The sequence below is a fragment of the Arachis ipaensis genome, chromosome B6 (genome assembly GCF_059453495.1).
Source record: "Arachis ipaensis isolate K30076 ecotype BB chromosome B6, ASM5945349v1, whole genome shotgun sequence".
Lineage (NCBI taxonomy): Eukaryota > Viridiplantae > Streptophyta > Magnoliopsida > Fabales > Fabaceae > Arachis > Arachis ipaensis.
The window spans coordinates 136,510,972-136,583,060 of NC_142441.1; the positions used below are offsets into that span (position 1 = coordinate 136,510,972).

Here is a 72,089-nt window from a genome sequence, read left to right on the forward strand (position 1 = left end):
GGGATTGTTAATCATGTGGGATGAACTGATGTTTAGAAAAAATAATTGCTATAAAGGGCTAGATGGCAGTGCGTTGAAGGCGTTCTCCTGAAAAACAATTTTAACTGTGCATTTTGTTTGGTGTATGGTGCTCATGAAAGAGAGGAAAAGCTACTTGTGTGGGAAGAGTTGAGTTTTCTGTCAGGTTATGTCAAGTACCATTTTGCTTTATGGGAGACTTTAATGAAGTTGTTCAGGTGGAAGAAAGAAAAGGAGCTAGTATGTTAACAACATCGGCAGAAGAGTTTAAGAACTGGGTCCAGGAAATGGAGCTAGTAGACCTAGAACTGCATGATCGTAAATACACTTGGTTCCGTGGTCAATCATGTAGCCGTATTGATAGAGTGTTAGTGAACTTGGAGTGGATTGAGGAGTTCCCTGAGACGCGACTTAGAGGAGGCACAAGGGGTTTATCTGATCATTGCCCAATGATAATGGAGGATAGCAGGATCGGTGGGGGGCCAAGGCCATTCCGAAGCTTAGATTCTTGGTTCACACATGATGATTTTCTCCGACTGGTGAAAGAAGAGTGGAGGGGTCTAGGAGATGCTCAGTTTATAGATAAGTTGAAGGCTTTGACTGTACCTTTGAGTAGATGGCATAAGCAACACTTTGGTAATGTTGATTTGCGAATAAAATAATTTGAGAATGAGATAAAAAAGATTGATGATATGGTTAGTAATGGAGTGTACGATGGTACATTAGAAGCGAGAAGAAAAGTCTTGGTTAGTTTCTGTAAAAAATGGTATGTCAGAAAGGAAGTCCATTGGAAACAGATGTCTAGGTCCCGACATGCGAAATTGATGGATAAGAACACCAGGTACTTTCACCATGTTGCCTCTACAAGGAGGAGAAACAATCGTATTGAAGCTCTAGTGATAAATGGACGGTTAGTGAGGAATCAGGCCAGAATAAAGATTGCAATAAAGGACTTTTACAAAAACTTGTATCATCAAGAAGCTTCCGCGCTGGTTGGTTTTCGTGATGGTTGGTTAATAAGATACATGAAGATGAGGTGGCAGCGCTGGAGATAATGCCGTCGGTTGAAGAAATAAAGGAGGCAGTGTGGGATTGTGGATCGTCTAAGGCACCAGGTAATGATGGTTACAACTTGAACTTCATCAAGAAATGTTGGGGAGAGATTGGGTTGGAATTCACTGCAGCAGTGATGGATTTTTTTCGAACTGCGAAGCTACCAAGAGACTCTAATGTTACCTGGGTGGCTTTGGCTCCTAAGTTCGTTGGAGCAAACGAGATAAAGGACTTTCGTCCAATCAGCATGGTAGGCTGTGTGTATAAGGTCATATCAAAGGTATTGGTACGAAGAATGAGGAGTGTAATGCCTGGATTAGTAGGAGAGACACAAACTGCTTTTGTGAAAGGGAGGAAGATACATGATGGAGCTTTGATTGCTTGTGAGACTGTGCAGTGGCTGAAGACGAGGAAGAAGAGTGCAGCGATAATCAAGTTAGATTTTCAAAAAGCATATGACAGATTCAAATGGAGTTTTGTGGATATCGTCCTTCAAAAGATGGGTTTTGGTACTAAATGGCGAAGCTGGGTCAATGAGTGTATTTGTTCCGCATCTATGTCGATTCTAATAAATGGGTCGCCATCTAAATCCTTTAAGATGGAACAAGGTTTAAGGCAAGGTGATCCACTCTCCCATTTTCTCTTTGTACTTGTGGTGGATGTACTCCATAGGATGGTAGCTGAAGCTGTGAGGAATAGTAGGATTTCTCCATTGTTGGTCGGACGGGACAACATCGAATTATCTCACTTATAGTTTGCGGATGACATCATATTGTTCTGTCTACAGGATGAGGTTACTATCAGAAATTACAAGAGACTTTTGCGGTGTTTTGAGGTGATGTCTGGTTTGAGTATTAATTTTGACAAATCCAGCTTAATCCCAGTTAATTGTGATAGGGAGTGGTCGCAAAGAATGTGCAGTTTATTAGGGTGTAAGGAAGCATGCCTGCCTGTTAAATACCTTGGTGTTCCACTTGGAGCGAACCCAAGACTTGTCAAGATATAGAAACCAATTATAGATAAGGTGGAAGACAAACTCAGTTTGTGGAAATCAAAAACGTTAAACAAAGCTGGTAAATTGGTGCTTATTAAATCAGTACTGAATAGTCTGCCAGTGTACTACCTGAGCTTGTACAAAATGCCAAAAGCTATAGCAGAGAAGTTAATTTTACTGCAGAGGAGATTTTTGTGGAGCAACGAAGATGGCAAGCATGGAATACCTTTAGTGAAATGGGAAATAGTACAAGCCCCAAAAAAGCTAGGAGGTTTGGGAGTGGGGGATGCAGTACTTCGAAATGCCGCACTGCTATTCAAAGGGTGGTGGCGATTTTCTAAGAAAAATTGTCCATTATGAAAGAGGATTGTGTGCTCTTGTAATAACTTAAATCCTAATGTGTTGCTTTGTCATCAGTCTGTATTTTCCAAAGGGGGACCATGGAGGGATATTTGCCAGTTACAAATCAAAGAGCAGGAGGTGAGGGAGAAAATGATTCGGGGTTTATCTCTGGAAGTAGGTAATGGTAGACAAGTGCGTTTTTGGGAGGACAGTTGGTTGCCGACTGGTATGTTAAAGGACACTTTCCCAAGGCTTTTCTCGATTTCAAATCAGAACGGATCTGTTATAGGGGATTGTGATTTTTAGGATGGGCTAGAATGGATATGGAACTTTCAGTGGAGACGGGAACTATTCCAATGGGAGTTGGAACTAGTTAACCAACTTCATGAAGTTCTACGATCAGTCAAGTTAACAACGGAGAGAGAGGACCAATTGGTGTGGAAATTTGATAAATCTGGCATTTATACTACTAACTCCTTTGTGCAGGTTTTGCAGGCGGAAACACTTCCGGAGGAAATTACGAGCTATAGTTTCACTAGTTCCATTTGGAGAGGTTTAGTACCTCCACGTATTGAGTTATTCACCTGGTTTGTACTAGTTGGTAGAGTCAATACTAAGGAAAGATTACGAAGGCTAGGCGTTATTGATCAGCTGGATAGCGTGTGTGTTTTATGCAAAAAAGATGTTGAAGACCTCCACCATTTGTTTCTTCATTGTCAGTTTACTTGGCAGGTGTGGTGTGCTTGGTTGTTTGACTATGGCATATTGCGGGTTGTTCCAGGGATAATTAAGCAACATTTTGAAAGCTGGACAGGAGTGACTGTAAGGAAGGAGGAACGTAATAGGTGGCTAATTGGATTTTTTGCTATTGTTTGGCATATATGGATGGAAAGGAACGACAGAATCTTCAGGAGTCAAGAAGCAGGAATTGTAGAAATTATTAATAGGTCGCTTACGAGTTGTAAGGATTAGAGTAGAGTTGATCCAAATGGTTGTTGATGGCAATGCCGGAGATGACTATGGATTGTTTATTATTACTGTTTAGTTCTTGATTCTTTTGTTGCTCCACCTTGTTGTGTTAAGCTCCTTTACTTCAAAAAAAAAAAACTATTTATATTTTTGCTGTATTCTCTAGCATCCACAATCAAATCAACAATCCAATTAAATTTTATCAATCCAAATAATAGTTGAAAACAAATTAAGTACTTAACAATTCTTCGTAGGAACAATACTTTACTCGTTATTTTTATTATTTGAAACGACTAGTGCACTTGCTCTTTAGTATTATATTTACAGTATGTCACCTCCACTAATACAAATATAAAGGTAACTACCAATTAAGTATTCGAAAGATTTAGACGCTAACAAAAAGGACCTTAAAAGATGTTATATATTAACAAAAAAACTCCTAAAAGATTATTAACTTTGACAAAACTGATCAGCCATTAATTGAATTAAGAAAAGTTAACATTAAACACTGACGTGTCAGTTAACAATTATTATAATTACAAAAGTTACATGTACTTTTAGTTTTTATAATTTAAAAAATATCCCAATTTCAATTTTTCAAAAATCATAATCCCCTATTTCTAAAACTCTCAACTCTTCTACTTTATCATCATCATCACCATCCATCAATCTCTTCTTCTTTTTCCGCAATCTCTTCACATCTCCAACCCTCTCAACCATATACCTCCTCCTTCACTTACAATAACAACTTCAAATTTCAAATCACAATAACAACAAATTCAAATCTTAGCATCAAAATTACAATATTCATTAAAAAAAATCTGAGAAAGAGAACAGAAAAAGAGAAAGAAAAAAAGAGAGAGAATAAGAAGGAAAGAGTAGGGCAACGACAAAGGAGGACGACATCGCCACCGCTGCTATTGGGTTCCATCCTTTGCCTTAGATCCACTCCTTCTAGGTTCCATCCTTCTTAGATCCCGCTGCTGTTAAAACAGTTATGGAACTCGAAGCTTCTAGCTTAACCGGCCGTAGAATATAGACATAAGAGTGGAAAAGCAAAAGATACAGAATATCAAGCTCCGAGCTCGACCTGCAAAGCTAAGACCGGCCGCAGAATATATATATATAGTAAAGTATCGTTTTTGTCCCCAACGTTTGGGGTAAATCCTATTTGTGTCCTTAACGTTTAAATCGTCCCATTTGTATCCCTAACGTTTGTAAAAGTGATTCAATATTATCCTACCGTCAATTACACATCATGAACGCTTTAGTTTGAGTTTTAAAAATTTCTTCTTGAAGTTAGAATACAAATGTCTGGGATAGAATCGATGATCCACTCCGAAAAATAGCTCATCATAATTTGAAACTAATTCGTACAACATTTACATAATTCACTTTTCTAGAGACATAATTGAATCTAAATACAAATAGTGGGTATAATATTAAAATTGAACACATCCAAGTGAGACCTAATTGAGAATGAATACATCCAAGTGAGAATAATTGAAAAATATAATCTGATTTGTTAGTATAGTTGATAGTAGGATAACATTGAATCACTTTTACAAACGTTAGGGATACAAATAGGACGATTTAAACGTTAGGGGAACAAATAGGACTTATCCCAACAGAAAACCAAAATATAACATCCCAACTTTACTTGCCATAGGAGAGTCTATAAATATAAATACATAACCAACAGTCCAAAATATAACATCCCAACTTTACTTGCCATAGGAACCTCCAAACGCTCACTGAGGTGCATCTAGACTTGCATCTGAAAATAATAACATATGTATGGAGTGAGAACCGAAGGTTCTCAACATGGTAAATGTGCCAACGTACATAATATATAAGGTCGTGGGAAAGCCAGAGGCGATCCTAGAACTCCAACACTCAGATTTAAAACATAAGGAATAAACTAAACCAGAATTTAGGTAAATTGTCTAAGGTTCTCAAGTTCCGAATCTAATCCTAACTCAACACTTCACTTTTACCTCCTCCAATCCTCCGAAACACCGATGGAACTACCCTCGTCACGCCTCCACCACACGAGGGATCTCTCGGTTGCAAACACACACAATACAATCAAGGAAAACACAATTATAGATAATAGTTACCGCAAATAGATCAGATAGCAGTTAATCACATGTAAGCAATTAGGCAAGTCAAAATAAATGCACACTCAAACAAAACATACAAATGCATATGATGAATACCTTTTCTATTGGCTGTGAGCTCACATGTCGGTTATCTTGCCAAAACTCGACACACATGGTAGCTAACCCGAATATCGTCTCTCTGACATGCTCTACACTCTTGGGATATAGTGTCCGCCACACTCATGTGATATAGTGTCCGTCACATTTTTCGGGATAAAGTGTTCCCACACTCTTAGGATATAGCGTCCGCCAGGCTATTGGGATATAGTGCCCATCACACTCATGAGATATAGTGCCCGACACGCTTCCAGGGTAAAGTGCTCCCACACTCTTGGAATATAGCGTCCGCCACACTCTTGGGATATAGCGTTCGCCACGCTCTTGGGATATAGTGCCCGACACACTTTACAATAGAGAGAAAAAATGATGCAACATAGTGGAATAAATTATACATTCGCACTTCACATTCATAATAATCGTCCCCATAATCACTTTCAATCATTCTTCTTCCTTTTCTCTTACCCGAAGCAAGTGGACAACGCCACCGTATCTTACCCAATGTCTCAACTCTTACCCGGAACAGGTGGACAATGCCACTGTCTCTTACCCAGTCACATATATCTCAATCATAATCAGTCATCATCATCTCAATCATATCTCATTCAACTCATTCATCATCATCTCATATTATCATAATCCTTCTCATCATGTCTCATTTCATCACTTTCAACATCTTATCGACTCAATCATTCACTTCTCAAGTCTTCTTTGATATCAAAACTAGCTCCATCAACATCCTTACCCTTATTCTATAGTCTAAAACCTAGCTATCGGACCTTAGAAGGCAATTATAGAGGTTTGGAAGTTAGAAAAATGGGTTTAAATCACAAGAATACAACTTTTTCCAAAAACAGGGGTTTCGCGTACGCATGCATACTCCCGCATACCCGAAAAATCTGGGCAGAGCCTAGGGTCCGCGTTGCGTGTGCATTCGTGTACGCACGCCCAACCAAAGTTGCAAAAGCTGTTAAGTTCTGCAAAATTTACTTTTGCACACCAAACTTTCGACGCGCATAACGTTTCTGTTAAAAATTATTTTTAGTCTGCTCTTTAAACGATATAAACTTCATGGATCCAATTTTCATTTGAAATAAGTTTGACAAGATTTGAGAGTACGAAAGCGGAGTTATGATCTGCTGAAGTTTGGTCAAAAATCAATATTTTACAAAGAAATGCCAAACCTCTATTTTTACCAAACTTTCATTTCAAAAACCATTATACTACACCTCAAAACAACACTAAATATGTTCAAAACACACTCATATCCCTTCTATCCCTTCCACAACACACCAACGTCCAATTTCATCAATTCCAACCCACACAATCATAATCAAAACAACGTTACTCATAAATCATCAATATATGATTATCATCATTCACAGTCAATCTCAATCCTCATCATTAATCAATAATTCAATAACACATTCACATATTCAACTCAACATTTTTACCGAATTACTAAACCTCAACAAGTTCACATAGTTTAATCTATCCTACGGTCATCTAATTTATGTTTTTACGTTACATTATATATTATCTACGAGAAACCAAAACCATACCTTGGTTAATTTCTCCCTAAACCACAAACGCCACAAATTCTCTTCTCCGCAAGCCTTGAGGTCTCCGGACCAACTCAACAAGCTTCAATTCGCCACAGCTTTGTTCCAATTCATCAATGTGACTCCAATCATCACAAAATTCAATCTAATACCACACATTATCACAATAATCAACATATGGCTCACTAATTTGAATAGGGCACAAGGGTTTGAAGGTTCTTACCTTACTCATGAGTCAAACGGGCAAAATCCAGTGATTACTCGCTGCTAGAGTTCACCTAAACCATCAAAATCATTCAATTTTTAAATTCTCAAAACCTAACATATTCGAAACTGAAGAGGAGAAGACTGGGAGCGAAAATGCAACCTCCTTACCAAATTGTTTAGTGAGTTTTGTAGAGAATTTCGAGACGAACGCGTGGTTGTTGATGGCTCGTCAATCGGAACTCCGGATCAAAAGTTACGGACAATTGAAAATTGAAGTGAATAGTAACTTTTACGTCTGTTCTCACCATCGTTTCCTCTCTCTCTCTCTCTCTCTCTCTCTCTCTATCTCTCTCTCTCTCTCCCTCCCTCTCCCTCTCCCTCCCCCCGCGTGAATTGAGTGAATGGAAGAGGAAGGAGGCTAGTTAAATGCTTGTGTATGTTGCGCTTTGGGCCCAATATGGGCCCGGTACAACCAGTATGTCCGTTTTCGGGCCAAAATTTTTTAAATTAGTGTCAAAATTCGTATTTTAATTATTTTTACTTCCCTAAACTATAAAATTTAATTTCTTAATTTCTTTAAATAATAATTTATTTATTAGCTAGTTATTCATTAATTACTCAAGATTTACAGAAAGGCGACAGTTAAAAAGTTGGGCTGAGTCATTGTGGCGCCACACGATGAAGACGACAACGCCGATGCCGTTGAAGTGAGGCGGAGATGGAAGTTGGTCAGAAGAGGAGTAGGAGAAATAGTAGGTCGAAAGCCAAGGCAACAACGCCATAGGTGAATGAGGAGGATGGACATATTTGATTTGAGGATTGTAAGTAAAAGAAGAAGAGGCAGATGACTCAAAAGGTTAGGATGTAAGGTGTAAGACCCATAATTTTCAAAAAAATATTATTATGAGTTAATTTCAATTCATTTATAAATTAAAGATTTTATTTTAGAAATTATTTTACTAGAAGTAATTAAATCAAGTTTTGACAATCAAATTAGAAATTTTACTTAATTTTATAGTTATTGAATACTTTTCTATATTTAAATTATACAGCTTAACAGTTGCAAAAGAATAAGAATTTCATACGATTTAGTTAAATAAAGAAAATTAATTATATTGTCTTTAATTTTAAATTAAAATATTTGATTAAAAGTTAATTAGTAAATTAATAATCAAATAACATTTTTAAAATAATTTTAATAGATTAAATTAGGTTTTAAACTAATATTCTATACCCCTAATTTTATTAAAATTACCTAAACTATCCTAATCTTAACCTTCTAACCCACCGTCATTCCCTTCCCCCAAACCTAATACCTAAACTACTTCAGGGAACAAGGAACAATACAAAAGAGAGAAAGAAAGCAAAATAGAAAGGGGAAATGGGAAAAAGAAAGAAAGAAAGAAACATTGAGGGAGAAAGGGAGAAACGAAACAGAGTTAGAGAAGAGAGAAGAGGGGGACGGCTAGCGCTGGTGGCCCGGGCTGCTCGCCGCCATCGCTCGTTAGCACCGACGCGGAGGAGAGAGCCGAGAGGAGAAGAGGGGAAGAAGGCGCACCGGCGTTGTTGGGTCTCGCCGCCGCTGCCACCGTCGCGTCCTCACCGAACCTTGGAGGAAGACCACGCCGTTAAGCCGCTTCACCGCCGAACATGTCCAACCGTGTCACCGCCGTCGGATCTGTCATCGCGCCGCCGAGGAAGAGAAGAGGAAGACCCGTGAGAGAGGGAGAGCGTCAGGAGAGAGGAGGAGCCCGCGGGAGAGGAGCTTGTTGCCGCCGCTGCCATGGCTTCCTTGCCGTCGCCGTGGTTGGGTAGTCACCGGAGGGAGCCGTCGCTGTCAGCGCCGCCGTCGGGGTTACCGCCGCCTCTGCCGCCGGAGAACACCTCTGCCGCCACTGAGATCTGCTGCCGTCGCCGTTGCCGGAGTTCTGGTCGCCGCTGCCGTTCGAGGTGGCTGCCGGAGCTGCCGCTAAACCAATTCAGCGACCGCCGCTGTTTCATTTTCTTAGTTCGGTAAGTATTTACGTTTCGGAAAGCCGTGTTAATATTCTGTTATGTTTGGTTATAAACTCTGAGATTCTGGTAACGTAGGGTTGTGTTTTGAGCATTGCATGTTGTTTTTAAGTTGCTGTGAGTGCTGCAAAACTGATCAGGGACTGAGTTTGCGGTTGCTGTTGGTTTCGGGTTAAGAGAAATGGTTTCGTTGACGCATTTTAAGTTATAGTTTCGACGAGTCGAGGTACGGGTTTTTCTTAAAATCTAATTTATATTACAGAGTTGTGATAAATAGATATTAATGTGAGAGAACATATGCCTGTGATTATAATTGCCTTCTAAATGTGGTTGTTTGCTGGACTGAATGACTGATTGCTTGAATGCTTGAGTAGTTTGTGATTGCTGAAAAGAAATTAGTTTGAAAGGTTATTTAGTTGATTATTATGAGAAATGGCTTTTCTTGGTTTTGAAGCTATTTTTGATGATGTAAAGGAATTGGCTTTGGAAATGGTTTAATTTTGAGTTAGTGACTTTATAAATGATTTAGTATTTGAGCTGGTCTGATTTTAGAAAGAGATTTATTATGGGCACTGATTCGCTTTGAAAATTATTTGATATTGGAACTAGCCGAATCTTGGAAAATGATTGAGGTTTTGGAAAGGTTCGAGAAATGTTTGGATGGGACCCGAAAAGGGTGGTAGAATCCGAGTTTTAGAGGAGATGCTGCCGAAATTTTATAAAATTAGAAGTTTAATTTGAAGTAGTTATTTTAAAAGGTTTAATTTTAAGCATTAAATGATGATTTAAGAATACTTCATTTATCAAAGAAAAAGTTATGTTTTGGATTGAGAATTGTTAGTGAACAAAATGGAAAGAAGGATGATGAGGATTGATTTGAAATATGATTTTTGAATGAATTTGGGAATGGATATGGATTGACGAATGATGATAATATTGAGAATGGCTTAGATATTGATGAATGATGAATGAATTATTTATATGGCTTATGAATTTGAAACATCTGAGATACGAGGTTCCCTGGATTAAGTGCCGTGGCTTGCCACCACGTGTACCAGGTTGAAAACTCGATACTCTGTTGACCCTACGACGTAAGTGTGACCGGGCACTATATAAATTCCCGGGAATGTTACCCCCATTGAGTAATATTGATTATTTGAGAAAAAGCTATGCATAGACTCTTGGGGATGCACGTCGGGGGACAGTCTAAGGACAATTCAGACTTGTCGGGTTGGCTGGATAACCGACAGATGAGCCTCATCAGCCATAGGACAGGCATGCATCATATGCATTTGTATGCTTTGCTTGGGTTTGAACTTGTTTTGGTTTGCCTAATTGCTAAACTGTTCTTAACTGCTACTTGAACAATTTGCTGTAACTGCTACCTACTTGTGCTTTCCTTGTTTGTCTTGCCTGTGTATGTCCTGGTGTGCTACATTTAAGAATGAACCTTGGTGCTGAATTAATGACTGTGTTGTTTGATTGTGTGGTTGGTTTCTGATTGAGATTTGCTTATGAGAAAGGAAAGACTTTGAATTTCTGAAAATGTTAAACACTGCCTCTTTGAAAAGGTTTTAAACGATTAGCTATTGAATTTTAGAAGTATTTATAAGACAATGATAATCACAGAATCTGAAAACAGTTTTCTTATTGAATATCTTCTTATGACAACTTTGAAATTCCGTGGTGAGACCGTGTGGTTAGGTTCTCACCCCCCTACAGCTTTACCTTTTCAGGAACCGGATGAAGAAGCGTTAAGAAGAGTTATACTGCGTTTGGTTGATATGTTGTTGTATTAATTAGATTATTTTATTCCCTCGTCTTTGTTATTACAAATTTGTAAGAGGGATAGGAATTGTATGTTCTATATGTATATTATATTATGGGTTATTATGTAAGGAGTCTTGTATATGAATCTATGCCTGTTTGTATTTTTATTAAGATAAAGTGTTTATTTCCAGTTTCTAAGGAAATCAGCGATACAGTGTCGAGTCACAGGCTCCTACTTTAGTATTTAGTATGTAAAGTAGTCGTAATACTCCTTGCTATCAGAGTAGCGCAGCCGGAAGCGTGATTTCTGATAGTGAGGGTGTTACATTATGGTATCAGAGCGGTCTTTCTTGTAGAGCCTGAGGAATGGATCGATTATGCTTCAATTGCATACTCTGAGAGTCTGTCATGTAGTAGGTCTTGTTTGAATAACGAGAATTAGAACTTTATGTACATGACGGTCTATTGATTAATGCCATTTGTCTTGCATTGCATAATTCGTGGTATTAAGTTTGGCCGGCTTAACACTAGTGAATTATGTATATGTAAGCACTAATGGGTTATTATAGACGATATGCGTGTCATAGATAACGCGAGTCGCGAGTTTTGGGAACGCTAGAAACTAAGTTCTAGATATTATTTCCGTTTCGACGTATAATCCTTATTCGTGCTTGACGTCACCTCTTTCTTTATCAATTGTATTGGAATCTCTAGTTCTTAACTTCTTTCTTGAAATGTATTTTAGATATTTTCTACCATATCTTGTCATTCAGATATATCTTTGTTTGATTATGTTCCTAATTGTTGCTTGAGTCTTTAAAGAACATTCAACTGACACTACTCGTAAATTTAGTATTTATTGGTTTGATCTTGAATTAGTTTTGGTGCAATGCATAATCCTTGATTCCTAAGTCATTTGAAATCTTAAGAGTCGCAATTCGTAGTAAACTAATTATACGATTTAGTTCTCCTGTTTCGTGTTTTGCAACTATTATGTGTCCTACTCGGATTACAATCTTTGGTTTTGTGTTTCTTCATAAAAAGATGATAAAAACCGACCTTGTTTTGATAAAATGTATCAATTCTAGTAGTTTTTTTCTACAACTCTTATCTTGGAATCTCTTTTGAAAATAGTTCTGTTTTAGTTCTTTTTCTGTTTGATTCTGATTGTAACCATTATTTGAATTCTGAATATGACAACCTTTGATTTTATAAATACTCCCCTACAAAAAAAAAAAAAGAATAATTTCTTTATATAGCTACAAGTACTACTTAGTCTTTATTTATCTTTCCAAAAATACTTTACCTTAGATTTACTCATTTAAACATAATTTGGTCCATTTTCAATTGAAATTTTTACGCATATATATATTTACTTAACTATGTACTTGCGTATTCTTCAAACTTCCTGAAACAAGACTTTTGTTTTTATTTCAGTTAATTTTCATTTGACAAACTTCACTTAATTTATTTTTAATTTGAATTTGGTTAGTATGACACATTGTCTATGCAATTATTGTTCTTTTAAAAGTATTGGGCTCATACCCTTCCATTTAGGAACAGACCAATTCCTTTTTTAAGCTTTTTACTTCTTTAAATGATATAATTGATTTTGTTTTTGAAATTATTCTTTTACTGTTATGAACATCATTATTAATTTTAGTTTTTCTTTTTTTTTTTTTTGTGAATCTCATACTCGTCTGAATCATCCTGAAATTTGTCTCAATCTAGTGCACCGTTTATCTTCTTATTTGTCTTTGTTTAGTCAAAGGTTCTTTCTCAAAAATTTATTATTGATTGAGTTGTCTTTCCTTACGAGTTTTGTATTCTTTTAGATCGATTGGAAGCTTGTTCGATATCTCATGCCTCATGGGTCTTGTTTGAACTCCCTTGATTTAAGATCCTTATCTGTGTTAGGTGTTATTTTTACCTTTATCAGTTGCATTGGAAATCTTTGATTCAATGCCTTTCTTGAGATACGGTTTACTTATCTGTCAAATTGTATTCCCGACTATCCCCTGGATTTTTGATGTTATGGTTTTCAATTTTGCGTTCTTTTATACGAAATTTGTACTCTAACTTAACTGGAACTTGCTTCAATCAATATATTATGCTTCTTCTTGTTGACCCTAGTAAAATTTTCTGATTTAGATTCTCTCCTTAAGCTATGATTTGGTATCTTACCTTTATGCTTTGCATCGTATGCGTATTCTTCTCTGAACATGCGATTAGCTATTCCATAGATTCTTGATATCATAGCTTTAAGTTCTGCATTCTTCTACTTAACCGATGTAATTTATCAATGAAATCTGAATCTATTTTGCCGTAATATATCCTATCTTATAAAGTCCTTTTGTAATTCTTGTTTTGGATCTTCAAAGTAATTCTGGTCAGGTTTTCCTCTTACCTAAATATTTTTAAGTTTCTTGAAAGAATATTTTTGCTCATAGCTCAATTAAGTTTATTTTATAAATTTTGCATATTTTGTTTTAATTTGAATTGTTTTAAAGCAAAATCTTATTTAAACATTTCATATTTCTTTTGAGATAGTGAATTCATTCCTTTTTGAGATTCTCCATTCTTCGTTAACGCTACCGATGACTTTTAGTATTCTTTTTGACCCAGCTCAAATATGGTTTAAATAAATGCACCGTTCTTCCTCTTGATTGTTTCTACTGGAGTTATTAGATTCAAATTCCTTCTTAAGATTGCCAAACTAATTTTCTTTTTGACACTCTTTATCCCTTATGCATCCCTAATTACTTGTGGTTTTAACAAATTCTTTCAAACTCTAGCGGATTTTGTCCTTGTCGCTTGTCCTTTTTCTAAGATTTAATACCCTTCTGATTAAACTCAAAAATTGTTTTAACGTCACGTGCGACCTTTAGGTATAGTAGAATGATGCGTTGATTCTTCTAGAAGTGATTTATGAATATGGAAGATGAAGCGGTAATACGTCAACATAGTCTTTAATCATTTTTTCTATGAAATCTCATACTTGTTCGACTCAGCTTGAATATGTTTTAAACTAATGCGCTGATTTTCTTCTTATTCATCCTATTGAATTTCTTTGATCCAAATGTTATCCTTGAAATTGTCAATTGATTTCTTTCTAGCAAACTTCGTTGTTTGAGCATCCTTATTTACCTGCAATTGTATTTATTCTTTCTTTCAAATTCTCGCGAATGCGATCCTTGTCGCTTTTCTTTCTTTTCTAAAGTCTATTATCTTTCTGAGTATACTCGAGACTAATTTTGGCATCTTGTGCGACTGTTAGACTTAGTAGACGACATATTAGCTCTTTAGGACACGTTTGGTGAACGCAAAGGGTGAAACTTGTAAGTGTATGACGTCACAGGGAGTTGTGAAATCTTGTTTTACGTGAAAGAGTTCTGTTGATGTGGCAATTATGACCAATAGTAAGGTTTGCAAGGTATTTGACAAACTTGAGAATCTTTGGATGAGTTGCACAATGAAGTACGGTTAAAAATGGTGGAGATAAGTTATGTTGAAGTTTCAATGGCTGAATCTCTAAAGTTGATGTAAGATTAGTAAGCGAACATTAAGCACTTCATTTTAACCCCGGCTTGCTTTATAACCTTTTGCCGCCTTACTTTACCATCACATGTTTGAGACATATTACCTTGTACATCAAGCCTATCTTGTAACTTTTGTTTCGCATAACACTTATACCCTCTATACCTATATGCCATATGAAAGTTCTGATATTTGAAACTATATGTATATATATACTGAGAACTTTTTGCCTTTTCCTTAAACAAGTTCAAGAGTGAAGTAATATGAAATCTCTATTATTTTGTATCAATTTTCGAGGAAAAAAATTTTTATAAGGTGGGTAGGATGTAAGACCCATAATTTTCAAAAAAATATTATTATGAGTTAATTTCAATTCATTTATAAATTAAAGATTTTATTTTAGAAATTATTTTACTAGAAGTAATTAAATCAAGTTTTGACAATCAAATTAGAAATTTTACTTAATTTTATAGTTATTGAATACTTTTCTATATTTAAATTATACAGCTTAACAGTTGCAAAAGAATAAGAATTTCATACGATTTAGTTAAATAATTGAGATTCTAAAATTTAATACTTTAATTTTATAAACAAAGAAAATTAATTATATTGTCTTTAATTTTAAATTAAAATATTTGATTAAAAGTTAATTAGTAAATTAATAATCAAATAACATTTTTAAAATAATTTTAATAGATTAAATTAGGTTTTAAACTAATACTCTATACCCCTAATTTTATTAAAATTACCTAAACTATCCTAATCCTAACCTTCTAACCCACCGTCATTCCCTTCCCCCAAACCTAATACCTAAACTACTTCAGGGAACAAGGAACAATACAGAAGAGAGAAAGAAAGGAAAATAGAAAGGGGAAATGGGAAAAAGAAAGAAAGAAAGAAACATTGAGGGAGAGAGGGAGAAACGAAACAGAGTTAGAGAAGAGAGAAGAGGGGGACAGCTAGCGCTGGTGGCCCGGGCTGCTCGCCGGCATCGCTCGTTAGCACCGACGTGGAGGAGAGAGCCGAGAGGAGAAGAGGGGAAGAAGGCGCACCGGCGTTGTTGGTCTCGCCGCCGCCGCCACCGTCGCGTCCTCACCGAACCTTGGAGGAAGACCACGCCGTTAAGCCGCTTCACCGCCGAACATGTCCAACCGTGTCACCGCCGTCGGATCTGTCATCGCGCCGCCGAGGAAGAGAAGAGGAAGACCCGTGAGAGAGGGAGAGCGTCAGGAGAGAGGAGGAGCCCGCGGGAGAGGAGCTTGTTGCCGCCGCTGCCATGGCTTCCTTGCCGTCGCCGTGGTTGGGTAGTCACCGGAGGGAGCCGTCGCTGTCAGCGCCGCCGTCGGGGTTACCGCCGCCTCTGCCGCCGGAGAACACCTCTGCCGCCACTGAGATCTGCTGCCGTCGCCGTTGCCGGAGTTCTGGTCGCCGCTGCCGTTCGAGGTGGCTGCCGGAGCTGCCGCTAAACCAATTCAGCGACCGCCGCTGTTTCATTTTCTTAGTTCGGTAAGTATTTACGTTTCGGAAAGCCGTGTTAATATTCTGTTATGTTTGGTTATAAACTCTGAGATTCTGGTAACGTAGGGTTGTGTTTTGAGCATTGCATGTTGTTTTTAAGTTGCTGTGAGTGCTGCAAAACTGATCAGGGACTGAGTTTGCGGTTGCTGTTGGTTTCGGGTTAAGAGAAATGGTTTCGTTGACGCATTTTAAGTTATAGTTTCGACGAGTCGAGGTACGGGTTTTTCTTAAAATCTAATTTATATTACAGAGTTGTGATAAATAGATATTAATGTGAGAGAACATATGCCTGTGATTATAATTGCCTTCTAAATGTGGTTGTTTGCTGGACTGAATGACTGATTGCTTGAATGCTTGAGTAGTTTGTGATTGCTGAAAAGAAATTAGTTTGAAAGGTTATTTAGTTGATTATTATGAGAAATGGCTTTTCTTGGTTTTGAAGCTATTTTTGATGATGTAAAGGAATTGGCTTTGGAAATGGTTTAATTTTGAGTTAGTGACTTTATAAATGATTTAGTATTTGAGCTGGTCTGATTTTAGAAAGAGATTTATTATGGGCACTGATTCGCTTTGAAAATTATTTGATATTGGAACTAGCCGAATCTTGGAAAATGATTGAGGTTTTGGAAAGGTTCGAGAAATGTTTGGATGGGACCCGAAAAGGGTGGTAGAATCCGAGTTTTAGAGGAGATGCTGCCGAAATTTTATAAAATTAGAAGTTTAATTTGAAGTAGTTATTTTAAAAGGTTTAATTTTAAGCATTAAATGATGATTTAAGAATACTTCATTTATCAAAGAAAAAGTTATGTTTTGGATTGAGAATTGTTAGTGAACAAAATGGAAAGAAGGATGATGAGGATTGATTTGAAATATGATTTTTGAATGAATTTGGAAATGGATATGGATTGACGAATGATGATAATATTGAGAATGGCTTAGATATTGATGAATGATGAATGAATTATTTATATGGCTTATGAATTTGAAACATCTGAGATACGAGGTTCCCTGGATTAAGTGCCGTGGCTTGCCACCACGTGTACCAGGTTGAAAACTCGATACTCTGTTGACCCTACGACGTAAGTGTAACCGGGCACTATATAAATTCCCGGGAATGTTACTCCCATTGAGTAATATTGATTATTTGAGAAAAAGCTATGCATAGACTCTTGGGGATGCACGTCGGGGGACAGTCTAAGGACAATTCAGACTTGTCGGGTTGGCTGGATAACCGACAGATGAGCCTCATCAGCCATAGGACAGGCATGCATCATATGCATTTGTATGCTTTGCTTGGGTTTGAACTTGTTTTGGTTTGCCTAATTGCTAAACTGTTCTTAACTGCTACTTGAACAATTTGCTGTAACTGCTACCTACTTGTGCTTTCCTTGTTTGTCTTGCCTGTGTATGTCCTGGTGTGCTACATTTAAGAATGAACCTTGGTGCTGAATTAATGACTGTGTTGTTTGATTGTGTGGTTGGTTTCTGATTGAGATTTGCTTATGAGAAAGGAAAGACTTTGAATTTCTGAAAATGTTAAACACTGCCTCTTTGAAAAGGTTTTAAACGATTAGCTATTGAATTTTAGAAGTATTTATAAGACAATGATAATCACAGAATCTGAAAACAGTTTTCTTATTGAATATCTTCTTATGACAACTTTGAAATTCCGTGGTGAGACCGTGTGGTTAGGTTCTCACCCCCTACAGCTTTACCTTTTCAGGAACCGGATGAAGAAGCGTTAAGAAGAGTTATACTGCGTTTGGTTGATATGTTGTTGTATTAATTAGATTATTTTATTCCCTCGTCTTTGTTATTACAAATTTGTAAGAGGGATAGGAATTGTATGTTCTATATGTATATTATATTATGGGTTATTATGTAAGGAGTCTTGTATATGAATCTATGCCTGTTTGTATTTTTATTAAGATAAAGTGTTTATTTCCGGTTTCTAAGGAAATCAGCGATACAGTGTCGAGTCACAGGCTCCTACTTTAGTATTTAGTATGTAAAGTAGTCGTAATACTCCTTGCTATCAGAGTAGTGCAGTCGGAAGCGTGATTTCTGATAGTGAGGGTGTTACATAAGGAGATTAAAAAAAAATTGATGAATAATAAAAAATAACAAAATTTTAAAAAAGAATTAAAATTAAAAAAAATTAAAATCTAAATATTTTTAAAATTATAAAAATTAGAATTATAGATAATTTTTATAATTATAATAATTATTAACTGTTACGTCAATATTTATAAAATAATTTTAATTTTTTTTTCAATTACTTACATCTTTTAAAATTTTTGTAACGTATAAATTTTTTGAATATTAAATTAATAATTACCTCTACAAATAAAAAAGGGAACTAGGGATCACTTTGTTGGAGCTCCTTGTTCGGTGAACCATTGATGATATGGATAAAGATTAAAGAAGTAGTCGACTTAATTGTAGTGACACACCACATAATCCAACTTCTCTATTTATTTAATTGCAAACCCAAATAGCTGCTAGAATCTGATGGAGAAAATTCCATCTCATTGTGTCGTAAGCCTTATTAAAATCCAACTTGAACAACGTAGCACCACTACTTATTTCCTATTTTAGTTACCCAAAAAACCACTCCATTCCCTAGTAAAGTGCCATTCATGATTCACTCTAGCAATTTAGGCCTCGACGTAAATTTCGTCATTGATTCATCTTGTTCGAAATTTTAAAATTATTTACTCGGGACGTGCTACACATTCATGTAACCAAGTTGGCCCAAACTCAAATAGAGTCACGCGCATTAATGACGAGTAAAAACACGCGCCCGAAAATTCTTTGTTATTTCGCGATCATTATGAAAAAACGTTATTTCTTCCTCAACACGAAACCGTTCCTTCTCTTCAAATCTCTCTCAAAATCACTCAAATTTCAGTCACGTTCTCTGCGAAAACTACTACTGGAGAAGAATCGCGAGAAGATTCGGTAAGGAACAACCAGAAACGAACGAAAACAGCAACAGAGATTCGCCTTCCTCCTCCTCCTCATTTTCCTCCTTCTTTTTCGCGTTCCTTCTTCTTCACGTGTTTTCTCCTTATCTTCATCCTTTTGTTGTTATTGCTGCTGTATTTTTTTTGTCTTTTCCTCTTTCTCTCCCCGGTGAAGAAGCAGCAGAAAGTGAGGAGGAAGAGTTTTGAATTGCACAGAATAGAAATGAACCAAAATGGCCAACTCCACTGAACTGAACATCATTCATGTGCTGAATAAAACGTCATAAACATTTAATCATCAAGAAAAATATTTCTACATGCACAAGAACTCAATTGAACACACTAACAATCAAGCAAATCAAAATGAGCAACTCCACTGAATCGAGCAACATTCATGTGCTGAATAAAACGTTATAAACATTCAATCATCAAGAATAGCATTTTTCCATGCAAAAGAAGTTAACTGAACACATAACAATCAGGTAAACTGAAATGGTCAACACCACTGAATCGAACACCAATCATGTGCTGAATAAACGGGATAAGCATTCAATCAGTAAGAAAAATATTTCTGTATACACAAGGACTCAACTGAACACATTAACAATCAAATGAATCAAAATGAGCAACACCACATGAACATTGTTCGGTTCGGTGGTCTTTGTGATTTTGATTTACTAGATGAATATTGTTTGGTTCGGTGGCCTCCTTTAACTTTGTTCAGTGTTTAAGATTATTGTGATAGCATGCAACAATAATTTTCTAGCTGTCTCAACGTAATAACCTCATTCAACTTATTTGAAGTTGAATCATTCATTGTTTCCATTCTTATTACGTTGAATTCAATGCAGATCAATAATGAAAAATGCGAGTAGAGAAGAAAAACGCAAACAGAGGAGAATGACGAATTTTATTAGGTTGAAGAAGAAGAACGCGAACAGAGAAAAAGAAGAATAACGAAAACGCAAAAAGAGAACAAGATTTATGTTGAGAAAGGTTTATCACGCAGCAGAAGGTTTACGTTATATACGTTATATGAGGCGCGTATATAACAAACGCGTAAGGAAGTTGGAGAGGCACGTCTGATTGAAGTTACTTGGATAATTCGGATAAAAAATTTACATAGATATAGAACTTTTTCCTAACAAAAATCAATTATAGTTAAGACTTAATTTATAAAATGATTTGAATGTGGAGCATCACTTATTATTATAAAGGAAATATTGGAGCTAACTGCTTAGATTATTTAATAATTACATTGTATTATTTAGATGTGCAATCTTTTTTATCATGTTTATTATTAGTCCCTTTATAGAAAATTTATGGCCTGGATATAATTATTCGTTATAATAAAATATTGATATCACGTGTTTTGTTCAATAAAAAATTAAGGGACACTCTACTATACAGATTGAAGTGGTATAGAGAAAAAAAATAAATTTTTTTATAGTTATTTTTGATTATTTTATTGCTATTCAAAGTATGAGTCCTTTTTTTAATTTCTCTTTCATTCCATAAAAAAAATATAAACTTACATCTTTACCATATAATTCATCAAAAATTAAACTTATTCCAAATTTGAATAGTGTAAAATTCTCGTACATTTCATCACCTAATTAATTATTGAATAATTTTTAATTTTTTATTTATACTTTGGCCGTAGGCACAATATTAATGCATTGGTCTTGTTCTAGCTAGTTGAACCAAAACTAGAGAGTAGACAACAATAATCAATATATATTACATGATATGTGTACCTTAAAGCATGCTTATATTTATAAATAAACCACAACTTCATCTAGAACTATCTTGGAAAATAAAAACCTTCAATATGATCATTAAAACCTTACAAATATCGGTCGTCTTAATTTTTTTTTAAGCACCAAAAAGGCACGTTCAATCAATTATATTATGACCGATAGTTATTATTTTTAAAAAATCATATTTCTACAAGTTTTTATTTTTCAAGAATTATATGATGTCTGAATTGTCATATCTTTTTTCCAAGGATCGACGTAAAGAAAGCGTAATTAATTACAAAGCGAAAATAAATAGATCACATCTGAACAATAATTTTTGCGACATAATTGTTCATTGGTAAAACCCATAAGTCTTTGCATTGAGTATGATACTCCTCAATCCACCAATTGGCGATAGAGTCATCAGAAGGATACCAAGAAAAATGCAAATCTGACAACATTCAAATCAATTAAGGAAATTAAATTAAAAAAAACTATCAAGTTATGACATGAAAACAAATTAAGAATTAATTAAGAAACATGATGTAGTTGAACATACCCAGTTGGTGAACCACGATAAGCTGAACTTCTTAGGTTTGTAAATTGCAAGCCATATAATGCACGGGAGCTAGAGAAATTAAACGGTATTGTATTAAAATTTGCATTTTTTTTATATGAAAAAATAACAATAATAGAATCTATGAAAAGAGAAAATGTAGTTAATTACTAGTTACTACAATCTCTATGTTTAAAAAAGTAAAAAAAAAAAGGGCCATTGTTTTATCAGAAAATTAGTTACCGTGGCCATTATGATAAAATAGTAACCACAACTATAACTCTGCAATTATAAAAAAATTACTCCCTTTCTCTATAAAAAAGACATATATTAAAAATTCATCCGTGACTACTGAAATAAAAATATGTTCGTATAAAAATAATAGTTAAGAATCGTTAATTAAATTAATTAATAAAATTATTATTAGTGAAAGTTTAAAATTTTTTTACCCTTGAAAGTATATTAAATGTTTATCATATATAATTATATATAATCAACTACACTATAATAAATGGATAATATATAACTAAATAAAGTGAATTAAAATATTCTTGAAGTAATCAAACGACTTTAATAATAATAATAAAAGGTGTGAGGCTTACAAAGTATGTGGTTGGAGCGAATGCAAATCCTCCAAAAAATCCAAGGAGCGCACCGAAGAATGGGAATGTAATGCCCACAAACATTGTAAATGCTGAATGAAATGGACTCATTATTATTTAAGCATAACTAGAAGAGGACAATAATCAAATTAAATGAGAAGAGGTAATTAATTCCACTTACCAACATAAACATTGCGAACAATAAATCGCAGCATTCTACTTGGCTTGAAATTCATTTGTTTAACCAGTACGGTTTCAATCATGTCAAATACTGGCATTGCATACAGCTGGTAACTTCCAATGACATGGATGACAACAAACAAGTTAGCAGCTACAATGAGCCAAGTAGGTTTTTCGAGAGAAATAAGGATGTTATCTTCAACGTTATTTCCGAACATCCAATAACCAATAAGAGCAACAGGAAAGTAGCACAAAGCAACAACTATATAGGCTACCACCACTCCCCGCCACATAGGGCCCTTCGATGGCTTTTCCGGCGACGAAGGGATAGTTGCTTGGATCTCAAGCACCACGTTGTGTCCGGCATAGGCGAAAGCCACGTCACCTAAAGCGTTAAAGAAGTTGAAGACTGTTCCTGCTGTTGTGGTGGCTTTGTAACCGTACTCAACTCCTTCTTGAACTCCTTTGTGTGCTGAAGCAGCCCATGCAATTGTTGAGTAGCTGCATGTACCATTTTAATATATATTTTATATACATAATTGATTTGATAATTAATGCCAAATATATTTATACTAATATGTCAATACAAATTTTGCAAAATATGTGTCAGAATTTAACCCATTAAATTTTATTGTATTTTATATCAAATTTGATGATATTTTAATTTTAAATTTTTTATTATTTAATTTTTTTTAATAATTCATATGTATATATATATATATATATATATATTGTATGGCCACCATATGTATGTGATACACATTGCAAAGTCTATGCTGCTCATTATTTTTCACTGGGGTTTTAATTTTAGCTGGTAGATATATAATTCAAATATTCTTTATATTGTAGCAAAAATATTTTCGTACGCTTAAAACATCTAGCACTAAACAGAAAATAATTTAAAGGATTGTAGATTTGAAGTAGCAAAGACAAATTGAGGAGGAAGAAGGATAAAAAACTTGTTCTCCTCTTATAAGGTGGTCTGTAATGTGAGGTCGAGATTTTGAATAACATATTCCAATATATACTTAGAAATCCAGGAAAAGGAAAACTGATTGATAGTGTCATATTTTGACCTTAATGACCTATACAATAAAATTAAAATTAATACAAATTATTTTTCTTTCTGTGTTAGAAATCTGGGTGTGATTGATCATATATCTCTCTCAATTAGAATTATAGAAAATTCAACTCTCCACCGATAACAATCTTAATGATGGAGAAAAAGACCGAACCACGCGGTTGCGTTTACTTGACTTGTTGACTTGATAGGCTTGGAAGATTTTAGCAACGGAATAATAAATAAGAAAAAGTATAAGGTACCAATATATTAATATATTATCTGTTAGTTTATTGTTAATAATAATTAATTATTATATTTTAAACACATATATAAAGAGACACATCTAAAAAATATATCTATAAAAATATTTTTATTGAATACAGTCATAAAAAAATATTTTTATTCGACACATCTATAAAGATATTTCTATTAAATACAGTTATAAATAAGAGTTAGTAGAAGTTGACAGAAATATTATTGGTAACGTAGCGGGATTTAATAAATAATTGTATATTTTGAATTTAGTTCTTCGATTTGGACAAGAAAGACGGTTTCATTTAATGAGTCTGAATTCAATGTCTCGCTATATATTATTCTAGAAAATATTGCAAACTATATCTTCTTCTTCGATGATGTTACATATACGTACAACAAAAATCAGTAATCAATGAACCAGTAAATAGAAATATATATATTTGATCTTTTCTGATTTTTAGTTATACTACTCTAAATAAATTTAATTATTTGTATATTACAGATTTAATTATTTAAATATTATATGTTTGCTTCTTACTAATAATTTAGTAAAAAAATTACAAATGAATATGTATAAAGTATAAACATACATAAATACATAATAATTATTTTAATCGTCAATATTTAAGTATATAAAATATTTATGTTTAAAACTTTTAAAATCCATGTGTGACAATTTAAAATTATGAAATTGAACCAAGGTTAGAAATGGATATTTTTAGAAAAAAAAAATATCAGCCAATGTAAGCACTTAGTATTTCGCATTTTTATGAGTCACCTGTATATATGTGGGCAACCTTGGACAATTATTGTGCCATAACTTAAATAGAGCATTGTGTTAAGGCATATAATACTTTCAGTTACATTTTAAAAGCTTACCTTAGGCCAAATCATATGTAGATATCACATATCTTATTTGGCTCTAACTAAAAGCTTCTATAGGATAGTACACTAGACCTTATTATTAGTTGAAAAATAAAGAGTAAAAGTAAACTCTAAACAATGATATGTTTTCGTCAAATAAATTAGTTCTAAAATAAATAATTAATAAATTATTCTCAAACCTTTTGAAATATTATTAATTAGACATATTAATTTTCGATGAAATAAAAGAATAAATTTATCTCTAATAATATTTATAAAATAAACAAGTCATCCCTCCGTCCCCAGTTTAAATAACAATGACTTATTGTCACATGTTTCTTCTTTAGTTCTAATCAAATGATTAAGTTATCTAAATCTCTTTTATAGTTTTACTCAAAGGATACATCTAGAAGAACAATAATTAGATTTTTGAATGTACAAAATTTTTATTATCTAATTTGATTTTTTTTTATTAATTTCTTGTAATAGAAAACTAAAAATATATATATAAAAAAGTAACCATTAGAACCTAGTTTATTTTTTAAATTATCCTTTTAATACTAAAAAAAATAATTCAAATATATATGTTAGTTTTTGAAAATATCAGAAAATAAAAAATCTTAAACTTTTTTTATTGAAAAATGAACAAAATAATGAAGACTTTTCAATTATTTGTTTCAAAAATACAAAAAAAAAATAGTATATATAATATAAGTATATAACATGAGTGTGAATTATGAAGAAAAAATGCATGGCTAGTGAAATAAAATATGAAAGGAATTGTGATTGATGTATTGTGAAGAGCACATACCTCAAAGACATGATCGCTGCAGCGAGAGAGATTCCAGAAATGGAATTGAAGTTAGGAAGATGTGCAAGAACAAAATGAACAGACGCAAATATCATAATGAAGTAAGAGGTCTTGAGGTCCTTGCAATTTTTGCACAAAAGTTTATGAACCTTCTGCAACGATTTTCCTCCAGTCACCATGTACACGATGTCCACCCCAACTTCACATATCAGTTGTTGCGGCACCACGATCCACAGCCCTAGCTTCTCGCCGAACGCCTGCTGTCCTAGCTCATGGTACCGGTCGAACCGTTTTCCCGGTACCATCTCATGCATCTCAACCATTTGCCACAGCGTATACAAAGTTATTACCCATGACAGTATCAGGATAACCACACCCGGACCCCTGAAATCATTAATTACTCTCTCAATTTCCATTTGACCATATCTATATTTATAAATATTTTACACATAAAAATATATAATATATAATTTATGTTTATATTTACTAAAAATATAATTCTTTTATTTTTTTAGTTAATATAGTATTTTACCTTATTGTGTTGAACTTATCCTTTAGGTTAAAAAATAACAGTTTAAAGAGAGTTTAGAATCTTTTCTTTTGTTTTTTATTTGTTCAATTTTATTGTGTTGAAGTGTTTTGTTTAGTGATCGAAATTACAAAAGTAGTAGATAGAGTTTACCATCCAAGATTTGCCATGGCGGATGGAAGGCTGAGGACACCAGCGCCAACCATAGCAGTTACGTTGTGAAAAGTAGAGTACCACCATTTGGCGTTCCTGGAAGAAGTGATGGGAAGCCAATCATCAATTGCCTTTTGCTCTGCCGTTCTTTTATCAATCTGTTATAAACGGAATTCCAACGGCCCAGAGTTAGTTACAACAAATCACTCCGTTTAATAAGAACATAGAAGCAATAGAGAGTTAAATAATACCTCCGGTGGTGACATGGGATAAACGGTTCTATTCCCTTCACTAATAGAGTTTGGATTGGTGGGTGACTCACTTCCCATGGTGGCCAAGTTGTGTAGAGTCTGTGAATGAATCACTTGATCTGATCTATAAGAGAAGGGAGAGAATAATGGTCAAAGACACTAAAATGGAAGATAGTATATATGACAACCTATTTATTTGCATTGAATTGAATTAATTAAATTAAAATTTGAACTCAAAGAGAGCACACAATGACAGAATACTGCTTATGACAGGGACTGTCAAGAGAAGTCCGCCCAAGTGTTGACACACACAATGAGCATTTTGTTAAGCCGGCTATATATATTTTTAGGTAATTTTGTGAGCTCATCACAAGCTGGATGGAGTAATTGTGGGGAAGGCGTGAATAGTTTAGGCTACGTTTATTTGTTTATAGAGACGGGACACTGAGATAAAAAAATACAAAAATATAAAATTATATTTCACAGATAAGATATGGACAGAGATATTGTGTTTAAAGACACTAAATTAGTATATTTTATGTCTATTTTGACAAAAGAAACACAAGATATTAACAAAAGACATAACTTATTTTTTATTTTTTATTATTTTTATTAATTTTTATAATTATATTTTTTATTATTATATTTTTTTCTCATTTTTTTTATATGAAAAAAATGAGAATAAATTAGATTTTTATAGTTTATTTTAGCTTATTATTAAATAGAATACAAAAATACAAAATTTTATATCTCTATTTTTTTATGTCTTATTCTCAATATCTTATTTTATCTTATTCTTAGAAATAAATACAGTCTTAGAGATTACCACCTTTAATTATTTGTTTCTGGATGGTTTGTTTGGACAAGGAAACAAAAAATAAATCCTTGATGTTAAAAAAAGCCCATTTAATGAAATAAAGAATTTGATCTAAAGCTATGTTTAGGAATATTATAAATGATGGAAAGTGATTAGAAAGATAGAATCAGGGGTGTATTATTAAGGCTTGATGTGGTATTGGTGTGACATTTTAAAAGCCATTAGAATATTGTACGGGCCTTGGTATCATATCAGAATAAAAAATGCCATTTGTATGTTTTTTATATAAATATATTATTTTATTTTATTCAATTTAATTCCGATTAAATTTTAGTTAAACTAAATCCTTAAGTTTTCAACTTTATTAAATTATTACCGATTCCGTTTTTAAAATTTTGATAAATAGACGTTCCAATTCATGTATACATTAGGGATGGCAAAATTCTCCGAGATGCGGAGATCCCTGCGAGGACTGTCTCGAATGGAGATTCAATTGTGGGAAATTTTTTCTATGGGGATGGGGATGGGGGACAAAATTCCTCCGAAGCAGGCGCGGAAACCCGAGCGAGGATCCCCGCCCCGTCCCCGCTATTCTCCGAAATTTATGAATTCCTTGAATTATCCTTAATAGTTTATTTCTCATATATTTTTTTTAGTCATTTCTCATATACACATATATATAAAAACCCAAAACTCCTAATCTTTATTTGCATAACCCCTCTTCAATTCAGAGATCCCTAAGGCTGTCCATACTCCATCCAACCTCTCTGCAGCCACCCCCTCGTCACCCTTCTCACCGCATCGTCACACCTCACCGTGCCATCACCCTTACTGCGGCGTTCCTTTTCGTAACTCTGCCGTCGTGTCCATTCTCCTCTCTGTTGCCGCGTCTCCCACCTCGTCCACTACTTTTTCCCTTGGCTCGTCGTTGCGTTCTCCTATTGCGTTATTTCGAAAGAAGTCACCATCGTGTCATTTAGACTTTTTGTATAAAATCTTACAGTTTTTGTATAAGATAGATACTTGTAGCTCTATTCATATGAAAATTAATAATTAGTTAGAACTATTATGTAGATGGAAAATGTAGTCCCCGCAGAAAATGGGACCCCGTGAGAAATAGGAATAGGGAGCAATATTCCCCCACAACAGAAAATAGAAGCGGAGATGGAGAGCAAATCTAAGAGCAGGGATGGAAAACAGGAAGGCATGAGGGATCCCGGCCCCCGCCCCCGCCCTGCCCATTGACATTCCTAGTATACATGTTGTCCAAGCAGTACCTTTCCCAATATCCTGAAGGAAGTAATACATCTTCAATTTCTTTCCTATATTTCTTGATTTCATTCTTTATTGTGTCTTGATTGCCTTCATCAATTATTTGAAAGGTGCTGCCTGGCTTATGCTGGAATATGTTCTCAATAGAATTATTATTTGTTTCCTATTGTGTCTTGATTTCTTTCCTACTGTGTATTGATTTCCTTCCTTCATCAAGTATTTGGCCTTTGCTGCCAGGCTCTATTCTTTGGTTTGGTTTGGTGAAATATAATTAATTTATTAAAGTTAGGACAACGAGATTAGCATTTTGACGACAAATATTGATAAATTTATAAGAAATTTAGTAGGAAGTTGATTTCTCTCTAAATTTTTTATTTTAAATCGTAAATTTTAAATTTTAAATTTTAATTTTAAATTATTATTAATATAAAATATAATAAATAAAAATTAAAATTTATTTAATTAACAAAAAATGTAACACTCCTTACTTAATAAGAAACATCTAAAAATGAGACTTATTTTACATATATAAAATAATTAAATATCTAATATTTAAATTATTTTATACAAAAATTTTATACACATTTATCTTTTTTATTAGAAAAGTTGCTATGCATAGATATATTTTATAAGTAAAAGAGATTTTAATTTATATATGTAAATAACATATTGGTAGCAAATCCCAACAAAAATCGTATTTAAAAATTGAATATTTAGTTGACTAGAAAATTTAATATGAAGGGCTTAAGATCTGTAAACAAAATTTTAGATATACAAATTTATCGATATAAAAAAAGATAGAAAAATTTAGTTATCTATTAAATTTAGTAAACAATAATAACATTTTTGGTGATGACAAATATAATTGTAAATGGGTTGAAAATTCAAAAGTATTTTAACGGTTTATTTAGTGTTGCAGGTCCAAATGTCATTGTGCAGCCCAAACAATAAAAGTAAGTGTCTGAGTTATAGCTATTTGGACCAAGCATGTAGTCCAATCTATTGCCATTCTTAAAAGAAAGATCATCTTTATGCCGGTGGAGCTATGTTGCCTCGGGCAAGGCACAAAGAAAAAAGAGAAGTTTACTTTTTACACTAAGTACAAAAAGAGAAGGAAGGAAAAGCAATTCTTAAAAGCTATGTCAAATCAAAATCAACGTAAATAAGTTAAGCTAAATTAGAGAATAAAGGTATGAAATTTTCATTAACATGCAAGTCAATTACTTGCTGATTTCTTCTTCTTCTATACCACCATTTCAGATAATATGAACAAAGTGGTGGCTACTTTGTTCTACTGTAAATTAATGGTTGAAAATAAAACTTGGGGCCAAAGCACTAAATTAAGGGTTTTAATTTATCAAACCCATTGAGGATAAGTTACTAATGAAACCGATGCATAGCGGCACACCTCTGTTTTTTCAATCCCTAATTTTCTGGTCTGATTGATGAAAGAAAAGGAAAGACCTCGACTGGTTCAAGATTCAATGTGTTAACTTAGTTCAGCAAACCTTAGATGTAGAAACAGGACTCATACAAAAAAAATTAACTTCAGTTTGCATAAAGGAGAGTGAACCATAATTTGAGTTTCATTGAGAATTTTTCTACTCTTCTCACTCAACGTTTTGGGCAGTGTTTCTACATCAAATTTATCTTTTCTGTCACACCCAAATTTTTTGATGCAATCGTTAAGGGAATCACTTTATTTCTTCTGTCACACCCAAATTTCTCAATAAACTCAAAAAAATTCATTCATAAAAAAAATTGAAAAAATAATGGCTACAAAGTTTAGAAATTTTTATATCTCTTAGTTTTAACATCCTAACTTATAAATTCACTAAAATAAAATGGACCAAATCATAATTGAGACTAAAACAATAAAAATAAAATAAAGTAAAATAAATATAAAATAAGTCATAAAATAAATACTAATAAGATGATGCATATTTGATTCAACTTGACTAATTAGAGCTTTCAAGGCAATTTGAAAGAATAAGACATTTGGTTTTCTATAATCGTTAACCATTGTCTTAACTAATTGTTGATGTATATCTTAAACAAATAATTTAGTCATGTTTGTAACATTTTTTTTATTCTCTTAAATATTACTCCTATAATTAGACCAATTGACATATAACAATTCTCAATTTGTCCTACAAAACTCATATCAGCAAACTTAATCAATTTCAAATACACCTTTCTCAAATCAGATACATTGAGAAACTTTTATCGAGGAGAGTGATTCGAATTTCGAATTCAAATTGTTACTCTGCTAGGGTTTTCACAACTCAGTAGCGTATTCATCTTGTGGTCTGATTTTACATGGGAGTCAGTGAGTTTTTCATCCAAGTTAGTGTCTCTGAAAAGAGGTAATGGTGGACCGCAGTAAGGATAATATGGATGAAAAAGAAATTATAGTATTTGGAGAAGAGGAGATAGGAGAAAGTCTCCAAATATGTTCAAAGAGCCTCGTTGGTAGAATTCTGGCGGATCGAACTTTTACTGTTGGAACCATTGAAGGAGCTATGAGAGCAATATGGTCTCACCCAGAAGGCTTTAAAGTACAAGAAATAGGGGTAATTTATTTAAATTTTCCTTTAAAAAAGAAGTCGATGTGCTAAGAATAGAAAGAGGAGGCCCATAGCAGTTTAAAAATTTTATCATTAACCTCACAAGATGGAAGGAAGAAATAGTGGGGGAATACAATGATCTGGTAATGGTGCCGATCTGGGTCCAAATGTGGGAAATCCCAGAACATTATAAAACTAAAGAGTTAGGGAGAAAGCTTGGGGGAAGTCTCGGTGAAGTTATGGATGCTGCCATCTTTTCAATAAAAGGCAGGGAGACGCGAATAGTTAAAGCACAGGTGCGGATCGATGTAAAAAGGCCATTGAGAAGGGTTTTGAAAACTGCTGGACCAAATAAGAAGGTGCTGGAGATCTCTCTAAAATATGAATGCTTAGGATGCTTCTGTACCTATTGTGGCTATGTAGGACATGAACGGAGAATGTGCAACAACTACCTGGAGGATACAGTAAATGACAAAGTGAAAGAAGATGGATGGGAAGGTTGGCTGAAGGCAGAGCAAACAGGCTGGCGAGTGGAGGAACAAAAGGAGAATGTTAACTCTAATGCTCAAGGAATGAAGATCAACAAAAGGGAGACCCTGAACCGCCCAACACCAGTAAGCCTGCTGAAGAGCTTTGCTAGCTTGTTAGTGAAGGAAAAACAGGGGCTCCAGGGAGAGGAGGTGTGCAGTTCAATAAATAGTAATGGTGAAATAAGTAAGAGAAAAGGGGAGTGTGGCAAGTTGGGTCAGAATTTGGTTCTAAACCAGCAACTAATCACCTACCAGGCAGCAAAGGAGGTAGAAGAGGAAAATGGGTCTGTAGCGGCGGGAGACAGTAAGAATGGCGAATTGGAAGGTCTGGGAGAAGCTGTGAAGTCAGGCTTCCAAATTGGTCAGAGTTTCTCTGCGGATACTAGCAAGAAAAGGTCAATGAAACTAAAGCATATGGCAAGAAAACCTGGTGAAAAATTAACCAGGCATACTGGAGAGAAACGGAGAACAGGGGGGAGATATAGAGAATGTGAAGAAGCAATGCATCAATGAGGAGAGCTCAAGTTTGAAAGGACAGGGTACCAACCCTCAACTGACACCCAATGAGGGATGAAGCTGTTGATGTGGAACTATCGGAGTTTGGGGAAACCCCTGACAGTTCACAACATACAAGAGATCACTAGATCTCATTCCCCCGAGGTGTTGTTTCTTTCTGAAACCAAAAACAACACTTCGTTTGTGACTGAACAGTGCAATAAGTTGGAGTTTCAAAACGTGAGATGTGTGGAGCCTCAAGGTTTGTCAGGGGGGCTGGTTCTAGCATGGAAAGATGAGGCGAAGGTGTCAGTGATAAAGTGTGAAAACTTTTACATTCACTGGAGATTGCATGATCAGAGTAACCAAAAAACATGGGACCTGATGGGGGTTCACCTACATAGCGAAGATGCCCATCATTCTTTACAATACAGAATCATCCTAGACCAAATAGACTCAGCTGGGGAACATTATTTGGTACTAGGTGATTTCAATGCTATATCTTCATCGGAGGAAAAGGAGGGTGGAAGGCCGAAGTCAACAGCGTCCATGCAAGGTTTCAACAATTTTATTAATGCCGGAGGTATGGTAGACCTGGGCTTTGAGGGAGACCATTTCACATGGAGTAATAGGCAGTTCGGAGGGATGTTAGTTAGAGAACGATTAGACAGATGCTTAACCTCAATCCGATGGTTGGAGGACTATCCAAGAGCTGGGATTATACACCTAATTGACCAAGGTTCAGATCATAGACCTATCTTGCTAAACTCTGATGTAATACAGAGGAAGGCAAGGAAACAGTTTAAATTTCAAGAAAGATGGTGCGAAAATGAAGAAGTAGTGCAAATAGTGAAGGAGTTATGGAAGGAAGAAGCAACGGGTTCTCCAATGTACGAACTGTTCACAAAGTTAAAGAGATGTCGACACCAAATAGTAAACTGGCAGCAATTAGGCGGGGCTAACTCTTTGAACCAAATCAAGGATTTGCAAAGAAGAATTGAGGATGAAAAGGGCAAACATGACCACGTAAATGCAACATTGATCAGAATTTTAGAAGATGAGTTAACTGAAGCGTATCTCAGCGAAAAAGGATATTGGAAAGAAAAATCAAGGGTGCAATGGCTAAAATGGAAGGATCAGAATACCAGATTTTTTCATTCAAAAACAAAAATCAGGAATAGGAACAACAAAATTCAAATTGGAAGATGAAAATGGAGTAGCAAGCTTTGAGGCAGAGGGTATCAGTCAAATAGCCCAAATTATTTCGAAAAGCTGTTTTCAACAATTATCCCACCCAATCCAACGGAGATAATCTCCACGATGAGAAGAAAGGTTACAGCTAGAAATAACTAGTTCCTTACTAGACCAGTCTTAGAAAAGGAAATTAAAAGAGTCGTTTTCTCCATTAACCCGTTTTCAGCTCCGGGGGATGATGGTTATACGGCAAAATTTTACCAATTTTTCTGGGACACCATCAAAGAAGATGCTCTAAGGGCAGTTCGCAACTTCTTTAAGGGAGAAAAAATACTAAAAGCTTTTAACCACACTCATATTTGCCTCATACCGAAGATTAATAATGCAACTACTATGGCTCAGGTGAGACCTATAAGCTTGAGTATAGTTTTTTATAAGATTATTTCAAAAGTTCTTATTCATTGAATGCAATTTCTTATAAATAAAATTGTTAGTGAAAATCAAAGTGCGTTTATCAAAGGAAGGTTAATAAGTGATAATGTACTTATAGCACATGAGTTTATGTATTTTCTGAAGAATAAGAGATTTGGAGATTGGGACATGGCTTTGAAATTAGACATGAGTAAGGCATACGACAGGGTAGAGTGGAGTTTTTTATGGAGGATTATGCAACAGCTTGGATTTTGTGATCGGTGGATTAATTGGCTCAAAGAGTGTGTGTTTACTGTTTCATATTCTGTTACTGTGGATGGTCAACCTAGAGATTTCTTTCAACCTACTAGAGGGCTCAGAAAAAGAGACTCTCTTTTCCTATACCTATTTATTCTTTGTGCGGAGGGGTTATCCCATCTGCTCCACAGAGGAGAGCAGAATAATGGGCTAACTGGCCTTAAATTAAACAGTAACTGCCCTATCATTAGCCATTTATTCTTTGCTGATGAGTCTATCATATTCAGTAAAACTAATCCTCAGTCATGCCAGAGTATTATGCAGATATTGTAGTTATATGGACTTATTATTGGTCAAGAGACTAACCTAAGCAAATCGGCTGTGTTCTTCAGCCGAAATACACCACAGCATAACAGAGACGAGCTTGTGAATATTCTTCAGGTCCCCAATGTTGGTGCTCAAGACAAATATCAGGGGATGCCGACCACTGTCCAGAAATAAAAAAAATCAACATTCAAATTTGTCAAGGAAAAGGTTAGCAAAAAACTGCAGCAATGGAAGAGAACTTTGCTATCAGTTAGTGGTCGAAAAGTTTTAATTAAATTAATTGGCTCGGCAATCCAATTTATACATTTGGGTGTTTCAAGCTTCCTGAGACTTTTGTGAACGAGATTCAGAGTTTATTGACACTCTTTTGGTGGGGACAAAAGCAGGGGAAAAGAAAGATGCAATGGATAAAGTGGGACACTTTATGTCGACCAAAAGGATACCGGGGATTGGGGTTTAAGGACCTCAAGGATTTTAACTTGGCTATGCTTGGCAAACAAGGATGGCGTTTAATCACCAGATCTCAATCAATGGTTACAAAGGTGTTTAAGAGTAAGTATTTCAGATACAATTCCTTCCTAAAAGCTGACACAGGGCACAATCCATCATGGGCTTGGAGGAGTTTACTAGAAGGTCAAAAAATTCTAGAAAAAGGTGTTATATGGCAAGTTGGAAGACAGTCTATGCTCAGAATTTGAGAGGATCGTTGGGTTGAAAATCAGGGGCTGCTATCACATATGCAAGACCAACAAATTAACCCCAATTTAATTTGGGTAGCTCAACTCATCACAGAATCTGAAAATTGGAACACTGAATTAATTAATAAGAATTTTCAGCCAGAAATTACACATGTCATCATGCAAACACAGATTCATTCAGGGGAAGACAAGATCAAATGGAATAAGGAGAAAAAAGAGACTTACACTGTAAAATCAGGATATGAGGTGTGGTTCCATTTCTTCCATGCCCCAATTGAAATGATGCCAGCACATTTTCGGGATAAGCGAATCTGGTCAGCACTCTGGAACCTCAAGTGGTGGCCAATGAAGATGAAGGTTCTGCTATGGAAAGCTTTGTACGGAGGCCTCCCTATTAGGAAAAAGTTAAATGCAAGTTCCAGTCATAATCAGCAGATGCCCACAGTGTAACCAACACGAAGAAACAGTCAACTACTGTTTACTTACCTGTATTCACTCAAGACAGGTTTGGAACCTAGCTCAAATCCTAGCAGCTGACTTAGAAGAAGAAGATAACAATAATCTAGTTCGCAAATGGTGGAAGATGATACTTGACAGAACAAACGGCGATAGCCACCGAAGAAAATAAAGAAGCTTGGTAGCGTGCTTGATCTGGAACATATGAACTAGCCGCAACAAATGGATTTTTGAAGGCAAGGTATTGACACCAGAAGAGATTTAAAAGGTAGCTGAATATTTAATTGATGAATTCTTGCAAAAAGTTTTTGGACCCTAATTTTTCGCTTAGTTCTCACTCTTTTCTATTTGAGTTTCAATTGTAATTGGGAAGCCATCCTTTTTTTGCCTGTGCTTGTCCGATTTTAGACATTTGTATTTCTTTCCTTTATTTGAATGAAATGCATCTATTGTCTAAAAAAAAAAAAAAAAAAAAAAAAAAAAAAAAAAAACTTAATCAATTTGAAGCTAGATTAACTCCTATGTGAAATTTCAGCTCCTTCCCTCTATAATCTCCATACATCCAAGAGACTCCTTATTTGTTGCTTCAGCTTTTCCTTATCAATCTTGTCCTTCCTGAAAATTATGCCATTTCTCACGCTCCATACAGACCATATGACAGCTAAGAAAATAGTACCCAATTTTGACATCTTCATACCCATTCAAAGCTCAAGCAATCTTTGAAAGATCGCAACCACACCCACATCAGATTCCAACAATCGATTATCTTTTTCCACACCTTCCATACTTGGTGACATGAGAAAAATAAGTAACAAATAGTTTCAGACTCTAGTTCAAATATCACACATTTATCCATGTCTTGCCGGATTATTATAGCACATCTATTTAGCTTCTCCTGTGTGTTCAGTTTTTCGAGGATTATAAACTATGTGAAGAGTTGTTCGTGAAGTAGTGAAAGGAAAAAAAAAAGTAAATATGTAAAAAATTCACACCAATAATAATTTCATAAATATTATGATAAAGTCAATCAATACAGATAAATTTAGTTGGTGCAAATTTTTCTTTTGCCTATGTGAAATGCAAGCAGCATAGATATATATTAAAAAGCAACTGAGTGGGAATTTTTAAAAATAAATAAAAGTTGTTCTTTGAAGTTATTATAAGAAAAAGAAAACCAACATAATCGAAACACAATGATTTCAAGTGTGTGTACAATTACTCAATTAGTAAGTGTGGCAAGTGTAATTAGAGAGAAGCAAAAAATTAAGTTCCTATCAAATCTACTTTCTCATTTCTCCAGCTCCCAATCATCGGCAAGATTTTAGAGAGGAAGAAGAATCAAACGATGACACCACATCCAACTCAAAACCTTAAGGTAATAAATTAATGGGTCTCTCATCTTATAAATTCCTCACTCTTCCTTATTTTCTTTGATGTGAAACTAACTTTATGCACTCGTCACACTTGCAACATTAACACTAAATTCCTCTGCTTCTCATGTTCCCTTTTCTACTTTTAGAACGCTGCAAAAGTTTTCCTTGTCCTCTATTATATATAGTAGTGTGTTAATATAGTTATTAACATCCATAAACCACAATTCAAATAGGTATGAAATTCATTTAATTTTTTGAAGTTTAGTCGCACTCGAGATCAAGTAGAAAAGAGATGTCTAAAAAGATCACACTTTGACAACATCAATTAAAATTGAGAGTCAAATAAACTAGGCATTTTAATTTCTTGTCCTTTTTCTTCTGGGTATGTAGTTGCATGCATGTCGCACCTTCACATTATTAATTAAGTGGTAGAATGAGTTCAAGAGTAAAACTCGTAGGTTTTTGCTTTGATTATGATTGACCTCAAACCTCCAATAGGGGATAAAATCATTAATGCTACGCCAAGCACAATGCAAATCTGTCAACAATGGAGCAAGATCAATCTTGGCTTAAAACAAAACAAATCAAGTAGAATAAAAATTAAAACAAAACATATGTAGCATACCCAATTAGTAAACCATGACAAGCTGAATCTTTTAGGTTTGTAGATTGCAAGCCACATGATACAAGGGAGCTGAAATTTGAAGGGGAAAAAATATACAAATAAGTGAAAGAATTGCATTGTCCATCAAGTTGAATACGTAAATTATTATAATTTTTTAAAAATTAAATTTAGTCAATGTGTTTCCATTATATCTCAAAAAAACTTAATTTATATGCTAAGCTTACAAAGTACGTTGTTGGAGCAAAAGCAAACCCTCCGAAGAATGCTAATAGGCCATCAAAAAATGGTATGGTAATAGCAACGAACATTGTGAATGCTAAAACACAAGAGAATCATGTGTTAGATTCACAGAAAAGGAAAATACATTGGGACTTATCAAGAAATAAGTATTTTTGTTAATTGTTATGTTTGTTAAATGTTAGAAGAGTTTACTTACCCACATAAACATTGCGTACTATGAAACGAAGCATTGTACTAGGTTGAAAATTGAATTTCTTCACCATTAAAGTTTCAATCATGTCAAATACTGGCATTGCATACACCTGCAACAAATTATGATGAAAAAAATAGTTATCTTTTGGAAGTAAAGGTTTTCAAAAAAGTTTCGCAGAATTCAAATTAAAAGAGACCATATCCAAAAGGTGCAATGTAAGAAAATTAACGCAAAATCAATAATTACTAGTAATATTTCATTTAATATTATTCAATTATTTTAACAATAATTACATAATACAAAATAAAGTAAACAATAATTAAAAAATGCAAAATAACATAATTCGAGAATTAATTTGACCTGATAGCTTCCGATGACATGGATAATAACAAACATGTTGGCCATTGCAATAAGCCAGTTTGGTTTCTTTAGAGAGGAGAAAATGTCGTCCTCAACAGAATTTCCGAAGATCCAATAGCCGATGAGAGCGACCGGAAAGTAGCAGAAAGCAACAACAATGTATGCAACAACGACTCCTTTCCACATTGGAGCCTTTGATGGCTTCTCGGGCGTTGATGGAATAGTTGCTTGGATTTCCATCACCACATTGTGTCCAGCATAGGCAAATGCCACATCGCCAAGGGCACTTAAGAAATTAAATGTTGTTCCTGCTTTACTCTTAGATTTGTACCCATATTGCACATCTTCTATTACACCATTATGGATAGAAGCACCCCATGCAATGGTAGAGTAACTACATCATAGATAATCTAATAGTTATGTTTTTTGATATTTTTAAAACTGTAATATACGTTAAAAATAAAGAGTTATGATTACATATCAAATCAATTTTAAATTGATCTAAGATGGTGAAATTTAACATTGGATTAATAAAATTAAGAATGAAGTTATTGTTTTTGTTCTCAAAATTTGGACCAAATTTAAAAGTTGTTTCTAACGTGTAATGTTTTAAAATTATTATAATATTATTTTACCATCAATTTTGTTAATAATTCTATAATAGAAATGCACACGTAGAAGTTATTTAATCCACTCCGGCAAGCTGATCTCATATTAATGTTAGTAAAAATAACTAGAAAATTAAATAAATAAAAAATGACACTAGCAATACAAAATCCTAATTACATTGTGTTTCTTCATATGCTACTGTTTTTTTTTTTTTTTATTTAATTTTTTATTTTTCACTAATGATGATATAAAATTAGTTTTTCAAGTGGATTATAATGTCTACATGTGCATCTTTGTTATGGAATGGTTAACAGAATAATATGGTAACAATTTTAAAACATTAAAGAGTTAAATAAAACGTTTAAAATGCTAGAAATAATTTTAAAATTTGGCCCAAACGTTAAGGACAGAAGCGATATTTTATTCTAAAATTAATTTCTCATATATATTTATTCAAAGGAATAATATTAAAAAATTTAACTTTTAGAATGTTAAGAGAAGAAGAGATATAAATTAGAAATTGGGGTTATACCTGACGGACATGATTGCTGCTGCTAGTGAAACTAGAGTAATTGAATTGAAGGTAGGGAGATGAGACAGTACAAAGTGAACTGAGGCAAATATCATAATGAAAAAGGTCAATTTGATATGTTTGCAACTTGATGAACACACAGCTTTGTGGAAGTTTTGCAATGATTTTCCTCCAGTGATCATATATACAATGTTTACACCAATTTCAACCACAAGTTGTTGAGGCACCACAATATAAAGCCCAAGCTTTTCACCAAATGCATATTGACCCAATTCATGGTATCTATCAAAACGTCTACCTGGAACCATTTCATGCATCTCAACCATTTGCCATAGCGTAAACAAAGTGATGATCCATGACAAGATTAGCACAGTCACACCGGGTCCCCTAAATAAAATTGTTATTAAAATAATATCTCAAGTTGTTTCTGAAATTTTGTTGTTCGGGATAAATTAGTTTATAATAAAAAATGATCAATTATTTTACCATATTTAGAATGTTAAACAAATTGCCTGTAACAAAATATATAAAAGACAAATTAAGATATTATTTTTAAAAATTTTAGACAATTTAATCCTTCCATCAAACTTTTTTTTTAAAATAAAATATATATTAATTTAAAAAAAAAAACACAAAAGGCTAATAATTTTTTTAGAGATCAATTTATCTATATTTTGAAAACATCGATCATACACTAATCTCTCAGTTTTCTTTTTTGGTTAAAAATTAATCTGTTTGAAGCAAAATTATTAAAGACTAATTTAAGATACTACTATGTTATTATAAATGAAGCATATGAAATATTCAAAGAAAAGTACTTTTTTTTTTAATTTTTTATGCATGGTATACTCCAGTTCGGTAGGTTAAGGACTAATCCGTCACGGATCTGAGCTCCATTTAAGAATTTGCCACTGACTAATAAATTGCTACATGCACAAGGCGAGATTCGAACCCTAGCCACTTATTTAACCGAACTAGAGTGAGCTAATAACCACTAAACCAATCCAAATTAGTTCAAAGAAAAGTACTTTAATATCCTAAGTTTCTTTTTTGCAATAATATATAGTTCAAAATGCTAATCCCACTTAATTTTAATGTGTTATCATCATAATCTATTCAATCCAATATAATTAGATCACTTGACAGAAAAATATTTTTGCAATCAAATTTTACAGTTTATATATTTACTCCTGAACATAAAGATAGAGGTATATATTATGACAAATTCGACATTTTTTAAGAATCGAGATTTTAAAAAATTTATATAGAAGACATCTCTAATCACTTGTTAAATTAGTTTTAAGGGTGTGTACTATCATTTTGCATTTATTTTTGGAATTAAATTTAAAATATTTATAATGATTTAACATTCATTCATTTCCTTTGGGGGAAGGGAGGTGTTTTAAAACCTACCATCCAAGCTTTGACATGGCATATGGTAAGCTAAGTACACCAGCACCAACCATGGCTGTGACATTGTGAAAAGCTGAATACCACCATTTTGCATTTCTTGAAGAAGTGATTGGAAGCCAATCGTCAAGTATCTTTTGCTTGTCTAGTTTTTCTTCGATCTATTTGGGGAAAAACAAATAAAATGATCTTTGAATTCAAGTTATTATATATAGAAATCATACGAAAACATATATACTAGAAACTTTACCCAAAAAAGAAAATAAATAAAAAATAAAACGAGCACTAATTACTATATGTTATTTCAAAAATATTATTTATATACTAAAAGCAACCACTAAAATTAGTCACACATTATATATTTATATATAAATATATGTATTATTTAATTTATTTTTAATGTGTATTTCATATTAGTGGTAGATTTTGATATACACGTAACTTTACTCATGTCATTTAAACTGTAGATTAGTTAAAATGAATAAAATCATATAAAATAAAGGAAAAAGTTTTAAAATAAAATAAAAAATATTTATTTTTTAAAAGAAAGCACTAACATCATATACCAAATTATGTTTTTTTTTTTAATTGTTTTTTAAGAAGGAGAGAGGGTGGAACTAAATCAAAAAGACCTCATCTGATTATGTGTAAATTGAAGAAAACTTCGCTGATTTTATACCAAAATCAAACTTAACTCATCTGATTATAGCATGATTTTTCTTATACTTTTTTTTATTTTATTTAAATGTTAAATTTTAATTGAAAATTTTAGCCAATGACATTAATATGGGAAAGTGCCATTAACTTGCTTTGGATATTTGTAGTAATTTTTTTTTATTTATTTCACATTTTATTAATCTATAACATACAAAATAAAAATTTTCAAACTTTTTAAACAATTCTCTTCAGTTGGAAGATATTAAAAATAGTGGTTGAGACCAGGACAACTAAATATGATAGAGCCATATTTCGATCTCTTGTAATAAATTGACACGAATGGTGTTTGAGATATTTTTTAGTTATCATAATTCATAACAAAGACAAAAACAAAAATGAGAAATAAGAGTAGAAATTGAGATAAAGGGAGATTTAGTAGGATGAATTATGCACCAAATGAGATCGATGATATGGAAGGGAGGGGGTTTTAGTAAGATTTTATAGTTATTTAAAAAATTTTAGTAATTTTTTTTTCTGTTGTAAACTTAGTAGATTTTTTTAAAAGCTATTTAAGGATATATATATATATATATATATATATATATACAGGAACTTTAACCTATTTAAAACTTTTTATTATTACAAATAATTAATACATATTTACCTCATTCGAGGAAAAGGAAAAAAAATTGGAATTAATTCTTCCAATTAGCATTCAGGTAAGAGGTAACTTATTACGTCCTCCCTCCCTTACACTTTTTTTATTGTTGGCCTAATTTTGTTTATTAGTTAATAGTTTTTTACCATTGATCTATTCACAATTTTGCATAAGAAATCATTAAAAAACATTAAGAAAAATAGAAGAGGGAAATAGACAACTAATTAATCATATTACTCCCTAAGAATAATTAACTGAATAATATGTTCAAAATTTAACAGAAACCGAAATCAAGTAAGAATGAATAATCCATATAGAGAGAGAGAGAGAGAGAGAGAGAGAGAGAGAGAGAGAGAGAGAGAGAGAGAGAGAGAGAGAGAGAGAGAGAGAGTTACGTTGGTGTTACGGGAATTGAAGCTGTAATAAGTTGGTGGCTGAGTCGCCATAGATAATCCAAAGTGCTAATAACTGCAGTGGTGTAAGAATTGAAGAAAGATATTGCAATTACAACACCTAATAAAGAATGGCATCGAAACATAAAATACTTATTATTGGTTGTCCCCCAAATTCTAAAACTGAATTATCTGTAATTTAAAGCCTTTGTTTTTTGTCAGCAGTGGAATTTAAATAAAAATGAAGAAAGGGTCAGAGAGAGCGAGGATGGTTATTGGTTATAGACTTATAGTGAGGCATTGACTTTTCAGCAATAAGTTTGTAACCTCAAGTAGTTTTTGAATGCTTATTATTTATTAGTTTTAGAAAGGGTTAGCGTCAAGGTGAGACATACTAGAACTAGCAAGAGACAATTCTTCGGGAAAAGAAGCATAAGTTATTAATTTATGATGATGCTGGAGTACTTAATGTGACTGCAATGGTTGGAAAAAAAAAAATAGTTTGACCTCCAATTATTATTACTTGTTTAAAACAATAAAAATCTTAAGAAGCCAATTAAATAAAATACTTAAGAGATGACAAATTGACATTTTTTTTTCAGTTTCGCTATATATTTATTTTTTTTTTAAATTAAATCCAATCAAATTAGCCCAAACTCAATAAAATTCATTTACACAATACGCGCGTAGAATCGTACTGTTCTTTTTCTTTGTTTTTTTTTTTTATGCATCTCCTTCTCTTTCTTCTATTGGTGTTGTTGTTGTTATGTTTTATTTTTATTTTTCTTCTCCTTCTCTTTCTCATCTAAGCAGTTATTTATTTTTTTTTGTTTGATTTTTTTTATTTTATTTCTTTTAAGAGAATAAAATTAAACAAAAAAATTTATGAAAAGATAAAATAAGAAAAAAAATATGAAAAAAATGATAAAAAAAAAGAACAAGAAAAAATAGCAGAAAATGTGGAGGAGGAGAAGAAAAAGTTTTGAATTATGTAAAATTTATCAAAACAAAAAATACCCAAACTTCTTAACAATAACACATAAATTTCTAAATTTTGAAACTAAAATTTTGCTACAAAATACAAAAATATTTTTTTATTGCTATATTTTTTTCTTCTTTTTATTTTTTGTGTGCTCTTATTTCTTCTTTTGGAAGTATTGTTGTTTCTCATATTAGACTTAAATGAATATATATGTATTATATTGCAATCTTATTTAGTTGAATGAATGTAGGTTCTTTCTCTTTTTACTAATTTTTCAACATTATGTATTTTTTCTTTTTCTTTGTTTGATTTTTTCTTGTTTTTGTTCTTATTAAAAGACTAAAATAAGAAGAATCATGAGAAGGTAAAACAAAAAGGAGAAGATGAACAAAAAAAAAAAGAAGGAAATGATGATAATGAAAAAGAAGAAAGATACCACAAGAAATTCGTCAAATACTGGTGGATTTACCAAAAAAATCCGCCAGTAATATGTTTACTGTTGAAATTACCATTGGAATAAATTCGACGGTATAAATTTTGTCGGTAATTATTTACCAGTAGATTTTTTCTTCCACTGTTAATTACCATTAAAAAATTTCTGTTGATTGTTTTTATCGTCGAATTTTTTTCTGATAAATCTGACGGTAATATATTATTAATTAATAATTAAATTAATAACTATTGGCGAATTTTAACAATAGTAAACTTAAATTTTAAATTTTTTAAAATTTGTTTAAAATTTAATATATAATTTTAACTATTTAAATTCAATCATTTCTCAACTAATTAATCAGAAAATACAACACTAATTAACTCAGAAAATAATTAATTCATATAATACTAAACACAAAAAGTCAATAATAAACTCAAAAAATAAATAAGTTAAGATTAATTCAGAAAATTAACAACAATCAACTAATTAACTCAGAAAATAATTAACTCAGATAATAAACTTAAAAATTAACAACAATGAGCAATAATTCAATAATAAACTCAAAAAATAAATAAGTTAAGATTAACTCAGACAATTGACAACAATTAAATAATTAATTCAAAAAATAATTAACTCAGATAATAAAAAACTTAGAAAATTAACATCAATAAGTCACAACAATCAATTAATTAATTCAAAAAATAATTAACTCAGATAATAGAAATTGTGAGGTCAATATTGTGAAACAAATGGTCAATTTCAAATTTTTATTTAAATTTTTTTCACATAATTATATAATAATTTACAAATAATAGAAATATATTATTTAAAATAAATAATAAAATATTCAAATAAATTAAAAGTCAAGTACATCAAATAAATACAATAAGACAATAAAACAAAACACTAATAACTAAAGATCTAAGTAGTCCTCCTCGTCGTCGTCGTTCTTGTGGCCCTGATGAGGCAGCGCAGAAGGCGGTGATGTCTGTGTGCCACCAGCCTGATCGCTACCACCAACAGGGGTACTACCACCAGCAGGGTTGATGCCAGTGGTGCGCATCTGAGCCTGGCACACCTCCATCTGCCGAAGCTGCTCCAGCTGCTTCCGCCACTCCAGCTTGAGGTCATCATTGTCATCCGTTACGCATGTGAGGATCTCCAGATATCTCTCCCGATAATCGTTCAGCTTCTGAGCCTGCTAGTGAAGGCTGCGGATGAGCTCCTGCACTGCAGCCTCAAAATCATGCCTTCCTAAGGCTCGACGACTCGACTAGTGGTACTCGCAGCCTTAAAATCATGCCTTCTTCGGGCTCGACTAGTGGTAGAGCCAGACAATGGTCTCAATGTGGAGGTGTGGAGGCTGCTGATGAAGAACGACCCCAGCTCGTATACGTGGTTATTGTACAGCGCTGAGGCAGTCTCGCACCAAATCACATCGAGATCGACAAATGAAGCAGCAGATCCATGGGCGGTGTCCTCCCCACTTTGCAGAGATTGCTGAGTCGCATCCTCTAATCTCTTCATGAAGGACTCATGTGTAACACATGTTATTGTGATTAGTACGACAGCTATATAGTTAATCTCTAATTTTATATCAAAAGATCAGATGTATGTTTACTCACATAATGATCCTAAGACCAATGATCAGCAAATCTCACTTTGTTCTCCTTTAACGTGTGGGTGTATTTGAACGTCTCTGCCAACGTCGCCTCGTGTTCCAACAACTTCGACTACATATGTTGTATTGAAACAACATGATTAGGAGCATAGTACTGATATCTAAAATAATATAACCAAGTTAATAACAAAATTAAAGACACTGCATACTTGCCTGACCTTAGTCTTCATGAAGGTCGCTAAGCCGCCGGTATACATTGACGACCTGGCTGATGCCCTATTAGCTCTGTTGTCAAAATGCCGATGCCTGAACCCCTCATCAGTCTCCCAATGAATTAATAGAGCCTTCTTTATTTCCAGTCAGAGCTAGGTCGTCAGTTGGTCCCGCCCCTCACAACATCCTCCAGCATCTACTCCAGCCGCCGACCCATTCGATGGTTGTAGATTTTCCTAATGAGTACATCGTGAGAGGTGTCCCATATAAAGTGTAGCTGCACAAAGAAACTTTAAACATCACCAAATGTCAACAATCGAACAATAGGCAGTAATCAAGAATCAACATCCATAAATCCACTAAATCCACTAAACTAGAATCAGCAATCAGACACTTTCAGCAATTCAATAATCAGAAAACATGAAACACTTTCAGTCATTCAAACCTACAACCCTAAATCCACTAAACTAGAATCAATAATCAGACACTTCCAAGAATTCAATAATCAGAAAACATGACACACTTTCAGTCATTCAAACCTACAACCCTAAGTCCACTAAACTAGAATCAATAACCAGACACTTTTAGCAATTCAATAATCAGAAAATATAAGACTTAAAGTGATACTTATCCCATACCGTCATTAGGTTAAATCGTCAATCGTATGATTGGAGGTGATGGAGGGGCATCAGCTGCCTCACTTCCGTCAGAGGACTCTGGGGCCACGGCTTCCGTCGCTGGAGGCAGCGTTGCCGTGGCTGCAGGTTGTTGAGCAGTTGGAGGCGGCGGCGTCGCCGTAGACAGAGGGACATAGTTGGGGTTAGGGACCATGATGAATGGCTGGTCCGATAAACCCACAACTTGTGACGTCATCAGGGTAGTCGGAGTAGAAGGAGAGGATCCAGAATTCTCAGGGGTACCAGAAGAAACCCTCCCTCTACTACGATCACGAGCACGTCCACGACTAGTAGACTAATCCGCAACACCTCTACCTGTCGTCATGTCTGCAAATAGCATACCAATTAATAGAAATTCAGAATAACAAATCCACAATAAATTATAATAATAATACCAATGTAATTCTTATAACTAATACCACAATATTAAGTTCAACATTTGATAATCCAAGCACTTTTCAAAGTTCAAATTCAACTCAATTAGTGCGCTTAAGATGATTTCAAAATATTTGTGAGTTAAAAATAAAAAAACAAACAACAAGAAGCTCAATAATCACTTAGTCCAATCAAGAATTGATGTAATGTGATGGATTATGCAAAAGAAGAGTTTTAGAGTATGTGATGTTGTGATTGAAATTCAATTTTCAAATAACCCAATCATACATGGCAATTGTACATCACACATATACTCAAAATTCAATTAATAAGAAATATCATCTCGAGCAATCCATCGTATCAAACTAAACTTGGTAAATTAGAAAAATTCACATTCACATCAATGCATAATAACACTAATCATGTACAAGCCAGCATTGAACCAAATTTTCATCTAGAACTTTTTGAGGTATATTATCAAATACTTGGCGTGCCAAAGTATCAAACAAGCAAAAATCAATACCAAAAATCAATATACAATTCCAATTCCAAATCAACAAGCACACCAGCAACAGTTAACGCAAAACAAGCAACAATCAAGCAGAATCCAGCAATTCCAATAGCCATATCTCTGGGGAATCAGTCATAACACGGCGAATCAATATAATTAGACAATCCAACCACTTTTAGCAATCTTAGAACCAAGTAAATTACACCTAACCTATCTTAACAACCTAAAATCCACTAGAAACAGAAAATTAAATCTAACTAAATTAACTAAAACCAAATTAATAAACCAATACTAGCTAAACAAAATTTGAAAAATAGAATTTAATAAAAAACCTGTGATGTAGGGCAACAAATGAAACAAAGGAGAGGGAGCAGATGGGTTGCAATGGCGCTGAAGAATGGAAAACTCGTCGGGAGACTGGGATAAGGGTGAAGCTGGGCAGTGACAGCATGATGACGGTGGCTCTGTGGTGAGGTAGTTCCGAGAAGGGTGAAGATAAAGGTGAAATAGCAAGAAGAGAATAGGGAAAGTGGTGCTATGCTACAAGGAGAAAGAAGAAGAGGGAAGAAGAAGAAGAAGGGAGGCATCGGTGGTGGGTTGACGGCGACAGAAAAGGGGCTGTGATAGTGGTGGTATCGACGGTGGCAGATGGTGGTGATGGGGAGAGTGGAAGAAGTGAGAGAGAGAGAGAGAGAGAGAGAGGGGAGAGAGGGAGAGTGAAATTCGAATGAGGGGAAGAGGGTTTGCGCTTTTAATGTACGTTCCATATCCGACAGTAAAGCATTGCGGGTCACCAAAACACATCGTTTCACTAAGTTGGTTTATCGTCGGAAAATTTCAACGGTAAATCCGATGCTAAAAGACGTGCCAATATATTTTTGTTTCCCTCCAAATATTACCGACGAAGTTATCGTTGGAAACTTGAATCCACCGAAAATTATATAACCTTATGAATTTGACACCGTTCGGTACTCATCGTTTTTCTTATAGTGAGAAAGAAGAAAGAAGACAACATACCTAGAGGGAGGAAGGAAGCAGCTCCGACGACACAGGGAGCAGTGGCGACAACGGTGGCAGCAGTGGCGGGGCAGTAGTGGCAGGAGCGACAAAAACGGCAGCGATGGAGCAACCAACGTGACACAAATAGTTCACATAGTCTTTGAACGTTGTTGGTGGTTGCCGAAGCTGGTGGAGGGCTACTGGAGGTGGTTTGGAGAGAGAGAGAGAAAGAAAGAGAGAGAGAGAGGAAAAAAGGGTTCACGATTTGAATTTAGGGTAAGATTACCGTCGGATTTACCGGTAGATAAATTCAACGGTGACGCTTTGCGAATGACCAAAACGCAGTGTTGCACTAATTCGGATTACCGGTGGACAATCTGTCGATAAATTCGATGGTAATGATCGTGTATATTTTTCTTTTTTTTCCTCCAATTATTATCGGCGAATATACCGTCAAAATACCAAATCCAACGTTAATTTTTTATCCGACAAATTTATTGTCAAATTCGTCGATAAACCCGCCGCTAATGTTTGACGCTAAATCCGACGGTATTCAGTGTTTTTCTTGTAATAGGAAGAGATCGAAGAAATTCAAATGAGAAAAGAAAGAGGAGGAAGAGGAGGAGGAGGAGGAGAAGATGGGGGTTGTGGTGTAGTGGTGGTGACGACGATGATAACGAAAGAGAAAATGAGAAAAAAAAGAGAAAGCGGGAGAGAAAAAGAAGAAAAAGAAGTAGCAACATCAGCGGGAGAAGGAGGAGGAGAAGGTGGAGGAACACAAAAAAATGAGGAGGGACATGAAAGAGAAGGAGAAAAATAAGAAGAAAAAATGCGTGATGCAAAAAAAATTATAATAATTTAATTAGACTTAATTAAATATTTTACTTAATTGTAGAATTTTATTCTATTTTTATTGTGTATTTAAATTGTAAGAGTTATTACTATTATAATTCTCACCATATCTTTCTTTTTCATGTATTAATTAAATTCAGATTATGACAATTAAAGAAGGAAAGGTAATAGATGTTCTTTAGCAAGCACTGACTAGCAGAACTTAATGCCAAAACAGTGATATTTAAAAAGGATGAGTATATATTCAAATAGATTTTTAAAAAATTATACGTTAGATATTTTTGTTTTTAAAAATAAAAATTTATATTAAAATTTTTAAATTTTTATAAAAATAAGATATATAAATTTTTATGTTAGTTAAATCTATTATTTTTAATTGAATAAATAAATTTTTAAAAATATAATAAAAAGATTTATATATTTTATTTTTGTAAAATTTAAGAGCTTTAATGTAATAAAAAATTTTAAAGATAAAAATATTTGATGCAAAATTTTTTAGAAATTTATTTAGACCAATAATGTGAAATAATATGATGTTTAAGTTGAATAATTGTTACAAAGAGGAGAGATAGTGGTGTATAGAAGAGGAATTGACAAACAATAATTTTCATTGTGCGATTTCTTTGGTTACGGTGCGCATACAAAAGAGGAGAAGAAAGGAAAGGCGATTTCATTGTGCGATTTCTTTGCCAAGTTCTTTTTTGCTACATGGGTGACTTCAATGAGGTTGTGTGTTAGAAGAAAGGAAAGGCGCTAGTGTATTAGAGCGGAAGACTTCAAAACATAGATACAGGATATGGAACTGGTGGATATAGAACTGAATGACCGTAAGTTTACGTGATTTAGGGGTCAATCGTGCAGTCGAATTGATAGAATATTGGTGAGTTTGGTTTTATTGTTATCATTTGAAATACTTGGTTGGAAAAGAATGACAGAATCTTCATGAATCAAGAAACAGGTGTTGCGAAAGTATTCAACAAGTCGATTAAGAGTTACAAAGAGTGGAGTGACATTCGGTGTGTGTTTGGCAAACACGTTGAAGAAGAGAGAAGTGCGTTTAAATCTCTTGAACACTTCATTTGTATGTTTGACAACTTTTTATCATCTAAACGCAGAAGTGATTCTACTCTTCAACCCATGTTTACCAGGAGCTACAAATTCTTGCTTTTCAGTTCATTTTTTCACGTTAGACTGAAAAAAATTTTCTATGTACCAATTGTGTCCTTCATTATTCATATATTTGTTATTTGCTTTATAATGTTTTTTCTCTAATACTCTCCCATACATATTATTATTTTTTTATAAAACTTTTATTATTTTTTGTTTATAAGAATTTTTTAACTATTATTGCTATTTTTTTTGTATAAAATATTTTTTCTTGTTTTGTATTATGATTCTATTAATCCTATTAGAATAAAGAATATTGAGAATACTAAAAAATTTAAATTTATTTAGATATCTAAAATAAAATTATAAGATAACATAAAATAATTATTTAAATTTACGTCTTTTTTTGTAATTTTTCATCTAAAAGTGATTTTAAATAATGTAATTCAAACAATATTTAGTTTACTATAATTCATTTTAAATGAGAATTACCAAATATAAATCACGTTAATACCAATTCACTTTTAATCAAAATCAATTTTGCAAATTTAATTTTATACAAACTTTCATTTACAAACCATAATCCAAACACACATTTGATCTTTTGGGTTGTTGATGACATTGCTAAAGATGATTAAAAAATTAATTTATTCTATTTGTCTAATATTTTTTCATTAATGTTCCATCTTATTGGGTTGAGCTTTTTATTTAAAAAAATATATATATACTAATTAAAAAATATAGATGTTGGTGTTATTAGAATACTACTTATTAGTTAATTAATAATTATAATTATATAATACATATCCTTTAATTTATTAACAATTTGCAAAAAGAAAGAATCAGCTATAGATTTAAAAATAATAATCACTTACTTTTTTAATTTACTCTTCAATCTCTATTAGGAAAATCCAATAACAGAATAACAAGTGTTTTTAGAATTAAAGATTATTATTAATATCAAAAGTTTTGAAAAAAAATTCAATCCATTTTCAAGACAAGGCAGAACTCACCTACAATCGACTTGGTTGTTGCTGGATGAATGACACGTATTATCATTTAATTTAAAAAAAATCGATTTATTTATACAAATAATTTAATTAAAAAAACTAATTGATATAGCTATAATATTAGATTTTTCATCGTATTTTATTTAAAAATAAATCGACTAATTTAAATTGAGAAATTGTAGTTAATTATTTACTATATAATATTTTTAACCAAAATTATAATTAAAAATCATTAAAAAAAATAAAATTATTTAATATATTGGACTAGTTCAATGTTAATCAGGTTTTTTTCCTATTATAAAATATAAAAAAATTTAATTCTAAAAAAAATTATATTATTTTTTAGGATTTAATTTTTTTATTGTGTTTTCATAAAGTTGGCACAAAATTCACCTATCACATTGACTAAACTTATTTATTTACTTAAAGTTTGTTTATGGACTCATTTTAATACGATTTGAATTGTATTAGTATATTTGTATTTTCTAATCAATTTAATTTTATTTAAATAATTAGAATTTTAAATTATAAAATTTGTATTTGTTTGTAATTTAAAATTTAAATAGATATAATTTAAATTAATGATTTATAAAATTGTATATATTCGTATTATTGTACTCATATGATTAATTATATTTATTCGATTTAAAAAAAATAACGGTTATTATTTATTTGAATATATTCATATTATTTTTAAATTAAAAAAATATATTTATTTAAAATAATATGAGCACATTTATTTAAATTTAAAAAGTTTTAAAATAATAAGAGTATGTTTATTTAAAATATTAAAATTTTAAATTTTAAATAAACCTACTTATATTAATTTTAAATTTTATTTAAAATGATACAAATATGTTTATTTAAATTAAAAAATTAAAATAATAAGAGTACATTTATTTAAAAAGTTTTAATTTAAAAATAATATAAGTGTATTTATTTGTTAATTAAAAATTAACAACCGTTATTTTTTTTAAAATCGAATAAATATAATTAATCATATGAGTACAATAATACGAATACATATAATTTTATAAATTATTAATTTACATGATATCTATTTAAATTTTAAATTACAAATTAATACAAATTTTATAATTTAAAATTCTAATTATTTAAATAAAATTAAATTGATTAAAAAATAAAAATATATTAATACAATTCAAATCGTATTAAAACGTAAACAATTTTGCTGAGTCCATAAACAAACTTTACGTAAATAAATAAGTTTAGTCGAAGTGATAGGTGAATTTTGTACAAACTTTATAAAAATATAATAAAAAAATTAAATCCTAAAAAATAATATGATGTTTTTTAGAATTAAATTTTTTTATATTTTATAATAGAAATAAAAAATCTTATTAATATTGAGCTGGTCCAATATACTAGATAATTTTATTTTTTTTAATAATTTTGGTTAAAAAATTATATAATAAACAATTAACTACAGTTTCTCAATTTAAATTAGTTAATTTGTTTTTAAAATAAAATTCGATAAAAAATTTAACATCATAATTATATTAATTGATTTTTTAATTAAATCATTTATATAAAATAAACCGAATTTTTTTAAATCAAATAATAATGTGTCATCTATCTAAAAATAACTTTATGTGAAGTGGATGGCTGAGTTTCTACCTCAAGACCATTTATTAACCACTAGGAATTGTTTAATAACGAGTGGTTTGGGTGCATGATAATTACAACTTTAACAAAGCAATTATTATCAAGCTTTCCATCGCTCCACTGTTTTTTTTTTAATGAAAAAATGCAAGAGGATTATAAAAGTTTATTATTTTTTAATATTATTATTATTAGTTAGTTATTTTTATTTAAAGGTATAAAATAAAATGTTATTAGATTAAACTAAAAAAATTAAACTAAAAAAATTAAATTAATAACTAAATAATAATAAAAAATAATAAATTTTTATAATTTTTTATTTTATTTTATTTTATTTTAACTTTAAGCACGGTTGAAGGTCGTTACTGAAACTGCGTGGAAACAGCATAGCAGTTTCATAGACAACATACAATTGTAAGACTAATGCGAAAGCCGTGGAATATTGACAAAATATATAAGCAAACTATTAAATAATAAGAGTATAAGAGTATATTAATTATAAGTGGCAAATATATATATAAACAAACAAATTAAATACAATAAGAATAGTAGAATACATCTGAGTTTAATGCCTTATATTGCACTGGAGATTCGTTTTAGTCTTTATAAGTCTCCTATTTTTTATTAATGCATTTGCAAAGAAAACAACACTCAGAAATGTTACGGTGTATTTAATTTGTATTTGTATTTTTTATTTTTTATTTTTATTTTTTGTATTTTTTATTTTTTAAATTTTGTAAAAAAGTAAAAATATTAAAATTTTATTTTTTAATTTTATCTCTTATTTTTCTTACAAAATTCTAAAAATAAAAAAAAATTAAAAATAACAACGTAAACTAAACGCAGAGTTATTATTGCAGTGTTTTTTTGGATGATAGAAGTGGTTGTCCTCCACTCCCACTTAAATCAATAGAGTACCTGGCAAGACCCTGCGTGTGATTGACTTTTTTAAATTTCAAGTTTCAACCACCTCTTCTCCTATAAATAATTGACTAATAATAACAAAAGATGGAGTAGATTTGTAAATTAATTCGATTTCTATTTACATTAAGAATTCAAAATACAATAATTAATTTTCTGTTGTAAAATAAATAAATAAAGAAGAGAAATAGATATAAAATAAAAAAACATAAATAGATAGTTTTAGTATTAATATTATATTCACTATTATAATTATTCAATATAATAGAGATGATTCGTATATTTAAAATATATGTAGCAACAGAGATGATTCGTATATTTAAAATATATGTAGCAACATAAAAGAGAGAAAGAGAAATATTAACAATGAATAGAGAAGGAAGAGTATTATTGCTGTGAATAGAAAGAGAGAGAGAGAGAAAGTGTATATGTTATTGTGTTGTTGTTGTAGTGTATGAACGTACAATTACATTTCACTATTTATAGAGGTGAAATGTTTACACTTTCAAAACCTCTTTAATGTAATCAGTTTTGAGAATGTGTGAGCCGCCCATAATGAATAGGCATCCACGTCATAATCTTTATCACAACACTCCCTCTTGGATGACCATTTAGGATTATGCCTCATTAAAACCTTACTAAAGAAAAATCCAATGGGAAAAAATTTTAGTGAAGGAAAAATAGTACAAAATCCATTGTGATGGGGACTGCCTCATTAAAAACCTTGTCAAGAAAAACCCAATGGGAAAAAAACGTGACTAAGGAAAAAAGAGTACAGTCTCCCCCTCTTGTCGACATCATTTAATGTCTCGAAATCGGCGCATCCCAATCTCATGTACCAATCTTTCAAAAGAGGATTTTGGGAGTGACTTTGTAAATAAATCTGTCAGATTATCACTTGAGCGGATCTATTGGACATCAATTGTCCCTTGATTTTGAAGATCATGAGTGAAGAAGAATTTGGGAGAAATATGCTTTGTTCTATCACCTTTGATATATCCGCCTTTAAGTTGAGCAATGCATGTTGTATTATCTTCAAACAGGACAGTTGGAGCTATATTATGATCAATCAATCCACATGATGACAGAATATATTGAATCAGGCTCCTCAGCCAAAAATACTCGCAACTAGCTTCATGAATTGCTAGTATTTCAGTATGATTAGAGGAGGTTGCTGCTATTGTCTGTTTTGTGGACCTCCATGATATAGTTGTACCACCATATGTGAATAGGTATCCTGTTTGAGATCTCCCTTTATGTGGATCAGAAAAATATCCAGCATCTGCATAGCCAACTAATTGTGACTTGGATTCATAGGGATAAAACAATCCCATATCAACCGTTCCATGAAGATATCGAAAGATCTGTTTGATTCCACTCCAATGTCTTCTGGTTGGAGAGGAACTATATCTTGCTAGTAAATTTACAGCAAATGATATATCGGGTCTTGTGTTATTAACAAGATACATTAGCGCTCCAATAGCACTAAGATATGGTACTTCAGGACCAAGGATATCTTCATTTTCTTCTTTAGGACGGAATTGATCCTTTTTCACATCCAAAGATCATACGATCATTGGAGTACTTAATGGATGTGACTTATCCATATAAAATCTTTTTAAGATCCTTTCTGTGTATGTCGCTTGATGAATAAAGATACCATTTTTTGTATGCTCGATCTGCAGGCCGAGACAAAATTTAGTCTTTCCAAGATCTTTCATCTCAAACTCTTCTTTCAGAGTTTTTATAATTGTTGGAATCTCTTCAGGAGTTCCAATGATATTTAAATCATCAACGTACACAGCAATTATAATAAATCCAGATGCGGATTTCTTTATGAAAACACATGGACAGATATCATCATTCTTGAATCCATTTTTGGCCAGATACTCAGTAAGACGATTATACCACATTCGTCCAGATTGCTTTAGACCATATAAAGATCTTTGCAATTTAACTAAGTATAACCCTTGCGAATATTCATTAGATAGTTTAGACATCTTTAGTCCTTCAGGGACTTTCATATAGATATCCCGATCTAATGAGTCGTATAAATAGGCTGTTACCACATCCATTAAATGCATATGTAGTTTATGATATGCAGATAAACTGACCAAATAACGCAATGTTATCGCATCCACTACAGGGGAATACGTTTCTTCATAATCTATACCGGGCCTTTGTGAAAACCCTTGTGCCACAAGTCGGGCTTTATAGCGCACAACTTCATTTTTCTCATTTCGTTTTCTCACAAATACCCATCGGTATCCAACAGGTTTTACATCTTCTGGTGTACGGACTACAGGTCTAAAGACTTCACGTTTTGCAAGTGAGTCTAACTCAGCCTTCATGGCTTCTTTCCATTTTGGCCAATCATTCCTTTGTCGACATTCTTCGACTGATCTTGGCTCAAGATCCTTACTTTCATGCATGATATTTAATGTCACATTATATGCAAACATTTCATTGTCAATTGTCTTATTTCGGTCCCATTTCTCTCCTGTAAAGACATAATTTATTGAGATCTCATCATTTTCACAATTTTCAGGTACCTGAACGTCTTCTGGCGTTAAAATTATATCAGAATTTTGGACAACTGCAGGTGTCTTTACTATGTCTTTTTCAAAAGGAATAGTATTTACCTCTTTTCTCTTTCGAGGATTTTTATCTTTGGAACCGACAGGTCTGCCACGCTTCTGGCGTGTATTTGCTTCAATGGCTATTTGTCCTACTCAGACATCAATTCGAATTGGGGCATTTTCCGCCCTGTCACGCTTCTGGCGTGAATTTGCTTCAGTGGCTATTTGTCCTACTGGGACATCAATTCGAATTGGGGCATTTTCCGCTGGTATATAAGATTTGGTTATCCTCTTTGTATCGGAAAATGCATCAGGCAATTCATTTGCTATTCTTTGCAAATCTATAATATTTTGAACTTCTAGTTCACATTGCCCTGATCGAGGATCTAAATGCATCAACGATGATGCATTCCAATTAAGTTTCTTTTCAGGAAGCTTATTCTCTCCCCCCTAATGTTGAAAATTTTGATTAATCAAAATGACAATCCGTAAATCGGGCTTTAAATACATCTCCCGTTTGTATCTCAAGATACCTCACTATAGAGGGAGAATCATATCCAACATATATCCCCAATTTTCTTTGGGGTCCCATTTTGGGACGATTAGGTGGTGCAATGGGAACATATATCGCACACCCAAATATTCTTAAATGGGAGACATTTAGCTGCTGGCCAAAAGCTAATTGTATAGGAGAGAATTGATGGTAACTCGTTGGCCTCAAACAAATAAGTGCTGCGGCATGTAAAATAGCATGCCCCCAAACCGAGGTTGGGAGATTTGTTCTCATAAGCAAGGGTCTAGCAATCAATTGGAGATGCTTAATAAGTGATTCTGCTAACCCATTTTGTGTGTGAACATAAGCTACTGGATGTTCAACACTTATTCCATTAGCCATACAATAGGTATCAAAAGCTTGGGAAGTAAATTCACCAGCATTATCAAGACGAATTGCTTTGATTGAATTTTCTAGAAATTGTGCTTTTAATCAAATAATTTGAGCCAGTAATCTTGCAAACGCCAGGTTGCGAGAAGATAATAAACACACATGTGACCATCTCGAAGATGCGTCTATCAGGACCATAAAATATCTAAAAGATCCACATGGTGGATGAATAGGTCCACATATATCACCTTGAATCCTTTCTGAGAATTCAGGGGACTCAACTCCAATCTTTACTGGTGATAGCCTTAAAATTAACTTTCATTGAGAACAGGCAGCACAACAAAATTTACTAGATTTAAGAATCTTCTGGTTCTTTAGTGAATGACTATGGGAGTTTTCAATAATTTTCCGCATCATGGTTGTTCCTGGATGACCCAATCAGTCGTGCCAAGTTATAAATTCATTTGGGCTAGTAAACTTCTGGTTTACAATGGCATGTGATTCAATTGCACTAATCTTGGTATAATACAATCCAGATGAAAGTGAGGGTAAATTTTCTAATATAACCTTTTTAATTAAATCATGAGTTGTGATACATAAGTACTCATGATTTCCCTCATTCATAGTCTCAATATGATATCCATTTCAGCGAATATCTTTAAAACTCAACAAGTTTCTTCGATACTTGGTAGACAATAGTACATTATTTATTATGAATTTTGTTCCTCCAGGAAACAAAATTATAGCTCTTCCGGAGCCTTCTATCACATTATCCGAGTCAATAATAGTATTAACATATTCTTCTTTTGGCACAAGATGGGTAAAATATATATCACTTTTAAGAATAGTGTGCGAACTTGCACTATCCGCAAGGCAAATATCTTCAGGATATGTCCTTGCCATTTTTCTTCAAAGACAAATGATAATAAAATGAGTAGAAGTACATGCACAGTAAAATTATTCACATGAATACTTAACAAACACATACACATATCAAACTATTCCATCATTGATCAAATAGCCAATATTTCCTTCAGAATCCTTAAAGAAATTAGATACATCATAATGAGTGGTGGAATTTTCATCATTTGAAACAAAATTTGTTTCCTTTCCTTTGTCATCCTTTTTCAAGGATGCTTGATAAAAATCAACTAGGTGCCTTGGTGTACGACAGGTACGTGACCAATGGCCCTTTCTACCACAACGGAAAGACTTATCCTCTGTTGATTTATTTTACCCAATATTTCTTTCTTTATCCCACTTCTGATGAGATCCTCTCTTGTGAACATAATTCATTTTCCTTCCATAAATTTTCTTGCTACCAAAGCCTTGCCATTTACCTCTTCTGGGGTTATGATTTGCCGCATTTGTTTCAGGAAATGGGGCGGCGCCAGCTGGACGCGCTTCATGATTTTTTTAAGAGTAACTCATTGTTGCGCTCAGCAACAAGAAGGCAAGAAATTAGCTCAAAAAAATTTTTAAATCCTTTTTCTTAAGGGTGTTCGCGGTGCGGTTTGGTTCGGTTTTTGAGAGAAAAGTCATTCGATCCAATCGTTTAATTAAACTGCAGTTCGGTTTGGTTCGATTTTTTTTATCAAAGCCATCCGAATCAAACCAAACCAATTAAAATCGGTTTGGTTTGGTTCGATTTGTTCGGTTTTTAAAAATGTTGCCTCTTCATCCTTTTCTACCTGTTTGTGACCATTTCTTGCATGTATAATGTCTACCCAAGTTATCCTTTTATTCTTATAAGGACACATATATCATATATGCAATTTTACTAATGCAACTATAATTTTCAACAAAAGAAAAGTCTTGGAGCCACTTTTAGAGTTTTCTCCACATGATCTCAAAGTCACTGAATTTAAAATAAGGAATCAGTCACTCATTCAAAGAATTGACAATCCATCCCATTCTTCTCAAGATATTCATATTCATGCATATTCTTTCCTAGTACATCATAACCAAAATTACAAGTGTTATAACAAATAGGACAAACTATTCCGTAAAGGTCTCCTTGATAACTCCATCAATGGAACTGTGATAAAAAAATTCAAAATCTACTTAAATTAAGAGGTGACAATTATCAGTGAACCAGCAAATAAATTTTCCTAAACAGAACAATAAATAAATTAAACAATGATCAGTAAACCAGCAATAAAAAAAGATCAATATATATATATATATATATATATATACATAGCACAACAAGGTAATTTGTGGCACCAAATGAATTCCTTATGGCAACTACATCAGCACACAAATCTCAAATTCAGCAATTAATTATATACAAAAATGCAGTTAAATATACCTTACACCTCTAACAATAAAAAACACACCTTTAACAATCAGAACCTAAAAGGCTAGAACCCTAACAACTAGAAATAATGCACATTCATAAGCTAAAACCTCTAAATACAACAAACTACATAAACAAATACAACAATTAGCAATTTCAAAAATACACTGAACATAGAACATAAATTATTCAAACAGAAGCATAAATTCAAAAAAAATAAAATTATTAATAATTTCAAAAAATCATCAACAAATAAGTGAACAATCAACAACAATCAGCAACAAATAGATAATACATAGAACAGAGGTGCTGGGAGGGGCTGGGAGGCGCAAGTTCGGTGCTACTGGAAGGGATTGAAGTCGCTGATGGGTTCGCGCTGCTAGGAACGGCTGAACGTCGCTGATGGGTGGCTGGTCGGCACGGCACGACACTGCTTGGCACTGCAGGGAGGGGCTACGAGGCGCTGGTTTGGCGAGACTGGGAGGGGCTGGTTCGGCGGGACTAGGTGGGGCTGCGAGGTGATGGGAGAGTGGGAGGCAGGACTGGGGAGGCGCGGCTACGAGGGGTTGAGGTAATGGGGCTTCATTGAGAGCGAATGGCTGCGCTAGGTTAGGAGTGTGGAACGCTAGTTATCTGATCTAATGGGGGTGGGGTGGGGTAATGGTCTAATGGATTTTAGGGTTTTTAAGTTGACCGGTTCGGTTTGGTTAGGGTTTTCAGTGTTAGAACCGAAAACCGAACCGAACTGCATAAAAAACAGTAAAATATGATTTTTTTGGTTTTTTCGGTTGTCGGTTTGTTCGGTTTTCGGTTTTTTTGGTTCGGTTGATCGGTTTTGTTCAGTCCGGATCGGTTTTGAACACCCTTACTTTTTCTCGATTGCTACTGCAGGAGCACATTCGAGGCATGGAAGGTTGAGAAAGTTTTCCCTAACATATCGAGCTTGAGAAAGTATCACATGATTGTACCTTTCTTCAAGGTCTTTCCACAGATCTACAGGATCTTTTAATGTGGGATATTCATTTTTCAATCATACGTCAAGATGACGATGAAGGAAAATCATGGCCTTCGCTTTATCCTTTTGGGATGCATTATTTTTAGCCTTAATGGTATCTCCAAGATCCATTGAATCAAGATGGATTTCAGCATCCAGTATCCATGATAAATAATTATTTCCAGATATATAAAAAATATTATATTTAAGATGAAAGATATTCGATATAATAAAAATTTGTTACCTAGAGTCTTCCTAAAATTTCGTTAGAGCTTCGTGCTGATAACGTGTTGTAAAATAAATAAATAAAGAAGAGAAATAGATATAAAATAAAGAAACATAAATAGATAGTTTTAATATTAATATTATATTCACTACTATAATTACTCAATATAATAGAGATGATTCATATATTTAAAATATATGTAACAACATAAAAGAGAAAAAGAGAAATATTAACAATGAATAGAGAAGGAAGAGTATCACTATTTATAAAGGTGAAATATTTACACTTTCAAAACCTCTTTAATGTAATCAATTTTGAGAATGTGTAAGCCACCCATAATAAATAGACATCCACATCATAATCCTTATCACAACATTTTCAAGTCAATTATATTCTAAATCAAATCAATTCTAAAAATATGTAACTATACACATACATCCTAATGACTGCTATTTTGGATTTAGTTAAATTATAAGCCTTTTAGAGTTAGATAAATTTTAATAATTTTTTTTAAAAAAAAAAGCGTTGAAACGTGTAAATTAAAAACCAAAGAAGAGTCACAACATAAGCTGGGCAATTAAAACAATCCATCACAAATCTACTTCTAATCACAATATTACTTGCTAGTATAATATGCAATACTGTTAAATAGATTCATAACTAAGAAGATCATGGAATAGATAGTACACAACAAAAATAGCACAAGATTGATAAAACCCAAATAATTAGATTATAATTGGATTTATTTCTAAAATTTTAGTTAAATACATTTCTTTTACTTTTTTTATCCCATTTCAATTGGTTTTGTATTTTATTTCTATATACGATAATTGAAAAATTTTATGGACTTTATTTTTATTAGATTATAGTTAGTTTTGATATACAACTAATGTTCATTACGTTTTTTTTTTTTTGTCAGATTTAATTCAAGAAAGACAATTTTATAGAATTCAGTTGTTATAAAAAGATCAACCATGTGCAAGAACCTCTTAGAGCTTCTCCAACAGACGTATTTTAAGTCCTTCTTTTGACAGTGGGGCAGAGAAACATTTTTCCACTGGAAGAGGCACATTTTGTTAATGTTTCAAAAAGAGTATAGTTTCTCTGAACAAGGTCTTGGATAAACCAATAAAATTAAGATATTAATTTATTTTTATCTTAATTAATTAATTAAATAGGTAAGATCACAATAAAGATAAAAATTTTTTTTTTCTATTGAGAAAGTCATGGACATCTTTAATTCTTATTTATTGTTATGATACAAAAATTAGAGTAATGCTACATGTACATTAAAATCAGTCATTAAAATCAGCCACTAGTATAAAATACATGTTAAAAATATAAATACACATTAAAAATAAATTAAATCATACATGTATTTATCCACAAATATATTAGTGACTGATTTTAATGATTACTTTTGATATACAAATAGCATTTTTGCAAAAGTTAGCGTGTAAAGTTATTTTTTATGATAAATGAATCATAAATAAGAATCTGACAGAAATGTTAATCAAATTCCTCTAAACTCGAGACATATTCATTCCCCACGAGTAGTACCAGTATTTAGGCGCAGATATTTACTCAAAGAAATCGTTACTGATAAATTTATTTTATCAATGACCATTTTAATTTAAAGAACAACAAAATGGTAAGCATTAGCGAATAAACATTAAGACAGTTTCACCCATAATCAAAGAGAAAACCCATAATTTACATTCATAAGTCTAGAAAATTTGCTGCATAATGGTCCAGTAATATGTTCCAGGAATAATGTATTCATTTGTCATACTTTCAACTATATCTTCAAATCTTCATTGATTCAACAGGGATTAGTAGTTTAAGAGTAGAACTTGTAGCTCTTGGCATCCAGTATGATTTGCCTCAATCCTCCAATAGGTGCTAAAATCATTAAACATAGGCCAAGCACAATGCAAATCTGTAATCGATGAAGAAACATAAGACTTGCTTAAAAAAGAGTGAATAATATTTCAAGTATGTTTCGTTAATAAATAAAATTAAGGTGAAATTTTAATGGATGAAATTCATGTACACAAAACATACCCAGTTAGCCCACCAGGACAAGCCAAATTTCCTTGGTTTGTAGATCGCTAGCCACATGATGCAGGGGAGCTGAAAATTTAGATAAGAAAAAGAACAAAAATTAAGCAAAAAAATAAAAAATGACTCTTGAGTCTTGATTTACATTTTTTATTATTACGACTTACAAAGTAGGTTGTTGGAGCAAAGGCGAAACCTCCGAAAAATCCAAGGAGACCCCCGAAAAATGGGAAGGTGATAGCAATGAACATGGTGAATGCTGAAAAAGATGAATGGTCAAAGCAGAGGAATTGAATTTGATTGAAAAGAAAGAACAAGTGTTTAATTTGTTACTTACCAACATACACATTGCGTACGATAAAACGAAGAATTCGGGTTGGTTTGAAATTGAGTTTCTTGACCATGACAGTTTCAATCATGTCAAAGACGGGCATTGCATAGATCTGATAACTTCCAATAACATGGACAACAACAAACATGTTGGCCATAGCAATAAGCCACTTGGGTTTCTCCAAAGAGACGAGGATGTTGTCCTCAACACCATTTCCAAACATCCAGTAGCCAACAAGAGCCACAGGGAAGTAGCACAAAGCCACAACTATGTAAGCAACAATCACTCCTCTCCACATTGGACCCTTGGATGGCTTTTCCGGCGTCGACGGAATCGTTGCCTGGATTTCCAAAACCACATTGTGGCCGGCGTAGGCGAACGCCACGTCACCCAGGGCGTTGAAGAAGCCGAACACTGTTCCTACTCTGCTTGAAGATCTGTACCCATACTCGGCATTTTCTTGAACCCCCTTGTGAGCTGAAGCTGCCCATGCAATGGTGGAGTAACTGTATGTATGTATGACAAGACAAAATCATGAAGCACAAGTCCAGCAAAGAAAGATGTAGATTAAGAAGATGAGAAGCACGCACCTTAAGGACATGACAGCTGCTGCCAAAGACACACCAGAGATTGAGTTGAAATTGGGGAGATGAGACAACACAAAGTGAACAGAGGCAAAAATCATAATGAAGAAAGTCAACTTGATCTTTTTGCAATCCGAACAAACAGTATTATGGAACTTCTGTAGTGATCTGCCTCCAGTAACCATGTACACTATGTTCACACCAATTTCAACTATAAGCTGTTGAGGCACCACAATATAAAGACCAAGCTTTTCGCCGAATGCGTATTGACCCAATTCATGGTACCTGTCGAAACGTTTCCCTGGAACCATTTCATGCATCTGAACCATTTGCCATAGAGTGTACAAGGTAATGATCCATGATAGAACAAGTACAGTCACACCAGGACCCCTGAAAAAAACGTGTAGAAAATAATCATTGAGTTATGGGATCAATGGCATCAATATCAATATATGTACAAAGATAGATGTATACCATCCAAGTTCGGACATGGCATAAGGAAGACTGAGAACACCAGCTCCAACCATGGCTGTCACATTGTGAAAAGCTGAGTACCACCATTTTGCATTTCTCGAAGAAGTTATTGGCAGCCACGCTTCAATTGCCTTCTCTCTCTCTGTCTTCCCATCAACCTATTTCAACAAAGATGGGGACCATAGAAAATAAGTTTGTATTGAATTCTGTTTTTGACATATAAATAAAAGGATAATAGATACATAAATTTGTTTAGTTATAAAAAAATAATATTAAAAGAAGAAATGAAAGGGCTTATTTTAATTTTGGAGTTTTCTGAGGTTCTGTTTTAATTGGATTGAATGTAGTGTTATGTCCAAAAAGTGGTGGAAAATGCATAGGTCCGGTCCCTCCTAACTAATTGAAGCTAAGATCGTTAGTTGTATCTCTTGCATGCTACTAGTGGTGCGTGTATGTCTTTTTCTTGTCATGACTTATGTGCATGCATTTCACAATCACGGTTAACAAGTAACAACTATGGCGTTCTAGTTGACATGCATGTCAATTTTAACACATGTATAAAATGAACTTTAAAACTCATGATGGCAGTTTCTTGTGTTATTATTTAGCTACATTATAAACATATAAAAATTAACTTCTCAAAACAACAACAATAATAACAATAATTTTTTTTTAAAAAAGACAAATTAAAACTCAACATACTAAGTGAAACACGCAGCCCATACAAGACAAACTAAAAATAGCAAAAAAAATACAAACAAAAACAATTTTTACGTTATTTCTAGTATAGCTTATCAACAACTTAATTTATTATCACACCATTTTCTAAAACAATAAAATGAATTACTAACACAATTCATCAAATTTATTATTTTATACTAAAATATGACATTATTTTGTATAGCGAAATATTTTATATAACAGAAAAAAAAAAAACTCATCTAACCTAAATTTTTTTATCAAACCTAAAATCTGAAAAATAATTAAATGAGAATATTATTTTAGGATTATAAATATAGTTGCCGGGGAAAAGTCAAGGGGATCCAGAATCACGCAAGAGTGATTTGTTAACGTAGTGGGTGATAAAGATACCTTACAAACTAACAATTAACAAAACAATACACAGTGTCACCAACTTGCTTCGCAAAATCAAATTGTGTAGGACAATAAATGTTAGACTTAGACACACTGAATACAAGTCAGAATATCTACGTCAGGAAATAGTCAAAGTTAAAATCCGAATTTTTTTTTTAAAAAGGTGAATTATTAAACAAAATTCCACGCGCTTGTTACGTCGGTGTTTGAAATTTAGTTCTTGGCACTGTGTGTGTGATCTGCAGATTGCAGGTACATGGATAATATCCTCTGAATTCAAATTGAGAAAGAAATTAAAGATTTTACCAAAATAGTTTTTCCTTGACTTTTAGAAGTACTAATTTATGTTTCGAAAGACAAGGAATAAAAAAGTGTATATCATTATTACTTTATAAAAATAAAAAAAAACTTAGGTCAACAATAAATATAATATAAATTTAATAATTTTATTGATTTTTATAATTTTATTAAATTTATAATTAAATTTTTATATTTTTTTTAAATTGATTTTCTACAGTCTACACAGTTTTAAATTTTACAATTAAGTATTTTTTAACATAAAAAATATTAAAATTAATAAAATATTTTTTTACAAATTAAAAGTATTTATAATTAAAAATTTAATTAAATCTTTGATCGTATATATTTTAAAAAAAATATTTTATTAATTTTAATATTTTTGACATAAAAATAATTTAATTATAAAATTAAAAATAATATAAAAATTTAACTAAAAAATATATAAAAATTAGTAAAATTATAGGAACTAAGATACTAATTAAACTTATAATATAATATAGATGCAAGACTGTACATGACACATCCATTCATCCATGTGAAATGCTTTTTAGCAAGTTAAACAAAGCATATGAAAAGAAAAGCTTCTTCAAATGCTTTTAGCTAGCCGCAAAGGCTTAAACTATTATACATAATTGCACAAGACAAATTATGAAATTTGACCAATTCTCAAAACACCCAAACAGCGCAAATCAAAATTATCTCCTAAAGAAACAAAATAGTACCACTAAGGTACGGATTAAGATTGCATAAAAATACACATGAGGAATACTAGGGGCTAGCAACTTTGTGATTTGTAGCCATCAAATAGCTATCAATGATGGTTTTAATGGTGTGAGATGGGTGTGAAATTTCATCCAATGACTTACTTTTCTTTGCTAGTTATATGCTGGACAGAATTTATTAAAATTGCTGGCCCCTAGACTTTTCCAATACACATTAGTATTACATACATCTACCTATGCTAGTTGATTCATTATTATATTTAAGAACAATTAAAATATTATTCAAGTTCTCAAGTGTGTATTTATCCTATAAATATTGTGAAATATATTTTCTGAAAAATATTAAAATGTGCTTTTAACGGAAACTACGTGTCCTGCAATTTATTATCAATGGAGGTCTGTTAGCAATTTCTGTATGAAACCATGTGGAACCGTAAAATAAGGCTGGATTAACGAAAAGCATACGTAGTATTTTTATCTTATTATATTTTTACCGGATAGGAATAAGAATGAGATTAAATTATTAGGGTCAAATAACAAAAGTCAAACATGAGCAAGTTCCCATTATCTGCCATTATTGCTTCTATTTGAGTATTCCAGCTAATTCTTCTTATTATAAGAGGTAACGAAGAGTTAACTGTTAAAGACTCTGTGCTGTCAAGTTTCAATTAACCCTTTGTCACGTGACTTCGTCAAGACTCTTAACTCTTAAGTCGTCATTAAAAGAAAATAAAACAATCAAGAAGGACGTTTATTATTCCGCAAAATTCTCATGATTTCTTGCGATTTTTCAGAAAAGAAAGAGATAAAGGAAGAAGAAAGAAAGAGATTTCAACAACATTGTGTTTGGGATAAAACAATAAATGAGAAGCAGGACAAGAAGCCACAACAAGATTGAAGAAAAAAAGATGGCGAATCAAGGATTTATTTTAACGGTTTAAATAGTAATAATTTTGTTTTCTGTTCATGGTCAAATTCATCTTCATGTTTTGGAAGAAACAAGAACTTATTTATTGCAAATACAATAATGATAAAAATAATATACAAAAAGATTGATAGAGACAAAAACTTACAGAGTCATTAGTATGAGAGTTGTGATCAGTTGGTCCTTGAGTTCCCATGACTAATCAGAATCGAGAATTGAGTGGAGAATGGAACTATGGAAGGCAGAGGAATGATGACGTAATAATAATTAGGATACAGAAATCTTTGAGGGTGGGTTTCTAATAATATGAAGTAGGAAGTGCCTGCCAAACTTGAATGTAGAGTTATATGATCACTCTGTCTTTCTATATAAATAGAGAAAGTGTGATCATATGAAAAGAGAGGAATAAGATAGTGGGGCCCAGAGTTCTTGAAGAATTTCTTAATAATCTTTAATTAATTCAAACTCTACACGTAATGTGAACATATTATTAACTTTAAAGGGGAATTTAAGTAATGCTAGCCACTTATCCTCTGCTTCTGTAACAGATTAGTTTGTTTCTTTTTAAATTGCTACAGGATAAACTTAAAAAATTTTGTAATCATATTTTGATATTCAATTTTATTTGCGTTTGTTTTTAATATGATAATAAGATATTGAAAATAAGATACAAAAGATAAATATATAAATTTTTGTTTTTATATTTTATTTAGTGATAAATTAGAATACATTATAAAAATCTAATTTATTTTTATTCAAAAAATTCTTAAAAAAATATAATTATAAAAATTAATAAAAATAATAAAAAATAAATTATATTTTTTATTAGTATTTTTATATTTTTTTCAGAATGAATACAAAATATACTAATTTAATATTAAAAAAATTATTCTAAAAGACTGTTAGGGAGATTTAATTATTAAAAAGGATCTTTAATATTAAAATTATTAACAACGATCGAATCTTTTTATAATATTTATAATATTTAAAAAAGACCAAATTTTTTTATAAAGAGACAAATATATCTTTAATTATTTTTTATAATTTTTATATTAAAATTTTTTTTCTAAAATTTTAATATTTTTTATTTACTTATTTATTTATTTATTTTTTACTTTTCTGATCTTTTGTCTTTTTTTTGTTGGGTAAAGATTACAAAAATAAAAAATAATTAATTAATAAAAATTATTAAAATTTTAAGAGAAATAAAATTTATCAACAAAAAGATTATAAAAAATAAATAAAAAAATAATTAAAGATATATTTATCTCCTTATAAAAAGAATTTTTTTTGGTGACTTTTTATAAAAAGAGTTGATTCTTCTTAATAATTTTAATATTAAAAATTCTTTTTAATAATTAAATCTTCTTAACGATCATTTAGAATAATTTTTTTTAATATTTTTAGATACAATATCTCTATTTATATCTCATGTATCAAATATAATTCAGTGCTCTATCCTTAAAAACACACACGACCTTAAGTAATTAATTAGGAGTGAACTAACTTTTTTTTTTGAATTCTTCATTTTGGAAGAAACGTAAATTTAAATTATTGTAAAAAATATTTAAAAAGTTAATTAAAATATTTAAAATTAAAAAAAATATCTAACACTAAATAATAATAAACATTTAAAATCATGTAAAATTATTTTAAAAATTTATTTTAAAAAATCATTTTAAAAATTTATAATAAAAATATAATAAAAAGAAGCATCTAAAATATAATAAAACGAGATATGCAAAATCTTTTTAAAATCTAACAAAACAAGACATCCAATAAAATATTGAAAAAATAACTTCTGAAAATTAAAAAAATAAATATTTAAAAATTAAGACTATTAAAAAATCATTCAAAACCCAAAAAAAAAAATTCAAAACATAAAAAAACATCTAAAACTTAGAAAAAAAACATCTAAACTAATAAAAAGAATCATCCAAAACGAAAAAGAAGACGACAATCACAGAAAAGAGGATGTGAGAGGGAGTCGAATCGTACAGTGACGCTCGCATGGACTATCTCACGAGCGAGGTCTGAAAAAACTCTAAAGGTTACAGCGACAACGCAAAGACTTATTTGATTCTTCGCGACCGTTTCGGTGTGAACGGCAGTGGAGAGATAGCATAATGGTAAAGATAACGCCTACGTCAACACCACACTCACAATATCGTAATAAAAAAGACAACCACGCAATAGATGCCGGCGACGCGGTGCACCAAAAAATACGATGGAAAGGGAGAAAGAGCAGAAGAAAGAGGACATAAGTGCATATAGTAAGCGATGTGTGATTAAAGAGTGCAAAAATAAATTTTTTTTTATCAAAATCAAAATTAAAATTACAAAAAAAGTTGGCTAGAACTATAGTGAATTTCTTTGACTTTCTCTCTGACATTAATATTTTTTAATCATGAAATAATTTTCTTTCATTCTAGCACATTTCTAAGTTGCTGTCATTGACTTATTGGGAAGAAGAATGATTTTACGTTCATAATATCAACTGATCACCTAATTATTGATTTATTCATTTATGTTAAATTTGCAAGCATCTTCTTATATTTACGTTTGCCTATAATTTATGATAATTAAAACTGTGTCCCTTATATGCCAGTTAAAAATGTTACAGTCAAATATAACTTCTTTGAACTTTGACTAATTGACTCTATTTCTTTTGTTTTTTAAAAATAAAATAAAAATCTGCCTACATTTTTCTTTCCCTTAAAATTTTCTTCCTCTCCATTTATTCTTTGCTCATTTACTACTTGCTGTCTTGCTGATTGTTAGTCAAAGAGTCTTTTTTTTTGCCCGCAATTAAAATATCCATAGATAAATAAAATAAGTGTTGATTTAAAATGACTTTTCTAAATGAAGGATGCATTTTTTCCCTTTTAAAAAAGTAATTTTATATAATTATAAAGGTATTTAGATACAATTTTTTTAAAAATATTTTAAAAAATCTTTTATTTTAAACAAGCAGTATTTTTTTTAAATATAATTAATAAATTAATAACTACTAATAACTAAAAAAATACTTAAAATTTTATTCAAATAAAAAATCTTCCTAAGAAAGATTTAAAGAAATAATTATGTCCTTCACTTTGGGTGATATTTATTTTTTTTCTCTTCTGATGAATAAAATAAAATTTAGGAAAAAAAATAATTAAGTACCTTCTTCGAACACTAATACAAATTCACCCTCAAATCGGTAAGGTGTGAAAAGGGAGTTAGGGATATACTAGTTATATATTTTCTTATATAAATTGAATCTTTTAAAAGGATCCCTTCAACTGCCTCATCCTCCCAAAAAAAAAAAAAAAAGAATCCTTTGAATATGACATGATCTGTTGTCTGTAGTACCCTGAAAAAAATGAAAAAATGGTAAAATAAAAAATAAAAAATTAATTATTATTGAATTTATTATTTTCATCATATTTAAATTTGCTATCTTAATTTTGAAAAAAAAAATTTAATTTGTTTTACTTGTCAGTTCTCACTCTAAATAGTATTGTACTATCCTCGCTATTCTCCAATCCTGCATTGACCTTATGCGTTGACTGCAAGTTGCTTTATAATATTGGCCACGTGGAACAACAAAAAGGTCTTTTGCACTTTTTTTTTCTATATGTGCAAATAGTTTAACAATCAAATTAATTATGATGGATTATATATATACTGTTAATTTATTTTAAAATATATGTGATATAAAAGTTAATTTAATAATTAATTTTTAATACACCTAATATAATTGGTCACAGTTTTAAAAACCCAAGCAATGACTTTTAATTTGTCAACTATGAAATTGAATTGCAAATCAATGATGGATCAGCCACTGTTCTTCAAATGAGTTGGAATCTTTCATACTTGGCAGTTCATGGAAACACGCCGGCAGTTCAACAGAGATATTCACTGGATTAAATTTTCAATTTTTTTAGAAGGATTATATATATATATATATATATATATATATATATATATATATATATATATTTTAAAGATTATGAGTGAGATTTGAACTCGAAATTTTTAAATGAAGATGGAAAAATTATGCCATTTGAGTTATAACTCGTTGGCTTATATATAAATTTTGTTATTTGAATATAAAATTCAAAATATATACATTTCTAATATTAAAATTATACATCTAAAATTCAAAATTAGTAAACAAACTTTTTTATAAAAAAAAGTTGCATGTCATAAAATTAAAATTCAAAATTCAAAATTCATATATATAAAATTTAAAATTTATGCATTCAAAATAGAAAACCAAATATTTGATGTAATTTAAAATAAATGAAATTAATTCATAAATTAAAATTAATTTATTTTGTACATTGCGGTATATGTTTAGGATAGAGTTCTAAAATTTAAAAGTTGAAATGTTTTTTAAATTTTGTATAGAAGGCATAAAGATTCTTTTCATTTTCTTTTTGGAAATTGTTTGTGTTTGTGTTAATGTGTGGAATAAGATAATTAGAAGGATCACGAGTAATAAATGTAATTATAAATTGTATAATATTTATTTATTTTGTTATTTGATGTAATGTATAAAATTAAAAAATTAAGATAAAATTTGAAAATTTAGTCTCTTAGTTTGAAGAGAGATTTTCTCCAAATTTATTAGAAATTAAATAAAAACAAATTAACTAAAGAGTCCATTTTTTGACAAAAGTAAATATGAATCGATTGTGATACTAATAACTCAAAATAGATCATAGATGTATTGTAAAGTGCACGTAAAATTGGAGTTGGAGATGTAGAAATGAAAAATACAGTAATGTTGTTTAACTGGTGGTAGAGGTATTCAAATAAAAATAAATCACTGTAAAAAAGAGTAATTGAATCTTGTTATGAAGTAGATAAGAACATGCCGGTTGAAGAGCATAATGATAAAGGATCTAATGGTCATTGAAAGGAGATTATGAGTAAGTTGTATAGAGAAATATGCAACGATGGATGGAGAAAATAGGTTAAAAATGGTAAAGATACGAGATTTTGGAAAGATATATGGATTGGAAATGTGTCACTACAAGATAAATTTTTAAGGCTATTT

The 72,089-nt window shown here is 32.1% G+C and overlaps 3 protein-coding genes across 4 annotated transcripts; all 3 read right to left on the bottom strand.

Moving 5' to 3' along the window:
* Positions 1-20,885: 20,885 nt before the first annotated feature.
* Positions 20,886-26,451, bottom strand: LOC107605048 (lysine histidine transporter 1). The gene is made up of 8 exons (XM_088492138.1): positions 26,420-26,451; positions 26,172-26,295; positions 25,921-26,078; positions 25,239-25,622; positions 22,247-22,746; positions 22,066-22,157; positions 21,467-21,535; positions 20,886-21,358 (listed from the first exon to the last, which is right to left on the bottom strand). Exons 2-8 carry the CDS (start codon positions 26,247-26,249, stop codon positions 21,260-21,262), a joined length of 1,380 nt encoding a protein of 459 aa, XP_088348264.1. The 5' UTR covers positions 26,250-26,295; positions 26,420-26,451; the 3' UTR covers positions 20,886-21,259.
* A 10,325-nt stretch (positions 26,452-36,776) lies between these two features.
* Positions 36,777-42,455, bottom strand: LOC107648422 (lysine histidine transporter 1). 2 transcript variants are annotated; one of them, XM_088492196.1, is made up of 9 exons: positions 42,249-42,432; positions 40,542-40,699; positions 39,427-39,515; positions 39,129-39,207; positions 37,988-38,381; positions 37,631-37,736; positions 37,419-37,510; positions 37,195-37,263; positions 36,777-37,107 (listed from the first exon to the last, which is right to left on the bottom strand). In XM_088492196.1, the coding sequence occupies exons 1-9, from the start codon at positions 42,297-42,299 to the stop codon at positions 37,009-37,011; spliced, it is 1,137 nt and encodes a 378-aa protein (XP_088348322.1). In that variant the 5' UTR covers positions 42,300-42,432; the 3' UTR covers positions 36,777-37,008. The 2 variants fall into 2 exon arrangements, with proteins under 2 accessions (XP_088348322.1, XP_088348321.1); XM_088492195.1 differs by having other exon boundaries at positions 39,129-39,515; positions 42,249-42,455.
* A 19,674-nt stretch (positions 42,456-62,129) lies between these two features.
* LOC107605049 (lysine histidine transporter 1) lies at positions 62,130-67,408 on the bottom strand. Its single transcript, XM_016306790.3, has 7 exons — positions 67,191-67,408; positions 64,001-64,158; positions 63,533-63,916; positions 62,949-63,448; positions 62,779-62,870; positions 62,615-62,683; positions 62,130-62,489 (listed from the first exon to the last, which is right to left on the bottom strand). The coding sequence occupies exons 1-7, from the start codon at positions 67,236-67,238 to the stop codon at positions 62,391-62,393; spliced, it is 1,350 nt and encodes a 449-aa protein (XP_016162276.1). The 5' UTR covers positions 67,239-67,408; the 3' UTR covers positions 62,130-62,390.
* Positions 67,409-72,089: the final 4,681 nt, after the last annotated feature.

Bases quoted from the DNA above. Each gene is read 5' to 3' on its own strand.
- LOC107605048 (XM_088492138.1), bottom strand. From the start codon at position 26,249: ATGGGAAGTGAGTCACCCACCAATCCAAACTCTATTAGTGAAGGGAAT. The intron at 26,079-26,171 runs GTATTATTTAAC...CGTTTATAACAG, and splicing joins ATCCCATGTCACCACCGGAG to ATTGATAAAAGAACGGCAGA. The intron at 21,536-22,065 runs GTAAGCCTCACA...TAATTTCTCTAG, and splicing joins TCGCTCCAACCACATACTTT to CTCCCGTGCATTATATGGCT.
- LOC107648422 (XM_088492195.1), bottom strand. From the start codon at position 42,299: ATGGCGACTCAGCCACCAACTTATTACAGCTTCAATTCCCGTAACACC. The intron at 38,382-39,128 runs GTATAACCCCAA...TCTATGATGTAG, and splicing joins GCAGCAATCATGTCCGTCAG to TTACTCTACCATTGCATGGG. The intron at 37,737-37,987 runs GTCAAATTAATT...AATTTGTTGCAG, and splicing joins ATGTCATCGGAAGCTATCAG to GTGTATGCAATGCCAGTATT.
- LOC107605049 (XM_016306790.3), bottom strand. From the start codon at position 67,238: ATGGGAACTCAAGGACCAACTGATCACAACTCTCATACTAATGACTCT. The intron at 64,159-67,190 runs GTAAGTTTTTGT...TTGTTGAAATAG, and splicing joins ACTCTCATACTAATGACTCT to GTTGATGGGAAGACAGAGAG. The intron at 63,917-64,000 runs GTATACATCTAT...CGTTTTTTTCAG, and splicing joins GCCATGTCCGAACTTGGATG to GGGTCCTGGTGTGACTGTAC.